The sequence below is a fragment of the Hyperoodon ampullatus genome, assembly GCF_949752795.1.
Source record: "Hyperoodon ampullatus genome assembly, chromosome: 2".
In the NCBI taxonomy this organism is placed as follows: domain Eukaryota; kingdom Metazoa; phylum Chordata; class Mammalia; order Artiodactyla; family Ziphiidae; genus Hyperoodon; species Hyperoodon ampullatus.
Window position 1 is genome coordinate 130779560 of NC_136915.1, and position 72089 is coordinate 130851648.

The window sequence follows — 72089 nt, forward strand, 5'->3', positions numbered from 1 at the left end:
GAATACTGCTTATTATTTCATAGCTTTTTCTTCAATATGAGGCACTGAATCAACTAGAATAATTCTTCTTGAGTGAACCTAATGAGACATTTTCCACAGTACCTTCAGCTGGGTCATTTATAGGGTGCACCCTAAAATGTGGCCGGATGCGGATCTTTTTCAGCCAGCCTGGGATTGATATTCCTGACCTCTGATGAGTGTTTCTTCTTCTCGCATTCGGGAAGCAGCATCCTGGGAAATGCAATACAATAGAGACAACTATTGACATCTTGCTGGCAGAAGACCATGGGGAAATTAGCAATAATTTATTCACAGTTCAATCCTTTGGTCCCTTTCCTCACCAGCGGCCCAGCAGAGCCTCCTGAATCAAAGTTGGACTTAGGAAGATCTTGCAGTTTGGTATGCAGTGAAAACACCCAACAGACAGGTTTTGTGGGCAAATATCTTTATTTAACTGAGAATGTCTAGAAACTCAGCAAACCATTGGGACCATGAGTAATGGACTGGATTCAAATCCCGTTTAGAAGAAGCATGTACTTGGGAAAGATATGTAGATCCCTCTTTGCCTCAGTTCCCTGTTCTGAGATGTAGGAATGTTAATATGGCCTACTTTTAGCATTATGTCATGTGGCCAAAAATGATTGAATGCAGGTAAAATGTTAGAAAAATAAAGGACTGGTGCTTCACAAATGCTCTATAAGTGTTCAATCCTGAATGATGGCAAGAAGAAGCTGGATATTTCGTAGCTGTTGAAAGGAGAGAAGGGATTTGACGGCTCCAAGTAAAGGGGGATTCAAGCTTACTCTTCAGCTTTTTCATGGGAACAAGGCTTTACAGCTCATGGAGAATATCCATTATCATGTCTGACACCCAGCCCTGTTGGGGGTGAAGGGGAGGGCAAAGTGGGGGCTGTAACCCATATGTTATGGTGGAGGGTGTGGAAATTTAGAGATAAGTGACTGTCCAAGAGTCACAACCATGATGAATGATGGATCACGGACAGGACAGACAGAGCCAGTGCCTACCCTGAGCTCAATCCCTGGGGTAGATCTCTTGGTTCTGTCTTCACTGTATGCAGTGTTTCTTGCACAGCACACAGAAACAGGGCCGGCACAAGTGATGGAAGACAGACTTTCCACAGGAGAAGGACATTTCGTTTCCTTAGCACAGAATCCGATAGTGAATATTAGCCTCAAAGGAGAAAGGTGGAGTGAATTTCCTCCATCTACTCCTGGAGGCTCCTTCTTTCTCGGAATCCTCCAGGACTGGGTGTGGCATGTGGGTACAAGCATGGGCTCCCTGCAAAAGGAAGGAGGCCTGCCTAGCACTAGGTGCTTCAGGTAAGGGGGGAGGACTCATCCCGAGGCTCTAATAGGAAACACTTAGAATGAGGGAAGTGGCAGAGAGATGTATCATAACCATTCAGAATGCTATGAGACCTACTAAGAGATGAGATTTCTTATTAAATGCAGTTGTAATTGACCCAGTAGTAGGGATTCTGAAACCCAGTTTTTTTCATTAAGAATCCAGCCATGGGACCCGGAGGAAGATGGCGGAAGAGTAAGACGCGGGGATCACCTTCCTCCCCACAGATACATCAGAAATTCATCTACACGTGGAACAACTCCTACAGAACACCTACTGAACGCTGACAGAACACCTCAGATCCCCCAAAAGGCGAGAAACTCCCCACATACCTGGGTAGGGCAAAAGAAAAAAGAATAAACAGAGACAAAAGGATAGGGACGGGACCTGCACCAGTGGGAGGGAGCCGTGAAGGAGGAAAGGTTTCCGAACACTACAAGCCCCTTCGCGGGCGGAGACTGCAGGTGGCGGAGGGGGAAAGCTTCGGAGTAGCAGAGGAGAGCACAGCAACAGGGGTGTGGAGGGCCAAGTGGAGAGATTCCGGGACATTGGATCGGTCCCCTCAGGCACACACCAGCCCAAGAGGCTTGTCTGCTCGGCCGCTGGGGCGGGCGGGGCTCGGAGATGAGGCTCGGGTATTGGCTTTCAGTCCCAGGGAGAGGACTGGGGCTGGCGGCAGGAAGAGAGCCTGAAGGGGTTAGTGCACCACTGCTAGCCCGGAGGGAGTCCGGGGAAAAAGTCTGGAGCTGCCGAAGAGGCAATAGACTTTTTCTTCCCTTTTGTTTCCTGGTGCGTGAGGAGAGGGCATTAAGAGGGCTGCTTGGGGAAGCGCCGGAGACGGGCGCGAGCCGCGGCTAAAGGCGCGGACCCCGGAGAAGGGCGTGGGACGCTGGGGCTGCTGCTGCCACCGCCGCGGGGCCTGTGTGCGAGCGCGGGTCACTGTCCGCCCCGCCTTCCGGGGTGCCTGTGCACCCCACCACTGCCGGGGTCCCGGGACCCGGGGACGGCTTTCCCGGGAAAGCGAATGGAGCGCCTCGGTCTGGTGCAACGTCACGGCGGCCTCTGCAGCCGCAGGCCCGCCCCACACTGCGCGCCCCTCCCTCCCCTCTGCCTGAGTGAGCCAGAGCCCCCGCATCAGCGGCTCCTTTAAACCCGTCCTGTCTGAGCGAAGAACGGACGCCCTCCGGTGACCTACGCGCAGAGGCGGGGCCAGGTCCAAGGCTGAGACCTGGGAGCTGTGAGAGCAGAGAAGAGACAGGGAAATCTCTCTGTGCAGCCTCGGAGGCAGCGGATTAAAGCTCCACGGTCCACTTGATGTGCCCTGCGTCTGTGGAGTGCATGAATGGACAGCGAATCATCCCAAATTGAGGAAGTGGACTTTGAGGACAAGATTTAAGACTTTCCCCCCTTTTCCTCTTTTTACAACGAATTATCCCAAATTAAGGAGGTGGACTTAGAGAGCAAGATTTCAGACTTCTCGCCCTTTTCCTCTTTTTACAACGAATTATCCCAAATTGAGGAGGTAGACTTGGAGAGCAAGATTTTTGATTTTTCCCCCTGCTCTCTTTTTGTGAATGTGTATGTGTATTCTTCTGTGTGAGATTCTCTCTGTATAGCTTTGCTTCCACCATATGTCAAGGGTTCTATCTGTCCGTTTTTTTTCAATAATTACTTTTTAATTTTAATAACGCTACTATATTTCATACTTTAAATAATTTTACTTTACCTGCTCTTTCTTTTTTTCCTACATTCCCTTCCTCCCTCCCTCCCTCCGCCCCTCCTTTCCTTCTTTCTCTCTTTCTTTCCTTCCTCCCTCCCTCCCTTCTTCCTTTCACTCTCTCTTTTTCTTTCCTTCCTCCCTCCCTCACTCCTGTCTTTCTTTCTTTCTTTCCTTCCTTCCTCCCGCCCTCCCTTCTTCCTTTCACTCTTTCTTTTTCTTTCCTTCCTCCCTCCCTCACTCCTGTCTTTCTTTCTTTCTTTCCTTCCTCCCTCCCTCCCTTCTTCCATTCACTCTTCCTTTTTCTTTCATTCCACCCTCCCTCCTTTCTTTCTTTCTTTCTTTCTTTCTTTCTTTCTTTCTTTCTTTCTTTCTTTCCATCCTTCCTCCCTCCCTCCTTTCTTCCTTCCTTCCTTCCTTCCTTTCTTTCCTTTCCTTCTCTCTCTCTTTCTTTCTTCTACTAATTATTTCTTTCTACTTTTTCTCCCTTTTATTCTGAGCCGGGTAGATGAAAGGCTCTTGGTGCTGCAGCCAGGAGTCAGTGCTGTGCCTCTGAAGTGGGAGAGCCAACTTCAGGACACGGATCCACAAGAGACCTCCCAGCTCCACATAATATCAAGCAGCGAAAATTTCCCAGAGATCTCCATCTCAACACCAGCACCCAGCTTCAGTCAACGACCAGCAAACTACAGTGCTGGTCAACCTATGCCAAGCAACTAGCAAAGCAGGAACACAACCCCACCCATTAACAGAGAGGCTGCCTAAAAACATAATAAGGCCACAGGCACCCCAAAACACACCACCAGACGTGGACCTGCACCAGAAAGACAAGATCGAGCCTCAACCACCAGAACACAGGCACTAGTCCCCCCCACCAGGAAGCCTACACAACCTACTGAAACAACCTTAGCCATTGGGGACAGACAGCAAAAACAAGGGGAACTACAAATCTGCAGCCTGCAAAAAGGAGACCACAAACACAGGAAGATAAGAAAAATGAGAAGACAGAAAAACATACAGCAGGTGAAGGAGCAAGATAAAAACCTACCAGACCTAAAAAATGAAGAGGAAATAGGCAGTCTACCTGAAAAAGAATTCAGAATAATGATAGTAAAGATGATCCAAGATTCTATTTCCAAGATCCAAAATCTTGGAACTAGAATAGACAAAATGCAAGAAACAGTTAACAAGGACCTAGAAGAACTAAAGATGAATTAAGCATCGGGTAAAACACAATAAATGAAATGAAAAATACTCTAGATGGGATCAATAGCAGAATAACTGAGGCAGAAGAACGGATAAGTGAGGTGGAAGATAAAATAGTGGAAATAACTGATGCAGAGCAAAATAAAGAAAACAGAATGAAAAGAACAGAGGACAGTCTCAGAGACCTCTGGGACAACATTAAACGCAACAACATTCGAATTATAGGGGTTCCAGAAGAAGAAGAGAAAAAGAAAGGGACTGAGAAAATATTTGAAGAGATTATAGTTGAAAACTTCCCTAATATGGGAAAGGAAATAGTTAATCAAGTCCAGGAGGCACAGAGAGTCCCATACAGAATAAATCCAAGGAGAAATACGCCAAGACACATATAAATCAAACTGTCAAAAATTAAACACAAAGAAATCCTATTAAAAGCAGCAAGGGAAAAACAACAAATAACACACAAGGGAATCCCCATCAGGTTAACAGCTGATCTCTCAGCAGAAACTCTACAAGCCAGATGGGAGTGGCAGGACATAATTAAAGTGATGAAGGAGAGAAACCTGCAAACAAGATTACTCTACCCAGCAAGGATCTCATTCAGATTTGATGGAGAAATTAAAACGTTTACAGACAAGCAAAAGCTGAGAGAGTTCAGCACCACCAAACCAGCTTTACAACAAATGCTAAAGGAACTTCTCTAGGCAAGAAACACAACAGAAGGAATATACCTACAATAACGAACCCAAAGCAATTAAGGAAATGGGAATAGGAACATACATATCAATAATTACCTTAAATGTAAATGGACTAAATGCTCCCACCAAAAGACACAGAGTGGCTGAATGGATACAAAAACAAGACCCATATATATGCTGTCTACAAGAGACCCACTTCAGACCTAGAGACACATACAGGTTGAAAGTAAGGGGATGGAAAAAGATATTCCATGCAAATGGAAATCAAAAGAAAGCTGGAGTAGCAATTCTTATATCAGACAAAATAGACTTTAAAATAAACACTATTAGAAGAGACAAAGACACTACATAATGATAAAGAGATCGATCCAAGAAGAAGATATAACAATTGTAAATATTTATGCACCCAACATAGGAGCACCTCAATACATAAGGCAAATACTAACAGCCATAAAAGGGGAAATCGACAGTAACACAATCATAGTAGGGGACTTTAACACCCCACTTTCACCAATGGACAGATCATCCAAAATGAAAATAAATAAGGAAACACAAGCTTTAAATGATACATTAAACAAGATGGACTTAGTTGATATTTATAGGACATTCCATCCAAAAACAACGGAATACACATTTTTCTCAAGTGCTCATGGAACATTCTCCAGGATAGATATCTTGGGTCACAAATAAAGCCTTGGTAAATTTAAGAAAATTGAAATTGTATCAAGTATCTTTTCCGACCACAATGCTATGAGACTAGACATCAATTACAGGAAAAGATCTGTAAAAAATACAAACACATGGAGGCTAAACAATACACTACTCAATAACGAAGGGATCACTGAAGAAATCAAAGAGGAAATTAAAAAATACCTAGAAACAAATGACAATGGAGACACGACGACCCAAAACCTATGGGACGCAGCAAAAGCAGTTCTAAGGGGGAAGTTTATAGCAATACAATCCCACCTTAAGAAACAGGAAACATTTCGAGTAAACAACCTGACCCTGCACCTAAAGCAATTAGAGAAAGAAGAACAAAAAACCCCCAAAGTTAGCAGAAGGAAAGAAATCATAAAGATCAGATCAGAAATAAATGAAAAAGAAATGAAGGAAACGATAGCAAAGATCAACCAAACTAAAAGCTGGTTCTTTGAGAAGATAAACAAAATTGACAAACCATTAGCCAGACTCATCAAGAAAAGAAGGGAGAAGACTCAAATCAGTAGAATTAGAAATGAAAAAGGAGAAGTAACAACTGACACTGCAGAAATACAAAAGATCATGAGAGATTACTACAAGCAACTCTATGCCAATAAAATGGACAACCTGGAAGAAATGGACAAATTCTTAGAAATGCACAACCTGCCAAGACTGAATCAGGAAGAAATAGAAAATATGAATAGACCAATCACAAGCACTGAAATTGAAACTGTGATTAAAAATCTTCCAACAAACAAAAGCCCAGGACCAGATGGCTTCACAGGCGAATTCTATCAAACATTTAGAGAAGAGCTAACACCCATCCTTCTCAAACTCTTCCAAACAATATCAGAGGAAGGAACACTCCCAAACTCATTCTACGAGGCCACCATCACCTTGATACCAAAACCAGGCAAGGATGTCACAAAGAAAGAAAACTAAAGGCCAATATCACTGATGAACATAGATGCAAAAATCCTCAACAAAATACTAGCAAACAGAATCCAACAGCACATTAAAAGGATCATACACCATGATCAAGTGGGGTTTATCCCAGGAATGCAAGGCTTCTTCAATATACGCAAATCAATCAATGTGATACACCATATTAACAAGTTGAAGGAGAATAACCATATGATCATCTCAATAGATGCAGAGAAAGATTTCAACAAAATTCAACACCCATTTATGATAAAAACCCTGCAGAAAGTAGGCATAGAGGGAACTTTCCTCAACATAATAAAGACCATATATGACAAACCCACAGCCAACATTGTCCTCAATGGTGAAAAACTGAAACCATTTCCACTAAGATCAGGAACAAGACAAGGCTGCCCACTCTCACCACTCTTATTCAACCTAGTTTTGGAAGTTCTAGCCACAGCAATCAGAGAAGAAAAGGAAATAAAAGGAATCCAAATTGGAAAAGAAGAAGTAAAGCTGTCACTGTTTGCAGATGACATGATACTCTACATAGAGAATCCTAAAGATGCTACCAGAAAACTACTAGAGCTAATCAATGAATTTGGAAAAGTAGAGGATACAAAATTAATGCACAGAAATCTCTGGCATTCCTGTACACTAATGATGAAAAATCTGAAAATGAAATCAAGGAAACACTCCCATTTACCATTGCAACAAAAAGAATAAAATATCTAGGAATAAACCTACCTAAGGAGACAAAAGACCTGTATGCAGAAAATTATAAGACACTGATGAAAGAAATTAAAGATGATACAAATAGATGGAGAGATATACCATGCTCCTGGATTGGAAGAATCAACATTGTGAAAATGACTCTACTACCCAAAGCAATCTACAGATTCAATGCAATCCCTATCAAACTACCACTGGCATTTTTCACAGAACTAGAACAAAAAATTGTAAAATTTGTTTGGAAAAACAAAAGACCCCGAATAGCCAAAGCAATCTTGAGAACGAAAAATGGAGCTGGAGGAATCAGGCTCCCTGACTTCAGACTATACTACAAAGCTACAGTAATCAAGACAGTGTGGTACTGGCAGAAACACAGAAATATAGATCAATGGAACAGGATAGAAAGCCCAGAGATACACCCACGCACATATGGTCAACTTATCTTTGATAAAGGAGGCAGGAATGTACAGAGGAGAAAGGACAGCCTCTTCAATACGTGGTGCTGGGAAAACTGGACAGGGACATGTAAAAGTATGAGATTATATCATTCCCTAACACCATACACAAAAATAAGCTCAAAATGGATTAAAGACCTAAATGTAAGGCCAGAAACTATCAAACTCTTAGAGGAAAACATAGGCAGGACACTCTATGACATAAATCACAGCAAGATCCTTTTGGACCCACCTCCTAGAGAAATGGAAATAAAAACAAAGATAAACAAATGGGACCTAATGAAACGTCAAAGCTTTTGCACAGCAAAGGAAACCATAAACAAGACCAAAAGACAACCCTCAGAATGGGAGAAAATATTTGCAAATGAAGCAACTGACAAAGGATTAATCTCAAAAATTTATAAGCAGGTCATGCAGCTCAATAGCAAAAAAACAAACAACCCAATCCAAAAATGGGCAGAAGACTTAAATAGGCATTTCTCCAAAGAAGATATGCAGACTGCCAACAAACACATGAAAGAATGCTCAACATCATTAATCATTAGAGAAATGCAAAGCAAAACTACAATGAGATATCATCTCACACCAGTCAGAATGGCCATCATCAAGAAATCTAGAAACAATAAATGCTGGAGAGGGTGTGCACTGCTGGTGGGAATGTGAATTGGTACAGCCACTATGGAGAACAGTATGGAGGTTCCTTAAAAAACTACAAATAGAACTACCATATGACTCAGCAATCCCACTACTAGGCATATACCCTGAGAAAACCATAATTCAAAAAGAGACATGTACCAAAATGTTCATTGCAGCTCTATTCACAATAGCCCGGAGCTGGAAACAACCTAAGTGTCCATCATCGGATGAATGGATAAAGAAGATGTGGCACATATATACAATGGAATATTACTCAGCCGTAAAAAGAAACGAAACTGAGCTATTTGTAATGAGGTGGATAGACCTAGAGTCTGTCATACAGAATGAAGTAAGTCAGAAAGAAAAAGACAAATACCGTATGCTAACACATATATATGGAATTAAAAAAAAAAAATGTCATGAAGAACCTAGGGGTAAAACGGGAATAAAGACACAGACCTACTTCAGAATGGACTTGAGGATATGGGGAGGAGGAAGGGTAAGCTGTGACAAAGCGAAAGAGAGGCATGGACATATATACACTACCAAACGTAAGGTAGATACATAGTGGGAACCAGCCGCAGAGCACAGGGACATCAGCTAGGTGCTTTGTGACCGCCTGGAGGGGAGGGATGGGGAGGGTGGGAGGGAGGGAGATGCATGAGGGAAGGGATGTGGGAACAGATGTAAATGTATAACTGATTAACTTTTTTATAAAGCAGGAACGAATAAAAAAATTATCTTTGAGCCAAAAAGGAAAAAAAAGAAGTAATCAATAAAAATTATTAATATACTCTCCCAAATAAAAAAAAACAAAAAAAGAATCCAGCCATGGAGCAACTGAACACGTGCACCACAACTACTAAGCCTGTGCTCTAGAGCCCACAAGTCACAACTACTGAGCCCACGTGCCACAACAATTGAAGCCCATGCACCTAGAGCCCGTGCTCTGGAACAACAGAAGCCACTGAAATGAGAAGCCCGTGCAGTGCAACGAAGACCAACACAGCCAAAAGAAAAAAAAAAAAAAAGAATCCAGTAAACATTTGACTGGGTGGTGATAGGATTTGTTTTCCAGGTTAAATGAGGCTCACTTGGTATAAAATCAATGCACACACTGAAACTGTACAGTTTATTTACTTTTATATCCATACCCATTCATGATGCAGTGGTGATGAGAATATATATATATATATATATATATTTTTTTTTGCTTTATCACAAATTTAATCAGTTATATGTATACATATGTTCCCATATCCCCTCCCTTTTGCGTCTCCCTCCCATCCTCCCTATCCCACCCCTCCAGGCGGTCACAAAGCACCGAGCTGATCTCCCTGTGCTATGCGGCTGCTTCCCACTAGCTATCTACCTTACGTTTGGTAGTGTATATATGTACATGCCTCTCTTTCACTTTGTCACAGCTTACCCTTCCCCCTCCCCATATCCTCAAGTCCATTCTCTAGTAGGTCTGTGTCTTTATTCCTGTCTTACCCCTATGTTCTTCATGACCTTTTTTTTCTTAAATTCCATATATATGTGTCAGCATACAGTATTTGTCTTTCTCTTTCTGACTTACTTCACTCTGTATGACAGACTCTAGGTCCATCCACCTCATTACAAATAGTTCAATTTCATTTCTTTTTATGGCTGAGTAATATTCCATTGTATGTATGTGCCACATCTTCTTTACCCATTCATCCGATGATGGACACTTAGGTTGTTTCCATCTCCGGGCTATTGTAAATAGGGCTGCTATGAACATTTTGGTACATGTCTCTTTTTGAATTATGGTTTTCTCAGGGTATATGCCCAGTAGTGGGATTGCAGGGTCATATGGTAGTTCTATTTGTAGTTTTTTAAGGAACCTCCAGACCGTTCTCCATAGTGGCTGTACCAATTCACATTCCCACCAGCAGTGCAAGAGTGTTCCCTTTTTTCCACACCCTCTCCAGCATTTATTGTTTCTAGATTTTTTGATGATGGCCATTCTGACTGGTGTGAGATGATATCTCATTGTAGTTTTGATTTGCATTTCTCTAATTAGTAAAGATGTTGAACATCCTTTCATGTGTTTGTTGGCAGTCTGTATATCTTCTGTGGAGAAATGTCTATTTAGGTCTTCTGCCCATTTTTGGATTGGGTTGTTTGTTTTTTTGTTATTGAGCTGCATGAGCTGCTTATAAATTTTGGAGATTAATCCTTTGTCAGTTGCTTCATTTGCAAATATTTTCTCCCATTCTGAGGGTTGTCTTTTGGTCTTGTTTATGGTTTCCTTTGCTGTGCAAAAGCTTTTAAGTTTCATTAGGTCCCATGTGTTTATTTTTGTCTTTATTTCCATTTCTCTAGGAGGTGGGTCAAAAAGGATCTTGCTGTGATTTATGTCATAGAGTGTTCTGCCTATGTTGTCCTCTAATAGTTTGATAGTGTCTGGCCTTACATTTAGGTCTTTAATCCATTTTGAGCTTATTTTTGTGTATGGTGTTAGGGAGTGATCGAATCTCATACTTTTACATGTCCCTGTCCAGTTTTCCCAACACCACTTATTGAAGAGACTGTCCTTTCTCCACTGTACATTCCTGCCTCCTTTATCAAAGATAAGGTGACCATATGTCCGTGGGTTTATCTCTGGGCTTTCTGTCCTGTTCCATTGATCTATCTTTCTGTTTTTGTGCCAGTACCATACTGTCTTGATTACTGCAGCTTTGTAGTATAGTCTGAAGTCAGGGAGCCTGATTCCTCCAGCTCCATTTTTCGTTCTCAAGATTGCTTTGGCTATTCGGGGTCTTTTGTGTTTCCATACAAATTGTGAAATTTTTTGTTCTAGTTCTGTGAAAAATGCCAGTGGTATTTTGATAGGGATTGCATTGAATCTGTAGATTGCTTTGGGTAGTAGAGTCATTTTCACAATGTTGATTCTTCCAATCCAAGAACATGGTACATCTCTCCATCTATTTGTATCATCTTTAATTTCTTTCATCAGTGTCTTATAATTTTCTGCATACAGGTCTTTTGTCTCCTTAGGTAGGTTTATTCCTAGATATTTTATTCTTTTTGTTGCAATGGTAAATGGGAGTGTTTCCTTGATTTCACTTTCAGATTTTTCATCATTAGTATATAGGAATGCCAGAGATTTCTGTGCATTAATTTTGTATCCTGCAACTTTACCAAATTCATTGATTAGCTCTAGTAGTTTTCTGGTAGCATCTTTAGGATTCTCTATGTAGAGTATCATGTCATCTGCAAACAGTGACAGCTTTACTTCTTCTTTTCCAATTTGGATTCCTTTTATTTCCTTTTCTTCTCTGATTGCTGTGGCTAAAACTTCCAAAACTATGTTGAATAAGAGTGGTGAGAGTGGGCAACCTTGTCTTGTTCCTGATCTTAGTGGAAATGGTTTCAGTTTTTCACCATTGAGGACGATGCTGGCTGTGGGTTTGTCATATATGGCCTTTATTATGTTGAGGAAAGTTCCCTCTATGCCTACTTTCTGCAGGGTTTTTATCATGAATGGGTGTTGAATTTTGTCGAAAGCTTTCTCTGCATCTATTGAGATGATCATATGGTTTTTCTCCTTCAATTTGTTAATATGGTGTATCACGTTGATTGATTTGCGTATATTGAAGAAGCCTTGCATTCCTGGGATAAACCCCACTTGATCATGGTGTATGATCCTTTTAATGTGCTGTTGGATTCTGTTTGCTAGTATTTTGTTGAGGATTTTTGCATCTATGTTCATCAGTGATATTGGCCTGTAGTTTTCTTTCTTTGTGACATCCTTGTCTGGTTTTGGTATCAAGGTGATGGTGGCCTCGTAGAATGAGTTTGGGAGTGTTCCTCCCTCTGCTATATTTTGGAAGAGTTTGAGAAGGATAGGCGTTAGCTCTTCTCTAAATGCTTGATAGAATTCGCCTGTGAAGCCATCTGGTCCTGGGCTTTTGTTTGTTGGAAGATTTTTTATCACAGTTTCAATTTCAGTGCTTGTGATTGGTCTGTTCATATGTTCTATTTCTTCCTGATTCAGTCTTGGCAGGTTGTGCATTTCTAAGAATTTGTCCATTTCTTCCAGGTTGTCCATTTTATTGGCATAGAGTTGCTTATAGTAATCTCTCACGATCTTTTGTATTTCTGCAGTGTCAGTTGTTACTTCTCCTTTTTCATTTCTAATTCTATTGATTTGAGTCTTCTCCCTTTTTTTCTTGATGAGTCTGGCTAATGGTTTATCAATTTTGTTTATCTTCTCAAAGAACCAGCTTTTAGTTTTATTGATCTTTGCTATTGTTTCCTTCATTTCTTTTTCATTTATTTCTGATCTGATTTTTATGATTTCTTTCCTTCTGCTAACTTTGGGATGTTTTTGTTCTTCTTTCTCTAATTGCTTTAGGTGCAAGGTTAGGTTGTTTATTCGAGTTATTTCCTGTTTCTTAAGGTGGGATTGTATTGCTATAAACTTTCCTCTTAGAACTGCTTTTGCTGCATCCCATAGGTTTTGGGTCGTCGTGTCTCCATTGTCATTTGTTTCTAGGTATTTTTTAATTTCCTCTTTGATTTCTTCAGTGATCACTTCGTTATTAAGTAATGTATTGTTTAGCCTCCATGTGTTTGTATTTTTTATAGCTCTTTTCCTGTAATTGATATCTAGTCTCATAGCATTGTGGTCGGAAAAGATACTTGATACAATTTCAATTTTCTTAAATTTACCAAGGCTTGATTTGTGACCCAAGATATGATCTATCCTGGAGAATGTTCCATGAGCACTTGAGAAAAATGTGTATTCTGTTGTTTTTGGATGGAATGTCCTATAAATATCAATTAAGTCCATCTTGTTTAATGTATCATTTAAAGCTTGTGTTTCCTTATTTATTTTCATTTTGGATGATCTGTCCATTGGTGAAAGTGGGGTGTTAAAGTCCCCTACTATGATTGTGTTACTGTCGATTTCTCCTTTTATGGCTGTTAGTGTTTGCCTTATGTATTGAGGTGCTGCTATGTTGGGTGCATAAATATTTACAATTGTTATATCTTCTTCTTGGATCGATCCCTTGATCATTATGTAGTGGCCTTCTTTGTCTCTTCTAGTAGTCTTTATTTTAAAGTCTATTTTGTCTGATATGAGAATTGCTACTCCAGCTTTCTTTTGGTTTCCATTTGCATGGAATATCTTTTTCCATCCCCTTACTTTCAGTCTGTATGTGTCTCTAGGTCTGAAGTGGGTCTCTTGTAGACAGCATATATATGGGTCTTGTTTTTGTATCCATTCAGCCAATCTGTGTCTTTTGGTGGGAGCGTTTAGTCCATTTACATTTAAGGTAATTATCGATATGTATGTTCCTATTCCCATTTTCTTAATTGTTTTGGGTTCGTTATTGTAGGTCTTTTCCTTCTGTTGTGTTTCTTGCCTAGAGAAGTTCCTTCTTTAGCATTTGTTGTAAAGCTGGTTTGGTGGTGCTGAACTCTCTCAGCTTTTGCTTGTCTGTAAACGTTTTAATTTCTCCATCAAATCTGAATGAGATCCTTGCTGGGTAGAGTAATCTTGGTTGCAGGTTTTTCTCCTTCATCACTTTAATTATGTCCTGCCACTCCCTTCTGGCTTGTAGAGTTTCTGCTGAGAGATCAGCTGTTATCCTGATGGGGATTCCCTTGTGTGTTATTTGTTGTTTTTGCCTTGCTGCTTTTAATATGATTTCTTTGTGTTTAATTTTTGACAGTTTGATTAATATGTGTCTTGGCGTATTTCTCCTTGGATTTATTCTGTATGGGACTCTCTGTGCTTCTTGGACTTGATTAACTATTTCCTTTCCCATATTAGGGAAGTTTTCAACTATAATCTCTTCAAATATTTTCTCAGTCCCTTTCTTTTTCTCTTCTTCTTCTGGAACCCCTATAATTCGAATGTTGGTGCGTTTAATGTTGTCCCAGAGGTCTCTGATATTGTCCTCTGTTCTTTTCATTCTTTTTTCTTTATTTTGCTCTGCATTAGTTATTTCCACTATTTTATCTTCCACCTCACTTATCCGTTCTTCTGCCTCAGTTATTCTGCTATTGATCCCATCTAGAGTATTTTTCATTTCATTTATTGTGTTTTTAATCGATGCTTGATTCATCTTTAGTTCTACTAGGTCCTTGTTAACTGTTTCTTGCATTTTGTCTATTCTATTTCCAAGATTTTGGATCATCTTTACTATCATTATTCTGAATTCTTTTTCAGATAGACTGCCTATTACCTCTTCATTTGTTAGGTCTGGTGGGTTTTTATCTTGCTCCTTCTCCTGCTGTGTGTTTTTCTGTCTTCTCATTTTGCTTATGTTACTGTGTTTGGGGTCTCCTTTTTGCAGGCTGCAGGTTCGTAGTTCCTGTTGTTTTTGGTGTCTGTCCCCAGTGGCTAAGGTTGGTTTAGTGGGTTGTGTAGGCTTCCTGGTCGAGGGGACTAGTGCCTGTGTTCTGGTGGATGAGGCTGGATCTTGTCTTTCTGGTGGGCAGGTCCACGTCTGGTGGTGTGTTTTGGGGTGTCTGCAGACTTTTTATGATTTTAGGCCACCTCTCTGCTAATGGGTGGCGTTGTGTTCCTGTCTTGCTAGTTGTTTGGCATAGGGTGTCCAGCACTGTAGCTTGCTGGTCGTTGAGTGAAGCTGGGTGCTGGTGTTGAGATGGAGATCTCTGGAAGATTTTCGCCGTTTGATATTATGTGGAGCTGGGAGGTCTCTTGTGGACCAGTGTCCTGAAGTTGGCTCTCCCACCTCAGAGGCACAGTACTGACTCCTGGCTCCTCAATTTGGGATGATTTGTTGTCTATTCATGTATTCCACAGATGCAGGGTACATCAAGTTGATTGTGGAGCTTTAATCCGCTGCTTCTGAGGCTGCTGGGAGAGGTTTCCCTTTCTCTTCTTTGTTCTCAGAGCTCCCGGGTCTCAGCTTTGGATTTGGCCCCGCCTCTGCGTGTAGGTCGCCGGAGGGCGTCTGTTCTTCGCTCAGACAGGAAAGGGTTAAAGGAGCAGCCTCTTCGGGAACTCTGGCTCACTCAGGCCGGGCGGGAGGGAGGGGCACGGAGTGCGGGGCGAGCCTGCAGCGGCAGAGGTCGGCGTGACGTTGCACCAGCCCGAGGCGCGCCGTGCGTTCTCCCAGGGAAGCCGCCCCTGGATCCCGGGACCCCGGCAGTGGCGGGCTGCTCAGGCTCCCGGAAGGGCGGTGTGGACAGTGACCTGCGCTCGCACACGGGCTTCTTGGCGGCGGCAGCAGCAGCCCCAGCGTCCCACGCCCGTCACTGGGCTCCGCGCCCTCAGTCGCGACTCGCGCCCGTCTGTGGAGCCCCTTTAAGCAGCGCTCTTAATCCCCTCTCCTCGCGCAGCAGGAAACCAAGAGGGAAGAACAAGTCTCTTGCCTCTTCGGCAGCTCCAGAGCTTTCCCGGACTCCCTCCCGGCTAGCTGTGGCACATTAGCCCCCTTCAGGCTGAGTTCTCGCCGCCAGCCCCAGTCCTCTCCCTGCGCTCTCGAGAATATATTTTAGAAAGTTGGCACCAGTAACAGTGTTGTTTATGGGAACATAAATCAAGGGAAACACAACACAAAAAGTTCACATACACACACAGAATCATCCCACTCATTTCACATACAGCCACACCCAGTCTCATGCACACAAACCTACACCACCTAACAGTAATACAGCTTCTTCTTGGGACTATTGTAATTGGTCACATTACTTGTCAATCTCTTTCTATCACCAGGACCCCTACTCTCATTCCCAGCACAAATTTGGAATCAGTTTGCCCTCTACACTAAAACCAGCAAGAATGTCCCACTTTCTCATCTTCAAAGGTCTTCCTCCCCAAGTGACTGATTCCAGAATACATACCGTTTTCACGTTCTGTGAAGGCCACCTGCAATTACAGAAGAGAAAACACTATGAGGATAAGATCACAGTGATGCTCAGGTCTTTTGTTCATTTGCTGACAGTAGAAAACCTGATAAGAAACAGTGGTCCAGGGAACACAGCCAGGGTTATCAGAGCAAACCTACTCAGGCTGAAAGGCAAAAACTTTGCTGGGAGAATGGAACTTCCAAGTCAATTTAGGTTGGAAATTACAGAATTCTTTTCCTAGAGGAAAAATCGCTGCAGGAGAGAGAGCTCCGTACTCTACAGGCTGTAATGGATGCTGTCAATTTTAATGTCCTGTGGAGTCAGGCACCATTAGTTGGTAATAGACTCTCACTCCACATTCTCCCGACCAAGGGAATTGTATGTATCTGGAAGGAATACCCTCAAATATTCATAACTTAATTATATTCAGCGAGAAATAAAGCAATATTTCTATCTCAGACCAGAAAAAATCCAGCTTACCTTGGGGACAAACGGAGGATTTTCTTCTGTCCTATCACGGTGCAGGTCATCCTCCACATCCTCAGGGAGAGCTGGAGGGACACAGAGTAACTGTCAGGACACTGGTGATGCTGCTCAGGAATTACTCAGGGGCTTTCTTCTCGATGAGGACGTGGGGTGGTGTGTATGGATGTGGGAGGTTAGTAAGTGTGGGCTGAGCTGGTGTTGGGCCATCCTCTTTGGGGGATGAAGGAAGGCAAAGGACAAGAGGAAGGAAATGAAAACAGAGCTTTGGCTTTCTAGCTAAGGGGAGCCTAATCAGAAGGGAAGGGTCGATCTAAAAAATGGTAAACACTAAAATGCATGCTCTGTTTCAATGACACAGACCCATGACCCATCCTGCCTCTTTTGAGCTTCTGCTAAATTGCCACTGTCTCTTGATTTTTCCCAGATCACTCTTTCCCCAGCATCCACAATTCCAGCTACTGCATTTGTCATGTGTTCTATTGTACAATATTTTGTACTTGATTAACAGCAACCTCTATTAAAGGACTGAATTCACTCTTAGACAAAATATGCTATATTTATTCAGTAATCACTTGTCTTAAAAAAATCAAATACACAAGATTTGACAAAACTGAAATCCTACCATTTAGATACAGCCACTATCAATCGTATCATATTTTACTCCCAGTCTTTGTTTACTATACAATGTACGTATGCCCACTGGGTCAGGGGCTGTCCATACTTTAGGGAGCTGTTCCATAAGTGGGACACTTCGTTATGAGGAGGGAGCCCAGACTGAGCAAAGCCTGTCTCTAACCCAGCTGTGCAGCAGAAGTGTACAGGCTAACAGTCAGGTTCCACTTTGAGTCCTTGGGTGTGGGCTACAGGAATTGACCAATGCTAAGGCTTATGGTAATGTTATCCAATACAATAAAATAGCTCCCTGATTCTTATCTGCTTTTGGCCTTGTTTAAGCAATGACACCAGCACTGACAGATATGACCTGTACTGTATACATGGTGTCTCACACCTCTCAGAATCTGTGAGCTGACCAGGAGAATGCAGGTCCTGAGGTGAATTTCACATTAATGACTGTGCCAAAGTCAACTGATAAGTCCACCCATAGCTGCCCTGGATTCTGTGACCACTAAGGCCACCTGATGGGCAAGGTCTGGACCTTTGGAGATGCTAGGACTTCCAGCCAAGGATTCGGATGCAGGGACTCCCTTGCTCCATGACTGAGGATCCCTTGGCTGAGTGGTAAGTGCAGGTCAGGGATCCAGAGCACCCACATTGGGACCCACCCCTGGGTTCTCAGTTTGGCTTTTCCACTTAGGAGTTCAAGAGCTTAGAACATTTATCTCTGCACCATCTCCTTCTGAGGAAAAGGAATATTAACCAAATCTGGGCAACAGCTGTGTTGAGGGAAGAACAAGGTAGTGTACAGACAGTGTGCAGTGGTGATGAGCTTTGTTGACAGGTGAACTGTGCTGTGTAAGAGGGAAATATCTCCTCAGGAAACACACACACGCTCACGCATGCAGGTTCACAATCACACCACATAGGCTCACACATGGACCCCACCCCAACCCTGATACACACAAACCCACATCATCTAAATGATGCAGTTACTTCCAGGACCATAGAACTTGGGCATGGCTCTTTACTGGGAAATCAGTCTCTAGCTCTACACCCCCAGCCCTCATCCCTGTAGGGACCCTGAATCAGGGTGTCTCTCCAAGCAAAGCCAGCAAGAGAGTCCCACCTTCTTCATCATCTAGATTGTTCCTCAGCACAGGGGTGAACTCTGAATACATACCGTTTTTGTTTGCTGTCCAATCCACCTGTGATTAGAGAAGAGAAAACAGTGTAAGGATCTCAGCATCCTGTGCTCTGTGGACACAGGTATTTCATCTCTTTTTTTGTCCTCAGAAAACCAAATGGGAAACTGTTGTTGAGTCAATGGCCCCAAAAGAAACCAGAGAAGACAGCTGTGGGAAAGGCTGGAGCTTTGCCTGGAAGATCTCTCAGGTCCACTTTGAGGGGCAAATACAAAAGTCTATTTCAAGGAGGGAAATTTTCTGCTGAGGAAAGTGTGTCTGACTATACAGTTTCTAACTGATGTTGCCATTTTTAAAATGGCCTTTTGAATGAGTTATCTGTTGGGAAAGACCTTCAATTAGCATTCATCCAACCAAGCAAAATTGTATACATCAGCTGTCTTGAACACTGTAGATCTTCAGATGTGAAATCAATTGGAAAAGAAAGAAATGAAGCAAACCTTTAATCTCGGATAAATAAGGGGAGCTTACCCTGGAGGTAGAAGGAGCCTCTTCAACTGCCCTCACATAGGGCAGTTCCTCCAACAGGTCCTCAGGGGGCTCTAGGAGGACACAGAGTAAGTGTCAGGACACTGGTGATGCTGCTCAGGAATTTCTCAGAGAGCCTCGTTAATGTGGACACAGGGTGGGAGTGTATGGATGCAGGTGGTTACTGAGTGTGGACTGAGGTGCTGTTGGACAAAGCTCCCTGGTGGGTGGAGGAAGGCAAAGGGGAGGAACATTTCAGAAATGAGGAAGAGAACCTTTAGCTTTCTAGCTGTAGGGAACCTAATCAGTTTGAAAGTGTCAGTCTGAAAAAGCTTAAACACTAACATTGCACTATGTTTCAGTATAGAGTCCCACGGCCCCTCTGCCCATTTGAAAGTCCCTCCAAATCCCCCTTCTTCTTGAAATGTTACAAGACTATTTCAGCTTCCTTCTAATCAAATATGTTGCTCCTTCATTCATCGTCCATTCTGTTGGATTTTTGACTTATTTTATTGTGATGAAATATACGTATTTATGCTTTTCATAATTTTTAAGTATACAGTTCATTAGCATTTCTTACTTTCACAATGTTGTGTACCCATCAACACAATCTACATCTTAATCTTTTTCATCATTTCAACGTAACCTCTGTATCCATTAAATCATAATGCACCTTACTCCTGCCTCGTGACCTTGGTAATTTCTACTTCCGGTGTCTGTGAGTTTGCCTACACTAGGTACCTCATACAAGTGGAATCATATAGTATTTGTCTTTCTGCGCCTGCCTTATTTCACTAACATTAATATATTTTTTATATTATTTGGATCATTCATTTTGTAGCATAAGTCAATCTTTAATTACTTTTTATGGTAGAAAATTATTCCATTCTGTGTATATATCACATTTTATTTCTCCATTCATCACCTCATGGACTTTGGATTGTTTCTATCTTTGGGCTACTAAGAATAATGCTACTATGAACATTAGTGTACACATTTTTGTATGGCACCATAATGGTGACAAATAATATTGTACATATTTCAAATATCATTGAATATAACAACACAAGGTGTGACTCTTAGGTGAACTATGGACTTTTCATTAGTAAAAATATACTTACATTGTTTCACTAATTGTAACAAATGTACTTCACCTATGCTATATATTATTAATAGCTGAAACTGGAGTGATAGGATACAGGAATTTTCTGTATTGCATATACAAAATTTATATCAATATAATCCTGTTCGAAATAATGTCTAATAATTTAAAGAAATCTCAAAACATGGTTTTTGGGAGGGATGTGTTGTTGCTAACGTTCAAAAATCAGCTAATGTCTAAACCATAACTAGAGACCATCTTCCCTCTTAAACATGAACCAAATGTTGAATTTTAAATGTATGTTTACTTTCATGGTTAAAACAGTACCAGCTGGCTTAGTAAGTTTCAATTTGAACACATGGAATAAAAGAAGAACACTGCTTAATATTTCATAGCTTTTTCTTAAATATGTGGCACTGAATAAACTAGAATAAATATTCTTGAGTGAACCTAATGAAAAATTTTCCACAGTACCTTCAGCTGGGTCATTTATAGGGTGCACCCTAAAATGTGGCCAGATGCGGATCTTTTTCAGCCAGCCTGGGATTGATATTCTTGACCTCTGATGAGTGTTTCTTCTTCTCGCATTCTGGGAGCAGCATCCTGGGAAATGCATTACAATAGAGACAACTATTGACATCTTGCTGGCGAAGACCATGGGGAAATTAGCATTAATTTATTCACATTTCAATCCTTTGGTCCCTTTCCTCACCAGCTGCCCAGCAGTGCCTCCTGAATCAAAGTTGGACTTAGGAAGATCTTGCAGTTTGGTATGCAGTGAAAACACCGAATGGACAGGTTTTGTGGGCAAATATCTTTATTTAATGAGAATGTCTAGAAACTCAGCAAACCATTGGGACCATGACTGATGGACTGGATTCAAATCCCGTTTAGAAGAAGCATGTACTTGGGAAAGATATGTAGATCCCTCTTTGCCTCAGTTCCCTGTTCTGAGATGTAGGAATGTTAATATGGCTTACTTTTAGCATTATGTCATGTGGCCATAAAATGATTGAATACAGGTAAAATGTTTGAAAAATAAAGGACCGGTGCTTCACAAAAGCTCTATAAGTGTTCAATCCTGAATGATTGCAAGAATAAGCTGGATATTTCATAGCTGTTGAAAGGAGAGGATGGATTTGATGGCTCCAAGTAAAGGGGGGATTCAAGTTTACTCTTCAGCTTTTTCATGGGAACAATGCTTTACAGCTCATGGAGAATATCCATTATCATGTCTGACACCCAGCCCTGTTGGGGGTGAAGGGGAGGGCAAAGTGGGGGCTGTAACCCATATGTTATGGTGGAGGGTGTGGAAATTTAGAGAGATAAGTGACTGTCCAAGAGTCACAACCACGATGAATGATGGATCACGGACAGGACAGACAGAGCCAGTGCCTACCCTGAGCTCAATCCCTGGGGTAGATCTCTTGGTTCTGTCTTCACTGTATGCAGTGTTTCTTGCCCAGCACACAGAAACAGAGCCGGCACAAGTGATGGAAGACAGACTTTCCACAGGAGAAGGACATTTCGTTTCCTTAGCACAGAATCCGAGAGTGAATATTAGCCTCAAAGGAGAAAGGTGGAGTGAATTTCCTCCATCTACTCCTGGAGGCTCTTTCTTTCTCGGACTCCTCCAGAACTGGGTGTGTCATGTGGGTACAAGCATGGGTTCCCTGCAAAACGAAGGAGGCCTGCCTGGCACTAGGTGCTTCAGGTAAGGGGGAAGGACTCATCCCGAGGCTCTAATAGGAAACAGTTAGAATGAGGGAAGTGGCAGAGAGATGTATCATAACCATTCAAAATGCTATGTGACCTACTAAGAGATGAGATTTCTTATTAAATGAAGTTGTAATTGACCCAGTAGTAGGAATTCTGAAACCCAGTTGTGTTCATTAAGAATCCAGCCATGGAGCAACTAAGTCCGGGCACCACAAGTACAAAGCCTGGGCTCTAGAGCCCGTAAATCACAACTACTGAGCCCACGTGCCACAAGTATTGAAGCCCATGCACCTAGAGCCCGTGCTGTGGAACAACAGACGCCAGCGAAATGAGAAGCCCGCGCACTGCAACGAAGACCCAACACAGCCAAAAGAAAAAAAAAAAAAAAAAAGAATCCATGAAACATTTGCCTGGGTGGTGATAGGATTTGTTTTCCACGTTAAATGAGGCTCACTTGGTATAAAATCAATGCACACACTGAAAGTGTACAGTTTATTTACTTTTATATCCTTACCTATTCATGATGCAGTGGTGATGGGAATATTTTTTAGAAAGTTGGCACCAGTAACAGTGATGTTTAGGGAAACATAAATCAAGGGAAACACAACACAAAAAGTTCACATACACACACAGAATCATACCACTCATTTCACATACAGACACACCCAGTCTCATGCACACAAACCTACACCACCTAACCGTAATACAGCTTCTTCCTGGGACTATAGTAATTGGTCACATTACTTGTAAATCACTTTCTATCACCAGGACCCCTACTCTCATTCCCAGCACAAATTTGAAATCAGTTTGCCCTCTACACTAAAACCAGCAAGAATGTCCCACTTTCTGATCTTCAAAGGTCTTCCTCTCAAAGTGACTGATTCCAGAATACATACCGTTTTCACGTCCTGGGAAGGCCACCTGCAATTACAGAAGAGAAAACACTATGAGGATAAGATCACAGTGATGCTCAGGTCTTTTGTTCATTTGCTGACAGTAGAAAACCTCATAAGAAACAGTGGTCCAGGGAACACAGCAAGGGTTATCAGAGCAAACCTACTCAGGCTGAAAGGCAAGAACTTTGCTGGGAGGATGGAACTTCCAAGTGCATTTAGGTTGGAAATTACAGAATTCTTTTCCTAGAAGAAAAATCGCTGCAGGAGAGAGAGCTCCATACTCTACAGGCTGCAATGGATGGTGTCAATTTTAATGTCCTGTGGAATCAGACACCATGAGTTGGTAATAGACTCTCACTCCACATTCTCCCAACCAAGGGAAGTGTATGTATCTGGAAGGAATACCCTCACATATACATAATTTAATTCTATTGAAAGAGAAATGAAGCAATATTTCTATCTCAGACCAGAAAAAATCCAGCTTACCTTGGGGATCCATGGAGGCTTTTCTTCTGTCCTATCACGGTGCAGGTCATCCGCCACATCCTCAGGGAGAGCTGGAGGGACACAGAGTAACTGTCAGGACACTGGTGCTGCGGCTCAGTAATTACTCAGGGGCTTTCTTCTCGATGAGGACATGGGGTGGTGTGTATGGATGTGGGAGGTTAGTAAGTGTGGGCTGAGCTGGTGTTGGGCCATCCTCTTTGGGGGATGAAGGAAGGCAAAGGACAAGAGGAAGGAAATGAAAACAGAGCTTTGGCTTTCTAGCTAAGGGGAGCCTAATCAGAAGGGAAGGGTCGATCTAAAAAATGGTAAACACTAAAATGCATGCTCTGTTTCAATGACAGCGACACATGACCCATCCTGCCTCTTTTGTGCTTCTGCTAAATTGCTACTGTCTCTTGATTTTTCCCAGATCACTCTTTCCCCAGCATCCACAATGCCAGCTACTGCATTTATCATGTCTTCTGTTGTATAATATTTTATACTTGATTAACAGCAACCTTTATTAAAGGACTGAATTCAATCCTAGACAAAATATGCTGTATTTATTCACTAATCACTTGTCTTAAAGAAAATCAAATACACAAGATTTGACAAAATTGAACTCCTACCATTTAGATACAACCACTATCAATCGTATCATATTTTTCTCCCAGGCTTTGTTTTCAATACAATGTACGTATGCCCACTGAGTCAGGGGCTGTCCATACTCTAGGGAGCTGTTCCATAAGTGGGACACTTCGTTATGAAGAAGGAGCCCAGACTGAGCACAGCCTGTCTCTAACCCAGCTGTGCAGCAGAAGTGTACAGGCTAACAGTCAGGTTCCACTTTGAGTCCTTGGGTGTGGGCTACAGGAATTGACCAATGCTAAGGCTTATGGTAATGTTATCCAATACAATAAAATAGCTCCCTGATTCTTATCTGCTTTTGGCCTTGTTTAAGCAATGACACCAGCACTGACAGATATGACCTGTACTGTATACATGGTGTCTCACACCTCTCAGAATCTGTGAGCTGACCAGGAGAATGCAGGTCCTGAGGTGAATTTCACATTAATGACTGTGCCAAAGTCAACTGATAAGTCCACCCATAGCTGCCCTGGATTCTGTGACCACTAAGGCCACCTGATGGGCAAGGTCTGGACCTTTGGAGATGCTAGGACTTCCAGCCAAGGATTCGGATGCAGGGACTCCCTTGCTCCATGACTGAGGATCCCTTGGCTGAGTGGTAAGTGCAGGTCAGGGATCCAGAGCACCCACATTGGGACCCACCCCTGGGTTCTCAGTTTGGATTTTCCACTTAGGAGATCAAGAGCTTAGAACATTTATCTCTGCACCATCTCCTTCTGAGGAAAAGAAATATTAACCAAATCTGGGCAACAGCTGTGTTGACGGAAGAACATGCAACCAACTTCAGAAAACAAGTAAGGGTCCTGTGCCTGAGCTAACCTTAGGTACTTTAAAACAACTCTGTAAGTCTCTTTACCCCTTAGAGGGGATGAAAGCAATATTTGAGTTAAAAGTAACTTGTCGCAATACCCTTATTCTGGAATACTGAAAGAAAAGTTCTACATCAGAGGAAGCCTCATAAACACACAGCACCTGCCAGGGTTTACCCCAGTCTTGGAAGAATTGGGAAGGATAAGACCAAGGCAGGCCTGAGGAAAGGTCAGAGGGTAGGCAGGACTGGGGTGTGGGGAGCAGGGCCAGGGCTGTCTGGACGGAGAAGTGGGTTGTAAGAAGAGCAGTGACCCTGGGTCCTGCTGCCCTGAGTCTCTGTCCTGGGCCTGGTCAACCCCAGGAGACCAGGTCAGCAGGGCTGTGAAAGCAAGTGTGTCAAGAAGCCCAGCAGCCCCTTCACACAGCCCTCTAGAATTTCTGCCACCCATGGAGGGTCTCTATGGGCAGCTGGACGTGGACCCCTCTCAAATGGAAGCATGTCAGCACATCAGCCTTGGGGAAGTGCAGAGGCTGAGATGAGCTCAAGGAGACTGAGCACATGCAGTGATCCCAGAGCAAGTGTTCTGTGACTCATCCATCTCTGGGACTGTCCTTTACAAGAGGAACAAACAGTGAGGACAGCACATGAGGTGAAGCCACAAGTTCTGAAAGTGCAGAGGGAGACAGTTCACTTCTCATCCACCACCTCACCCTTTCTAGAAGAACTCTGTCTCGTTTCAAGGGCCCTTGAGAGTTTTGACCCACAGGTTCTGTCCATCATAGGTCAATATGCAAAGGAAAACAAACTCTCCTGTGCAAAATACCCTAGATGTGCTAACCAGAAAACAAACTTCCGTATTAGTGAGTGACAAGCACAAGAAAGAGCAGCTCATGTGCAAAAGATCATTTTTGATGAGCAAATCAAGAAAAGGTGATTATAGAGCACAGTCACGTCTAAGGACACAATTGCTCTCTATTGTATCATTAAAATATGAAAAAAACAAGTCAGAACTCTACACATATTTCATTCTTCTTTCTGATTTCATATCCACTTTCCTCAGTCTCCAAAGCAGGAGATATAACCCTAAAGTACCAGGAACCCTCTGCCATTAGATCCTACCTAAGTGTTGTTCCTACCTGTATCCTTTTCCTTATCACGGCCACAAATGCTATCCAAAGTTGATTCTGTAGAAACACGAATATGAATTTACAAGCCTTATGGATACATTTAAAATGTGATTAATGTGACTGAGTAATTGGATATTTTATTTTGTTTTATTTTAATACACTAAGATAATAATTGATTGAATCAAATAAATTATAACAGGCACATCTAGCTAGTGGCTACCACATTGTAATACACATCCCTCTCTCTCTCTCTCTCCATATATATTTATATATATATATATATAAAATATATGGAGGATGTTACCACCACTCCCCTGTTTATTCACCTCTGTATGGTGTATCAATTAAAGATGACTGTTTGCGGATTGTTTACCAAAGGAAAAACCTCTCCCCCGTGAAGGTACTTAGGCCAAGGGGTAAGAAGGATGTGTCCCTTGGCTGGATTCCCTGTTAACCTATGAGCCCATCTGCTGTCAATTCCCCGTTTAACTGGTAGCCTGCCTATTCCGCCCAGAGAGAAGAATGCTGCTACTGCTGCTGCTGTGTTCTGCCTGCCATCGTGTATCTACAGTGGGATCTCTCCAGGACCACTTTGCTTCAGACGTGAAAGATCTACCATTTATTAAACCATGAATGTCTCTGTCCCTGACTCCGGGCTCTTTCCTTAGCCTTGAGGCTGAGCAAGTACAGGGCTTGCAGGGGTGAGAGGTGCAGCCCAACAACTTCTGCAGGGCAGTTTGCTGGCCAGATTTGATGATTAATTTGTAGGTGTTTCCTAGGCTCATGCACACTTGCCAGGCACTCATGAGACTTTGGGGACACTGAAACAGTAATGTCAACACCCAGATCATAGAGGAATTCCCGACAGGTGTTCCACTTGAGGGGAGAGGTAATGAGCATGGCCCAGTGCACCTGTGCTAGACATAATCAGCGAGCAGGTGCAGAAGGGAGGGAGGGACATTCACTCACTTCATGAGGCCATCCTTCTCACCACTGCCTCTGAAAAATCCAGGGAAGGAAGGGACAAAATGCCCTTAGAAGGTAAATGGCCTGTACACTGAAAACTACAAACCACTGCTGAAAGAATTAAACAAGGAACAAATAATTGAAATGACATATAATATTCATAGACTGGAGACTTATTATTGTTGATATTTCTACAGTACCCAAAGGTAAGTAGTAATTCATTGTAATACATATCAAAATCCCAATGTCATTTTCAAAGTAAAAGAAAAAAAAAACCTAAAATACATATGGAACCACTAGGACTCCAAACAGACAAAAGAATCCTGAGAACAAAGAACATAGATGGAGGCTTCTCACTTCCTGTCTTCAAAACACATTACAAAGCCACAGGAATCAAAACTGTATGGTACTGACATAGAAACAGATACATAGGCCTAAAGACCAGAATAAATAACCCCAAAGAAAACTCATAGATACATGGCCAAATGAAATTCACCAAGCTTCTAAGACAACAAATAGGGAAAGTAGTTTTTTCAACAGCCAATAGGATGAAAATATAACTTACAGAAAGATTACAACATATATCAGAAAAGGAGCAAATGTCCAAAACATATAAGAAAAACACTACAACTCAAATGCAAACGAAGTTACAAAATTAAAAAGGGTAAATAAATGGGTTAAGAAATGTGCAAAGACTTAAATAAGACATTTCCTGAAAAAGACATACAAATGGCTAACAAATATAGGAAAAGGTTCTCAACCTCACTAATCATCAGGGCAATGCAAATCAACACCTCATACCTGTTAGGCTGTGTATTATAAAGAAAAAAAATTAACAGCTTAAGGCAAAGATGTAGGGAATTGGAAACTTTGTACACTGCTGGTGGGAATGTAAAATGGTGCCACTATTATGAAAAAGAGTATGGGGGTTCCTTATAAAATTATAAACATAAATATCATATGATTCAGCAATCACAGTTCTGGGTATATATCCAAAGGAAACTAAATCAGTATCACAATGAGATTAAGTTAGGTTCATTGCAGCATTCTCACCAATTGCCTAGATATGCAACCAACTTCACAAAAGAAGTAAGTGTCCTGTGCCTGAGCTAACCTTAGGTACTTCAAAACAACTCTGTAAGTCTCTTAGCCCCTTAGAGAGGATGAAAGCAATATTAGAGTTAAAAGTAACTTGTCCCAATTCCCTTAGCCTGGAATACTGAAACAAAAGTTCTACAGCAGGGGAAGCCTCATAAACTCACAGCACCTGCCAGGGTTTACCCCAGCCTTGGAAGAACTGGGAAGGATAAGACCAAGGCAGGCCTGAGGAAAGGTCAGAGGGTAGGCAGGACTGGAGTGTGGGGAGCAGGGGCAGGGCTGTCCGGATAGAGCAGTGGGTTGTAATAAGTGCAGTGACCCTGGGTCGTGCTGCCCTGAGCCTTTGTCCTAGGCCTGGTGAATTCCAGGAGACCAGGTTAGCAGGGCTGTGAGAGCCAGTGTGTGAAGCGAGCCCAGCAGCCCCTTCACACAGTCCTCTAGAATTACTGCCGGCCATGAAGGGTCTTTAGGGGCAGCTGGACGAGGACCCCTCTCAAATGGAAGCACCTTCAGCACATCAGCCTTGGGAGGTGCTGAGGCTGAAATGAGGAGACTGAGCACACGCACTGATCCCAACGCATGTGTTCTGTGACTCCTCCACCTCTGGGAGTGCGCTTTCCATGAGGAATAAACAGTGAGGACAAAAGTAACGTGTAGTTACAAGTCCTGAAAGTGTAGAGGGAGAGAGTTCAAGTCTCATCCACCACCTGACACTCACAATAAGAACTTCTTCTCCAGTGTCAAGTGACTATGACAGTTTTGTTCCCACTAGGATATGGCCATCATACGTGAATGTAAAAAGGAAACCAAAATCCCTGGTGCAAAATACCCTCCAGGTACCAAACAGAAACGAACTTTTCATCTTTGGCAGTGAAAAAGCAATGAAAGAGTAGTCTTGTGAGAAAGAAAATTTCTGAATGGCAAAGCAAGAAAAGATGACTATAAGCACAGTACAGTTAAAGGACATGGATACAATAACTCTATTATATCATTAAAATTTGGAAAGAACAAATCAGAATTCTACACATATTTCCTTCTTCTTCCTGATTTCATATTCACCTGCCTTAGTTTCTAAAGAACCGGGTGGAACCCAAGTGTTCTAGGGATTGTCTCGCTTTAGATCCTACCTGAGAGTTGTTCGCTATGTGAAACGTCATCAGCATCACGGCTATGTATGCTCTCCACGATCCATTCTGTACAAACACAACCATGAGCGTAAAGTTATTATACAAGTTGACCCACCCATTTCTACTACTCGACTTGCTGGCAAACACAGCATCACCGTGGTCTTCCCTCCAGGTTCTCAGACCTCCCCTGTGCTCTGTGCAGACAGAGTCCTTCAATAAGATATTGATCACAGTTGAAAATTTCAAATTAGGGAGAGGTGCTGAGAAAATCACCTTTCGAGCCCTCACTTCTATTGACCCATTTAAAGCTTTCACCATCAACCTTACCAACCTGAAATTACAGATGTTACAGACACATTTGAAACATGGCTAGTGTGACCAAGCAATTGTGTGTTTTTTGCATTTTTTAATAGAATGAGTTAATTATTGTTTGAACTAAATTAATTATAAATAGACACATTTGGTTAGTGGCTACCACACTGGAAAGCTCAGCTCTAAGAAATCCAAAGATGAGAAAGAGGCAACCAGCCACCCCTCTCCTGGTTGTTCTTTACTGCAGAAAATTTGATGGCCTGATCTGATCATTTGTATGTAGGTATATCTTGGGATCTTGGACGCATGCCAGGCATTGGGAGAGTCCTTGTGGACACTGAAATAGTACAGTCAACACTCAGATCCAAGAGGAATTCCCAGAAAGGTGCCCACTTGTAGACAGAGGTGAAGGACATGGCCCAGTACACCTGTTATTAGACATAATCAGAGAATAGGTGCAGAGGGGAGGGAGGGATTTCAATCTCTCCATGAGTCCATCCTTCTCAATCCTGACTCTAGAAGACCGGAGGAAGGCAGTGGAAAAGGCCCCGTAGGAGGTGAAAAATTTGTATACTGAAAACTACAGGACATGGCTGAAAAAAACTAAACAAGAGATAAGTAATTGGAATTACATACCATGTTCATAGACTGGATTATTAAATACTGTTGGCATTTCTATACTACATCAAGGGATGTACCCATATATCGCAACAACACAGAAAATTCCATTTCATTATTGTAGAAGTGGACAGAATCCTAAAATACATATGGAACCCCCACAAGTAGATAAAAGAATCTTGAGAGCAAAGAGCAATGATGGATATTAACACTTCCTGAACTCAAAACACATAACAATGCCACAGTAGTCAAAACAGTCTCCTACTGGCATCAAGACAGTGAGATAGACCAATGAAATATAATAGAGAGACCCCAAATAAACGCACATATATATGGCCAACTGATCTTTGCCAAGGTTCTAAGATTACCAAGTGAAGAAAGGATAGTCTCTTCAACAATCATCAGAATGAAAAGGCAACCTATAGGATGGGAGGAAATATGTGTAAACCTTGTACCTGAATAAGGGAGCAATATCCAGAATGTATAAGAAACTACTACAAGTCAATTTCAGATAAACAGCGGGCAAATAACTGAGTTTAAAAATTGGTAAAAAGCTTCACTAGACATTTCTCCATAAAGACATACAAGTGGTCAATCTACATATGAAAATTTGCTCAATATCGCTAAGCATCAGGGAAATGGAAATCAAGCTACAAGGAGATATCACTCACACCTGTTAGGATGTGTATTATAAAAAGACAATTAGGGCTTCCCTGGTGGCACAGTGTTTGAGAGTCCGCCTGCCGATGCAGGGGACACGTGTTCCTGCTCCGGTTTGGGAGGATCCCACATGCCGCTGAGCGGCTGGGCCCATGAGTCATGGCCACTGAGCCTGTGCGTTTGGAGCCTGTGCTCCGCAAGTAGAGAGCCCACAACAATGAGACGCCAATGTAGTGGGAAAAAAAAAAGAAAAAAAGAAAATTAATGGATGCTGGCAAAGATGTGAAGAAGTGGAACATCTGTACCCTGTTTTGTACCCTGTAGTAATGTAAAATGTTGTAGCCATTATGGAAAACAGAATGGAGGTACCCCAAAAATTATTAAGAGTACTTTCATAATATCCAGCAATCACTCATTTAGGTTTATATACCAAGGAGATAAAACAAGAATGTCCAAGAAATATCTACAATCTCATGTCCATTGCAGCATTATACACAATACACAACATACGGAAATGCCTAGTGTCCATGGGAAGGTAAAATAATAAAGAAAATGAGGTGTATACATACAGCAGAATGTCATTCAGTCTTTGAAAAAGAAGGAAATCCTGCCATTTGCAGCAACACGAAAGAACTTGGAGGACATTTGTAAGAGTGAAATAAGCCAGTCACAGAAGGTCAAAAACTGAAAGAAAACTCCGAGAAGCAGAGAGTAGAAGGGTGGTTCCAAGAGCTGGCAGGAGGTTGACATGGGAAGTCTCTGTTCAATGGTTAGAATGTGTTATTTCAAAATGGAAAAGTTCTAGACACATGCTGTACAACAAGGTGCATGTAGTCCACAGGACTGACTGGACATTTCAAAACTTGTTAAGACGTTGGATTTCATCGTATGTGTACTTTTACAACAATAAAATACACATATGTAAAATAAATACAAAGTGGAAAAAGGGGAAAAAAGAAGAAAAATAAGGAAAGGGAGTCAACAGAGGGAAAGAAGAAAGCAGGAAGGGTCTCGAATGTACACAGGTATCAGGAGATAATGGGAGAGAAGCTCCTCTCCCCAGGCTTTAAAGAAGACATCTCTCCAGAGTTCACTCCAGCAAGAGGGGGATGTCCTTTCTCTTCCCCATTCAAACAGAAGTGCCAATAGCATCCTAAGTGTGGCCCAGGCTGTGCTCAGGTGGACACTTTTCCTTGATCTCTAAACGAACCACACCTGAATCCCCATGGCTCAGGTGTCCTTAATGTATCTCCTTCCACTTCTCTACAGCATTTCTCTCTTCAAGTCCAGCCCGAGGCGCCAATCGTGCCCTCAAACGTGGCGTCCACTGGGCGGGTCTCTGAGTTCTTAAGAGCCTCCCTGTGAGTAGCAGGCACTGAATCGCACACCAGGGTTCCCCTCAGCACCATCAGCAAACTACGACCTAGGGATTGAGGATTTCTAGAACAACTTTACTCATAGACAGTCTCTTGGGTAAACAAGTGACATTTTACAATCAAGCATTTTCAGTTTTTTCTTTGGTGGGGAAAATATTGACACATATAAGGCAATCATATTCTATTAAAGTATGTATTTCTCAAAGGACTCAGTATCGAAAAAAAATTATTAAGTATAACTTTCCATGTTTTAATTGACTTTACTCCCAGACTTGTTTGCTTGCAAAAGCCTTCAGAAAATACCAAGAAACTATATCATATAGCAGTTTGCACAGCAACGTGAGTAGAGATGGTCTTGTCAAACTGCTTGGTTTCTCTGTTCCACCTTGCAAAGCACAACCTCCTCTCCGCCCTATTGGGAAGGGAGCCAGTGCCCACCCTGAGCTCAATCCCTGGGGTAGATCTCTTGGTTCTGTCTTCACTGTATGCAGTGTTCCTTGCCCAGCACACAGAAACAGGGCCGGCACAAGTGATGGAAGACACACTTTCTACAGCAGAAGGACATTTCATTTCCTTAGCACAGAATCCGATAGTGAATATTAGCCTCAAAGGAGAAAGGTGGAGTGAATTTCCTCCATCTACTCCTGGAGGCTCCTTCTTTCTCGGACTCCTCCAGAACTCGGTGTGGCATGTGGGTACAAGCATGGGCTCCCTGCAAAAAGAAGGAGGCCTGCCTAGCACTAGGTGCTTCAGGTAAGGGGGGAGGACTCATCCCGAGGCTCTAATAGGAAACAGTTAGAATGAGGGATATGGCAGAGAGATGTATCATAACCATTCAGAATGCTATAAGGCCTACTAAGAGATGAGATTTCTTATTAAATGAAGTTGTAATTGACCCAGTAGTAGGGATGCTGAAACCCAGTTTTGTTCACTAAGAATCCAGCCATGGAGCAACTGAACACGTGCACCACAACTACTAAGCCTGTGCTCTAGACCCCGAAAGTCACAACTACTGAGCCCACATGCCACAACTTTTGAAGCCCATGCACCTAGAGCCCGTGGTCTGGAACAACAGTAGCCACCGAAATGAGAAGCCTGCGCAGTGCAACGAAGACCCAACACAGCCAAAAGAAAAAAAAAAAAAAAAAAGAATCCATGAAACATTTGCCTGGGTGGTGATAGGATGTGTTTTCCACGTTAAATGAGGCTCAACTGGTATAAAATCAATGCACACACTGAAAGTGTACAGTTTATTTACTTTTATATCCATACCGATTCATGATGCAGTGGTGATGGGAATATATTTTAGAAAGTTGGCACCAGTAACAGTGGTGTTTATGGGAACATAAATCAAGGGAAACACAACACAAAATGTTCACATACACACACAGAATCATACCACTCATTTCACATACAGCCACACCCAGTCTCATGCACACAAACCTACACCACCTAACCGTAATACAGCTTCTTCCTGGGACTATAGTAATTGGTCACATTGCTTGTAAATCACTTTCTATCACCAGGGCCCCTACTCTCATTCCAAGCACAAATTTGGAATCAGTTTGCCCTCTACACTAAAACCAGCAAGAATGTCCCACTTTCTCATCTTCAAAGTTCTTCCTCCCCAAGTGACAGATTCCAGAATACATACTGTTTTCACGTTCTGTGAAGGCCACCTGCAATTACAGAAGAGAAAACACTATGAGGATAAGATCACAGTGATGCTCAGGTCTTTTGTTCATTTGCTGACAGTAGAAAACCTCATAAGAAACAGTGGTCCAGGGAACCCAGCAAGGGTTATCAGAGCAAACCTACTCAGGCTGAAAGGCAAGAACTTTGCTGGGAGGATGGAACTACCAAGTCCATTTAGGTTGGAAATTACAGAATTCTTTGCCTAGAGGAAAAATCGCTGCAGGAGAGAGAGCTCCATACTCTACAGGCTGTAATGGATGCTGTCAATTGTAATGTCCTGTGGAATCAGACACGATGAGTTGGTAATAGACTCTCACTCCACATTCTCCCAACCAAGGGAAGTGTATGTATCTGGAAGGAACACCCTCACATATACATAATTTAATTCTATTGAAAGAGAAATAAAGCAATATTTCTATCTCAGACCAGAAAAAATCCAGCTTACCTTGGGGATCCATGGAGGCTTTTCTTCTGTCCTATCACGGTGCAGGTCATCCGCCACATCCTCAGGGAGAGCTGCAGGGACACAGAGTAACTGTCAGGACACTGGTGCTGCGGCTCAGTAATTACTCAGGGGCTTTCTTCTCGATGAGGACATGGGGTGGTGTGTATGGATGTGGGAGGTTAGTAAGTGTGGGCTGAGCTGGTGTTGGGCCATCCTCTTTGGGGGATGAAGGAAGGCAAAGGACAAGAGGAAGGAAATGAAAACAGAACTTTGGCTTTCTAGCTAAGGGGAGCCTAATCAGAAGGGAAGGGTCGATCTAAAAAATGGTAAACACTAAAATGCATGCTCTGTTTCAATGACAGCGACACATGACCCATCCTGCCTCTTTTGTGCTTCTGCTAAATTGCTACTGTCTCTTGATTTTTCCCAGATCACTCTTTCCCCAGCATCCACAATGCCAGCTACTGCATTTATCATGTCTTCTGTTGTATAATATTTTATACTTGATTAACAGCAACCTTTATTAAAGGACTGAATTCAATCCTAGACAAAATATGCTGTATTTATTCACTAATCACTTGTCTTAAAGAAAATCAAATACACAAGATTTGACAAAATTGAACTCCTACCATTTAGATACAACCACTATCAATCGTATCATATTTTTCTCCCAGGCTTTGTTTTCAATACAATGTACGTATGCCCACTGAGTCAGGGGCTGTCCATACTCTAGGGAGCTGTTCCATAAGTGGGACACTTCGTTATGAAGAAGGAGCCCAGACTGAGCACAGCCTGTCTCTAACCCAGCTGTGCAGGAGAAGTGTACAGGCTAACAGTCAGGTTCCACTTTGAGTCCTTGGGTGTGGGCTACAGGAATTGACCAATGCTAAGGCTTATGGTAATGTTATCCAATACAATAAAATAGCTCCCTGATTCTTATCTGCTTTTGGCCTTGTTTAAGCAATGACACCAGCACTGACAGATATGACCTGTACTGTATACATGGTGTCTCACACCTCTCAGAATCTGTGAGCTGACCAGGAGAATGCAGGTCCTGAGGTGAATTTCACATTAATGACTGTGCCAAAGTCAACTGATAAGTCCACCCATAGCTGCCCTGGATTCTGTGACCACTAAGGCCACCTGATGGGCAAGGTCTGGACCTTTGGAGATGCTAGGACTTCCAGCCAAGGATTCGGATGCAGGGACTCCCTTGCTCCATGACTGAGGATCCCTTGGCTGAGTGGTAAGTGCAGGACAGGGATCCAGAGCACCCACATTGGGACCCACCCCTGGGTTCTCAGTTTGGATTTTCCACTTAGGAGATCAAGAGCTTAGAACATTTATCTCTGCACCATCTCCTTCTGAGGAAAAGAAATATTAACCAAATCTGGGCAACAGCTGTGTTGACGGAAGAACATGCAACCAACTTCAGAAAACAAGTAAGGGTCCTGTGCCTGAGCTAACCTTAGGTACTTCAAAACAACTCTGTAAGTCTCTTTACCCCTTAGAGGGGATGAAAGCAATATTTGAGTTAAAAGTAACTTGTCGCAATACCCTTATTCTGGAATACTGAAAGAAAAGTTCTACATCAGAGGAAGCCTCATAAACACACAGCACCTGCCAGGGTTTACCCCAGTCTTGGAAGAATTGGGAAGGATAAGACCAAGGCAGGCCTGAGGAAAGGTCAGAGGGTAGGCAGGACTGGGGTGTGGGGAGCAGGGCCAGGGCTGTCTGGACGGAGAAGTGGGTTGTAAGAAGAGCAGTGACCCTGGGTCCTGCTGCCCTGAGTCTCTGTCCTGGGCCTGGTCAACCCCAGGAGACCAGGTCAGCAGGGCTGTGAAAGCAAGTGTGTCAAGAAGCCCAGCAGCCCCTTCACACAGCCCTCTAGAATTTCTGCCACCCATGGAGGGTCTCTATGGGCAGCTGGACGTGGACCCCTCTCAAATGGAAGCATGTCAGCACATCAGCCTTGGGGAAGTGCAGAGGCTGAGATGAGCTCAAGGAGACTGAGCACATGCAGTGATCCCAGAGCAAGTGTTCTGTGACTCATCCATCTCTGGGACTGTCCTTTACAAGAGGAACAAACAGTGAGGACAGCACATGAGGTGAAGCCACAAGTTCTGAAAGTGCAGAGGGAGACAGTTCACTTCTCATCCACCACCTCACCCTTTCTAGAAGAACTCTGTCTCGTTTCAAGGGCCCTTGAGAGTTTTGACCCACAGGTTCTGTCCATCATAGGTCAATATGCAAAGGAAAACAAACTCTCCTGTGCAAAATACCCTAGATGTGCTAACCAGAAAACAAACTTCCGTATTAGTGAGTGACAAGCACAAGAAAGAGCAGCTCATGTGCAAAAGATCATTTTTGATGAGCAAATCAAGAAAAGGTGATTATAGAGCACAGTCACGTCTAAGGACACAATTGCTCTCTATTGTATCATTAAAATATGAAAAAAACAAGTCAGAACTCTACACATATTTCATTCTTCTTTCTGATTTCATATCCACTTTCCTCAGTCTCCAAAGCAGGAGATATAACCCTAAAGTACCAGGAACCCTCTGCCATTAGATCCTACCTAAGTGTTGTTCCTACCTGTATCCTTTTCCTTATCACGGCCACAAATGCTATCCAAAGTTGATTCTGTAGAAACACGAATATGAATTTACAAGCCTTATGGATACATTTAAAATGTGATTAATGTGACTGAGTAATTGGATATTTTATTTTGTTTTATTTTAATACACTAAGATAATAATTGATTGAATCAAATAAATTATAACAGGCACATCTAGCTAGTGGCTACCACATTGTAATACACGTCCCTCTCTCTCTCTCTCTCCATATATATTTATATATATATATATATATAAAATATATGGAGGATGTTACCACCACTCCCCTGTTTATTCACCTCTGTATGGTGTATCAATTAAAGATGACTGTTTGCGGATTGTTTACCAAAGGAAAAACCTCTCCCCCGTGAAGGTACTTAGGCCAAGGGGTAAGAAGGATGTGTCCCTTGGCTGGATTCCCTGTTAACCTATGAACCCATCTGCTGTCAATTCCCCGTTTAACTGGTAGCCTGCCTATTCCACCCAGAGAGAAGAATGCTGCTACTGCTGCTGCTGTGTTCTGCCTGCCATCGTGTATCTACAGTGGGATCTCTCCAGGACCACTTTGCTTCAGACGTGAAAGATCTACCATTTATTAAACCATGAATGTCTCTGTCCCTGACTCCGGGCTCTTTCCTTAGCCTTGAGGCTGAGCAAGTACAGGGCTTGCAGGGGTGAGAGGTGCAGCCCAACAACTTCTGCAGGGCAGTTTGCTGGCCAGATTTGATGATTAATTTGTAGGTGTTTCCTAGGCTCATGCACACTTGCCAGGCACTCATGAGACTTTGGGGACACTGAAACAGTAATGTCAACACCCAGATCATAGAGAAATTCCCGACAGGTGTTCCACTTGAGGGGAGAGGTAATGAGCATGGCCCAGTGCACCTGTGCTAGACATAATCAGCGAGCAGGTGCAGAAGGGAGGGAGGGACATTCACTCACTTCATGAGGCCATCCTTCTCACCACTGCCTCTGAAAAATCCAGGGAAGGAAGGGACAAAATGCCCTTAGAAGGTAAATGGCCTGTACACTGAAAACTACAAACCACTGCTGAAAGAATTAAACAAGGAACAAATAATTGAAATGACATATAATATTCATAGACTGGAGACTTATTATTGTTGATATTTCTACAGTACCCAAAGGTAAGTAGTAATTCATTGTAATACATATCAAAATCCCAATGTCATTTTCAAAGTAAAAGAAAAAAAAAACCTAAAATACATATGGAACCACTAGGACTCCAAACAGACAAAAGAATCCTGAGAACAAAGAACATAGATGGAGGCTTCTCACTTCCTGTCTTCAAAACACATTACAAAGCCACAGGAATCAAAACTGTATGGTACTGACATAGAAACAGATACATAGGCCTAAAGACCAGAATAAATAACCCCAAAGAAAACTCATAGATACATGGCCAAATGAAATTCACCAAGCTTCTAAGACAACAAATAGGGAAAGTAGTTTTTTCAACAGCCAATAGGATGAAAATATAACTTACAGAAAGATTACAACATATATCAGAAAAGGAGCAAATGTCCAAAACATATAAGAAAAACACTACAACTCAAATGCAAACGAAGTTACAAAATTAAAAAGGGTAAATAAATGGGTTAAGAAATGTGCAAAGACTTAAATAAGACATTTCCTGAAAAAGACATACAAATGGCTAACAAATATAGGAAAAGGTTCTCAACCTCACTAATCATCAGGGCAATGCAAATCAACACCTCATACCTGTTAGGCTGTGTATTATAAAGAAAAAAAATTAACAGCTTAAGGCAAAGATGTAGGGAATTGGAAACTTTGTACACTGCTGGTGGGAATGTAAAATGGTGCCACTATTATGAAAAAGAGTATGGGGGTTCCTTATAAAATTATAAACATAAATATCATATGATTCAGCAATCACAGTTCTGGGTATATATCCAAAGGAAACTAAATCAGTATCACAATGAGATTAAGTTAGGTTCATTGCAGCATTCTCACCAATTGCCTAGATATGCAACCAACTTCACAAAAGAAGTAAGTGTCCTGTGCCTGAGCTAACCTTAGGTACTTCAAAACAACTCTGTAAGTCTCTTAGCCCCTTAGAGAGGATGAAAGCAATATTAGAGTTAAAAGTAACTTGTCCCAATTCCCTTAGCCTGGAATACTGAAACAAAAGTTCTACAGCAGGGGAAGCCTCATAAACTCACAGCACCTGCCAGGGTTTACCCCAGCCTTGGAAGAACTGGGAAGGATAAGACCAAGGCAGGCCTGAGGAAAGGTCAGAGGGTAGGCAGGACTGGAGTGTGGGGAGCAGGGGCAGGGCTGTCCGGATAGAGCAGTGGGTTGTAATAAGTGCAGTGACCCTGGGTCGTGCTGCCCTGAGCCTTTGTCCTAGGCCTGGTGAATTCCAGGAGACCAGGTTAGCAGGGCTGTGAGAGCCAGTGTGTGAAGCGAGCCCAGCAGCCCCTTCACACAGTCCTCTAGAATTACTGCCGGCCATGAAGGGTCTTTAGGGGCAGCTGGACGAGGACCCCTCTCAAATGGAAGCACCTTCAGCACATCAGCCTTGGGAGGTGCTGAGGCTGAAATGAGGAGACTGAGCACACGCACTGATCCCAACGCATGTGTTCTGTGACTCCTCCACCTCTGGGAGTGCGCTTTCCATGAGGAATAAACAGTGAGGACAAAAGTAACGTGTAGTTACAAGTCCTGAAAGTGTAGAGGGAGAGAGTTCAAGTCTCATCCACCACCTGACACTCACAATAAGAACTTCTTCTCCAGTGTCAAGTGACTATGACAGTTTTGTTCCCACTAGGATATGGCCATCATACGTGAATGTAAAAAGGAAACCAAAATCCCTGGTGCAAAATACCCTCCAGGTACCAAACAGAAACGAACTTTTCATCTTTGGCAGTGAAAAAGCAATGAAAGAGTAGTCTTGTGAGAAAGAAAATTTCTGAATGGCAAAGCAAGAAAAGATGACTATAAGCACAGTACAGTTAAAGGACATGGATACAATAACTCTATTATATCATTAAAATTTGGAAAGAACAAATCAGAATTCTACACATATTTCCTTCTTCTTCCTGATTTCATATTCACCTGCCTTAGTTTCTAAAGAACCGGGTGGAACCCAAGTGTTCTAGGGATTGTCTCGCTTTAGATCCTACCTGAGAGTTGTTCGCTATGTGAAACGTCATCAGCATCACGGCTATGTATGCTCTCCACGATCCATTCTGTACAAACACAACCATGAGCGTAAAGTTATTATACAAGTTGACCCACCCATTTCTACTACTCGACTTGCTGGCAAACACAGCATCACCGTGGTCTTCCCTCCAGGTTCTCAGACCTCCCCTGTGCTCTGTGCAGACAGAGTCCTTCAATAAGATATTGATCACAGTTGAAAATTTCAAATTAGGGAGAGGTGCTGAGAAAATCACCTTTCGAGCCCTCACTTCTATTGACCCATTTAAAGCTTTCACCATCAACCTTACCAACCTGAAATTACAGATGTTACAGACACATTTGAAACATGGCTAGTGTGACCAAGCAATTGTGTGTTTTTTGCATTTTTTAATAGAATGAGTTAATTATTGTTTGAACTAAATTAATTATAAATAGACACATTTGGTTAGTGGCTACCACACTGGAAAGCTCAGCTCTAAGAAATCCAAAGATGAGAAAGAGGCAACCAGCCACCCCTCTCCTGGTTGTTCTTTACTGCAGAAAATTTGATGGCCTGATCTGATCATTTGTATGTAGGTATATCTTGGGATCTTGGACGCATGCCAGGCATTGGGAGAGTCCTTGTGGACACTGAAATAGTACAGTCAACACTCAGATCCAAGAGGAATTCCCAGAAAGGTGCCCACTTGTAGACAGAGGTGAAGGACATGGCCCAGTACACCTGTTATTAGACATAATCAGAGAATAGGTGCAGAGGGGAGGGAGGGATTTCAATCTCTCCATGAGTCCATCCTTCTCAATCCTGACTCTAGAAGACCGGAGGAAGGCAGTGGAAAAGGCCCCGTAGGAGGTGAAAAATTTGTATACTGAAAACTACAGGACATGGCTGAAAAAAACTAAACAAGAGATAAGTAATTGGAATTACATACCATGTTCATAGACTGGATTATTAAATACTGTTGGCATTTCTATACTACATCAAGGGATGTACCCATATATCGCAACAACACAGAAAATTCCATTTCATTATTGTAGAAGTGGACAGAATCCTAAAATACATATGGAACCCCCACAAGTAGATAAAAGAATCTTGAGAGCAAAGAGCAATGATGGATATTAACACTTCCTGAACTCAAAACACATAACAATGCCACAGTAGTCAAAACAGTCTCCTACTGGCATCAAGACAGTGAGATAGACCAATGAAATATAATAGAGAGACCCCAAATAAACGCACATATATATGGCCAACTGATCTTTGCCAAGGTTCTAAGATTACCAAGTGAAGAAAGGATAGTCTCTTCAACAATCATCAGAATGAAAAGGCAACCTATAGGATGGGAGGAAATATGTGTAAACCTTGTACCTGAATAAGGGAGCAATATCCAGAATGTATAAGAAACTACTACAAGTCAATTTCAGATAAACAGCGGGCAAATAACTGAGTTTAAAAATTGGTAAAAAGCTTCACTAGACATTTCTCCATAAAGACATACAAGTGGTCAATCTACATATGAAAATTTGCTCAATATCGCTAAGCATCAGGGAAATGGAAATCAAGCTACAAGGAGATATCACTCACACCTGTTAGGATGTGTATTATAAAAAGACAATTAGGGCTTCCCTGGTGGCACAGTGTTTGAGAGTCCGCCTGCCGATGCAGGGGACACGTGTTCCTGCTCCGGTTTGGGAGGATCCCACATGCCGCTGAGCGGCTGGGCCCATGAGTCATGGCCACTGAGCCTGTGCGTTTGGAGCCTGTGCTCCGCAAGTAGAGAGCCCACAACAATGAGACGCCAATGTAGTGGGAAAAAAAAAAGAAAAAAAGAAAATTAATGGATGCTGGCAAAGATGTGAAGAAGTGGAACATCTGTACCCTGTTTTGTACCCTGTAGTAATGTAAAATGTTGTAGCCATTATGGAAAACAGAATGGAGGTACCCCAAAAATTATTAAGAGTACTTTCATAATATCCAGCAATCACTCATTTAGGTTTATATACCAAGGAGATAAAACAAGAATGTCCAAGAAATATCTACAATCTCATGTCCATTGCAGCATTATACACAATACACAACATACGGAAATGCCTAGTGTCCATGGGAAGGTAAAATAATAAAGAAAATGAGGTGTATACATACAGCAGAATGTCATTCAGTCTTTGAAAAAGAAGGAAATCCTGCCATTTGCAGCAACACGAAAGAACTTGGAGGACATTTGTAAGAGTGAAATAAGCCAGTCACAGAAGGTCAAAAACTGAAAGAAAACTCCGAGAAGCAGAGAGTAGAAGGGTGGTTCCAAGAGCTGGCAGGAGGTTGACATGGGAAGTCTCTGTTCAATGGTTAGAATGTGTTATTTCAAAATGGAAAAGTTCTAGACACATGCTGTACAACAAGGTGCATGTAGTCCACAGGACTGACTGGACATTTCAAAACTTGTTAAGACGTTGGATTTCATCGTATGTGTACTTTTACAACAATAAAATACACATATGTAAAATAAATACAAAGTGGAAAAAGGGGAAAAAAGAAGAAAAATAAGGAAAGGGAGTCAACAGAGGGAAAGAAGAAAGCAGGAAGGGTCTCGAATGTACACAGGTATCAGGAGATAATGGGAGAGAAGCTCCTCTCCCCAGGCTTTAAAGAAGACATCTCTCCAGAGTTCACTCCAGCAAGAGGGGGATGTCCTTTCTCTTCCCCATTCAAACAGAAGTGCCAATAGCATCCTAAGTGTGGCCCAGGCTGTGCTCAGGTGGACACTTTTCCTTGATCTCTAAACGAACCACACCTGAATCCCCATGGCTCAGGTGTCCTTAATGTATCTCCTTCCACTTCTCTACAGCATTTCTCTCTTCAAGTCCAGCCCGAGGCGCCAATCGTGCCCTCAAACGTGGCGTCCACTGGGCGGGTCTCTGAGTTCTTAAGAGCCTCCCTGTGAGTAGCAGGCACTGAATCGCACACCAGGGTTCCCCTCAGCACCATCAGCAAACTACGACCTAGGGATTGAGGATTTCTAGAACAACTTTACTCATAGACAGTCTCTTGGGTAAACAAGTGACATTTTACAATCAAGCATTTTCAGTTTTTTCTTTGGTGGGGAAAATATTGACACATATAAGGCAATCATATTCTATTAAAGTATGTATTTCTCAAAGGACTCAGTATCGAAAAAAAATTATTAAGTATAACTTTCCATGTTTTAATTGACTTTACTCCCAGACTTGTTTGCTTGCAAAAGCCTTCAGAAAATACCAAGAAACTATATCATATAGCAGTTTGCACAGCAACGTGAGTAGAGATGGTCTTGTCAAACTGCTTGGTTTCTCTGTTCCACCTTGCAAAGCACAACCTCCTCTCCGCCCTATTGGGAAGGGAGCCAGTGCCCACCCTGAGCTCAATCCCTGGGGTAGATCTCTTGGTTCTGTCTTCACTGTATGCAGTGTTCCTTGCCCAGCACACAGAAACAGGGCCGGCACAAGTGATGGAAGACACACTTTCTACAGCAGAAGGACATTTCATTTCCTTAGCACAGAATCCGATAGTGAATATTAGCCTCAAAGGAGAAAGGTGGAGTGAATTTCCTCCATCTACTCCTGGAGGCTCCTTCTTTCTCGGACTCCTCCAGAACTCGGTGTGGCATGTGGGTACAAGCATGGGCTCCCTGCAAAAAGAAGGAGGCCTGCCTAGCACTAGGTGCTTCAGGTAAGGGGGGAGGACTCATCCCGAGGCTCTAATAGGAAACAGTTAGAATGAGGGATATGGCAGAGAGATGTATCATAACCATTCAGAATGCTATAAGACCTACTAAGAGATGAGATTTCTTATTAAATGAAGTTGTAATTGACCCAGTAGTAGGGATGCTGAAACCCAGTTTTGTTCACTAAGAATCCAGCCATGGAGCAACTGAACACGTGCACCACAACTACTAAGCCTGTGCTCTAGACCCCGAAAGTCACAACTACTGAGCCCACATGCCACAACTTTTGAAGCCCATGCACCTAGAGCCCGTGGTCTGGAACAACAGTAGCCACCGAAATGAGAAGCCTGCGCAGTGCAACGAAGACCCAACACAGCCAAAAGAAAAAAAAAAAAAAAAAAGAATCCATGAAACATTTGCCTGGGTGGTGATAGGATGTGTTTTCCACGTTAAATGAGGCTCAACTGGTATAAAATCAATGCACACACTGAAAGTGTACAGTTTATTTACTTTTATATCCATACCGATTCATGATGCAGTGGTGATGGGAATATATTTTAGAAAGTTGGCACCAGTAACAGTGGTGTTTATGGGAACATAAATCAAGGGAAACACAACACAAAATGTTCACATACACACACAGAATCATACCACTCATTTCACATACAGCCACACCCAGTCTCATGCACACAAACCTACACCACCTAACCGTAATACAGCTTCTTCCTGGGACTATAGTAATTGGTCACATTGCTTGTAAATCACTTTCTATCACCAGGGCCCCTACTCTCATTCCAAGCACAAATTTGGAATCAGTTTGCCCTCTACACTAAAACCAGCAAGAATGTCCCACTTTCTCATCTTCAAAGTTCTTCCTCCCCAAGTGACAGATTCCAGAATACATACTGTTTTCACGTTCTGTGAAGGCCACCTGCAATTACAGAAGAGAAAACACTATGAGGATAAGATCACAGTGATGCTCAGGTCTTTTGTTCATTTGCTGACAGTAGAAAACCTCATAAGAAACAGTGGTCCAGGGAACCCAGCAAGGGTTATCAGAGCAAACCTACTCAGGCTGAAAGGCAAGAACTTTGCTGGGAGGATGGAACTACCAAGTCCATTTAGGTTGGAAATTACAGAATTCTTTGCCTAGAGGAAAAATCGCTGCAGGAGAGAGAGCTCCATACTCTACAGGCTGTAATGGATGCTGTCAATTGTAATGTCCTGTGGAATCAGACACGATGAGTTGGTAATAGACTCTCACTCCACATTCTCCCAACCAAGGGAAGTGTATGTATCTGGAAGGAACACCCTCACATATACATAATTTAATTCTATTGAAAGAGAAATAAAGCAATATTTCTATCTCAGACCAGAAAAAATCCAGCTTACCTTGGGGATCCATGGAGGCTTTTCTTCTGTCCTATCACGGTGCAGGTCATCCGCCACATCCTCAGGGAGAGCTGCAGGGACACAGAGTAACTGTCAGGACACTGGTGCTGCGGCTCAGTAATTACTCAGGGGCTTTCTTCTCGATGAGGACATGGGGTGGTGTGTATGGATGTGGGAGGTTAGTAAGTGTGGGCTGAGCTGGTGTTGGGCCATCCTCTTTGGGGGATGAAGGAAGGCAAAGGACAAGAGGAAGGAAATGAAAACAGAACTTTGGCTTTCTAGCTAAGGGGAGCCTAATCAGAAGGGAAGGGTCGATCTAAAAAATGGTAAACACTAAAATGCATGCTCTGTTTCAATGACAGCGACACATGACCCATCCTGCCTCTTTTGTGCTTCTGCTAAATTGCTACTGTCTCTTGATTTTTCCCAGATCACTCTTTCCCCAGCATCCACAATGCCAGCTACTGCATTTATCATGTCTTCTGTTGTATAATATTTTATACTTGATTAACAGCAACCTTTATTAAAGGACTGAATTCAATCCTAGACAAAATATGCTGTATTTATTCACTAATCACTTGTCTTAAAGAAAATCAAATACACAAGATTTGACAAAATTGAACTCCTACCATTTAGATACAACCACTATCAATCGTATCATATTTTTCTCCCAGGCTTTGTTTTCAATACAATGTACGTATGCCCACTGAGTCAGGGGCTGTCCATACTCTAGGGAGCTGTTCCATAAGTGGGACACTTCGTTATGAAGAAGGAGCCCAGACTGAGCACAGCCTGTCTCTAACCCAGCTGTGCAGGAGAAGTGTACAGGCTAACAGTCAGGTTCCACTTTGAGTCCTTGGGTGTGGGCTACAGGAATTGACCAATGCTAAGGCTTATGGTAATGTTATCCAATACAATAAAATAGCTCCCTGATTCTTATCTGCTTTTGGCCTTGTTTAAGCAATGACACCAGCACTGACAGATATGACCTGTACTGTATACATGGTGTCTCACACCTCTCAGAATCTGTGAGCTGACCAGGAGAATGCAGGTCCTGAGGTGAATTTCACATTAATGACTGTGCCAAAGTCAACTGATAAGTCCACCCATAGCTGCCCTGGATTCTGTGACCACTAAGGCCACCTGATGGGCAAGGTCTGGACCTTTGGAGATGCTAGGACTTCCAGCCAAGGATTCGGATGCAGGGACTCCCTTGCTCCATGACTGAGGATCCCTTGGCTGAGTGGTAAGTGCAGGACAGGGATCCAGAGCACCCACATTGGGACCCACCCCTGGGTTCTCAGTTTGGATTTTCCACTTAGGAGATCAAGAGCTTAGAACATTTATCTCTGCACCATCTCCTTCTGAGGAAAAGAAATATTAACCAAATCTGGGCAACAGCTGTGTTGACGGAAGAACATGCAACCAACTTCAGAAAACAAGTAAGGGTCCTGTGCCTGAGCTAACCTTAGGTACTTCAAAACAACTCTGTAAGTCTCTTTACCCCTTAGAGGGGATGAAAGCAATATTTGAGTTAAAAGTAACTTGTCGCAATACCCTTATTCTGGAATACTGAAAGAAAAGTTCTACATCAGAGGAAGCCTCATAAACACACAGCACCTGCCAGGGTTTACCCCAGTCTTGGAAGAATTGGGAAGGATAAGACCAAGGCAGGCCTGAGGAAAGGTCAGAGGGTAGGCAGGACTGGGGTGTGGGGAGCAGGGCCAGGGCTATCTGGACGGAGAAGTGGGTTGTAAGAAGAGCAGTGACCCTGGGTCCTGCTGCCCTGAGTCTCTGTCCTGGGCCTGGTCAACCCCAGGAGACCAGGTCAGCAGGGCTGTGAAAGCAAGTGTGTCAAGAAGCCCAGCAGCCCCTTCACACAGCCCTCTAGAATTTCTGCCACCCATGGAGGGTCTCTATGGGCAGCTGGACGTGGACCCCTCTCAAATGGAAGCATGTCAGCACATCAGCCTTGGGGAAGTGCAGAGGCTGAGATGAGCTCAAGGAGACTGAGCACATGCAGTGATCCCAGAGCAAGTGTTCTGTGACTCATCCATCTCTGGGACTGTCCTTTACAAGAGGAACAAACAGTGAGGACAGCACATGAGGTGAAGCCACAAGTTCTGAAAGTGCAGAGGGAGACAGTTCACTTCTCATCCACCACCTCACCCTTTCTAGAAGAACTCTGTCTCGTTTCAAGGGCCCTTGAGAGTTTTGACCCACAGGTTCTGTCCATCATAGGTCAATATGCAAAGGAAAACAAACTCTCCTGTGCAAAATACCCTAGATGTGCTAACCAGAAAACAAACTTCCGTATTAGTGAGTGACAAGCACAAGAAAGAGCAGCTCATGTGCAAAAGATCATTTTTGATGAGCAAATCAAGAAAAGGTGATTATAGAGCACAGTCACGTCTAAGGACACAATTGCTCTCTATTGTATCATTAAAATATGAAAAAAACAAGTCAGAACTCTACACATATTTCATTCTTCTTTCTGATTTCATATCCACTTTCCTCAGTCTCCAAAGCAGGAGATATAACCCTAAAGTACCAGGAACCCTCTGCCATTAGATCCTACCTAAGTGTTGTTCCTACCTGTATCCTTTTCCTTATCACGGCCACAAATGCTATCCAAAGTTGATTCTGTAGAAACACGAATATGAATTTACAAGCCTTATGGATACATTTAAAATGTGATTAATGTGACTGAGTAATTGGATATTTTATTTTGTTTTATTTTAATACACTAAGATAATAATTGATTGAATCAAATAAATTATAACAGGCACATCTAGCTAGTGGCTACCACATTGTAATACACATCCCTCTCTCTCTCTCTCTCCATATATATTTATATATATATATATATAAAATATATGGAGGATGTTACCACCACTCCCCTGTTTATTCACCTCTGTATGGTGTATCAATTAAAGATGACTGTTTGCGGATTGTTTACCAAAGGAAAAACCTCTCCCCCGTGAAGGTACTTAGGCCAAGGGGTAAGAAGGATGTGTCCCTTGGCTGGATTCCCTGTTAACCTATGAGCCCATCTGCTGTCAATTCCCCGTTTAACTGGTAGCCTGCCTATTCCGCCCAGAGAGAAGAATGCTGCTACTGCTGCTGCTGTGTTCTGCCTGCCATCGTGTATCTACAGTGGGATCTCTCCAGGACCACTTTGCTTCAGACGTGAAAGATCTACCATTTATTAAACCATGAATGTCTCTGTCCCTGACTCCGGGCTCTTTCCTTAGCCTTGAGGCTGAGCAAGTACAGGGCTTGCAGGGGTGAGAGGTGCAGCCCAACAACTTCTGCAGGGCAGTTTGCTGGCCAGATTTGATGATTAATTTGTAGGTGTTTCCTAGGCTCATGCACACTTGCCAGGCACTCATGAGACTTTGGGGACACTGAAACAGTAATGTCAACACCCAGATCATAGAGGAATTCCCGACAGGTGTTCCACTTGAGGGGAGAGGTAATGAGCATGGCCCAGTGCACCTGTGCTAGACATAATCAGCGAGCAGGTGCAGAAGGGAGGGAGGGACATTCACTCACTTCATGAGGCCATCCTTCTCACCACTGCCTCTGAAAAATCCAGGGAAGGAAGGGACAAAATGCCCTTAGAAGGTAAATGGCCTGTACACTGAAAACTACAAACCACTGCTGAAAGAATTAAACAAGGAACAAATAATTGAAATGACATATAATATTCATAGACTGGAGACTTATTATTGTTGATATTTCTACAGTACCCAAAGGTAAGTAGTAATTCATTGTAATACATATCAAAATCCCAATGTCATTTTCAAAGTAAAAGAAAAAAAAAACCTAAAATACATATGGAACCACTAGGACTCCAAACAGACAAAAGAATCCTGAGAACAAAGAACATAGATGGAGGCTTCTCACTTCCTGTCTTCAAAACACATTACAAAGCCACAGGAATCAAAACTGTATGGTACTGACATAGAAACAGATACATAGGCCTAAAGACCAGAATAAATAACCCCAAAGAAAACTCATAGATACATGGCCAAATGAAATTCACCAAGCTTCTAAGACAACAAATAGGGAAAGTAGTTTTTTCAACAGTCAATAGGATGAAAATATAACTTACAGAAAGATTACAACATATATCAGAAAAGGAGCAAATGTCCAAAACATATAAGAAAAACACTACAACTCAAATGCAAACGAAGTTACAAAATTAAAAAGGGTAAATAAATGGGTTAAGAAATGTGCAAAGACTTAAATAAGACATTTCCTGAAAAAGACATACAAATGGCTAACAAATATAGGAAAAGGTTCTCAACCTCACTAATCATCAGGGCAATGCAAATCAACACCTCATACCTGTTAGGCTGTGTATTATAAAGAAAAAAAATTAACAGCTTAAGGCAAAGATGTAGGGAATTGGAAACTTTGTACACTGCTGGTGGGAATGTAAAATGGTGCCACTATTATGAAAAAGAGTATGGGGGTTCCTTATAAAATTATAAACATAAATATCATATGATTCAGCAATCACAGTTCTGGGTATATATCCAAAGGAAACTAAATCAGTATCACAATGAGATTAAGTTAGGTTCATTGCAGCATTCTCACCAATTGCCTAGATATGCAACCAACTTCACAAAAGAAGTAAGTGTCCTGTGCCTGAGCTAACCTTAGGTACTTCAAAACAACTCTGTAAGTCTCTTAGCCCCTTAGAGAGGATGAAAGCAATATTAGAGTTAAAAGTAACTTGTCCCAATTCCCTTAGCCTGGAATACTGAAACAAAAGTTCTACAGCAGGGGAAGCCTCATAAACTCACAGCACCTGCCAGGGTTTACCCCAGCCTTGGAAGAACTGGGAAGGATAAGACCAAGGCAGGCCTGAGGAAAGGTCAGAGGGTAGGCAGGACTGGAGTGTGGGGAGCAGGGGCAGGGCTGTCCGGATAGAGCAGTGGGTTGTAATAAGTGCAGTGACCCTGGGTCGTGCTGCCCTGAGCCTTTGTCCTAGGCCTGGTGAATTCCAGGAGACCAGGTTAGCAGGGCTGTGAGAGCCAGTGTGTGAAGCGAGCCCAGCAGCCCCTTCACACAGTCCTCTAGAATTACTGCCGGCCATGAAGGGTCTTTAGGGGCAGCTGGACGAGGACCCCTCTCAAATGGAAGCACCTTCAGCACATCAGCCTTGGGAGGTGCTGAGGCTGAAATGAGGAGACTGAGCACACGCACTGATCCCAACGCATGTGTTCTGTGACTCCTCCACCTCTGGGAGTGCGCTTTCCATGAGGAATAAACAGTGAGGACAAAAGTAACGTGTAGTTACAAGTCCTGAAAGTGTAGAGGGAGAGAGTTCAAGTCTCATCCACCACCTGACACTCACAATAAGAACTTCTTCTCCAGTGTCAAGTGACTATGACAGTTTTGTTCCCACTAGGATATGGCCATCATACGTGAATGTAAAAAGGAAACCAAAATCCCTGGTGCAAAATACCCTCCAGGTACCAAACAGAAACGAACTTTTTATCTTTGGCAGTGAAAAAGCAATGAAAGAGTAGTCTTGTGAGAAAGAAAATTTCTGAATGGCAAAGCAAGAAAAGATGACTATAAGCACAGTACAGTTAAAGGACATGGATACAATAACTCTATTATATCATTAAAATTTGGAAAGAACAAATCAGAATTCTACACATATTTCCTTCTTCTTCCTGATTTCATATTCACCTGCCTTAGTTTCTAAAGAACCGGGTGGAACCCAAGTGTTCTAGGGATTGTCTCGCTTTAGATCCTACCTGAGAGTTGTTCGCTATGTGAAACGTCATCAGCATCACGGCTATGTATGCTCTCCACGATCCATTCTGTACAAACACAACCATGAGCGTAAAGTTATTATACAAGTTGACCCACCCATTTCTACTACTCGACTTGCTGGCAAACACAGCATCACCGTGGTCTTCCCTCCAGGTTCTCAGACCTCCCCTGTGCTCTGTGCAGACAGAGTCCTTCAATAAGATATTGATCACAGTTGAAAATTTCAAATTAGGGAGAGGTGCTGAGAAAATCACCTTTCGAGCCCTCACTTCTATTGACCCATTTAAAGCTTTCACCATCAACCTTACCAACCTGAAATTACAGATGTTACAGACACATTTGAAACATGGCTAGTGTGACCAAGCAATTGTGTGTTTTTTGCATTTTTTAATAGAATGAGTTAATTATTGTTTGAACTAAATTAATTATAAATAGACACATTTGGTTAGTGGCTACCACACTGGAAAGCTCAGCTCTAAGAAATCCAAAGATGAGAAAGAGGCAACCAGCCACCCCTCTCCTGGTTGTTCTTTACTGCAGAAAATTTGATGGCCTGATCTGATCATTTGTATGTAGGTATATCTTGGGATCTTGGACGCATGCCAGGCATTGGGAGAGTCCTTGTGGACACTGAAATAGTACAGTCAACACTCAGATCCAAGAGGAATTCCCAGAAAGGTGCCCACTTGTAGACAGAGGTGAAGGACATGGCCCAGTACACCTGTTATTAGACATAATCAGAGAATAGGTGCAGAGGGGAGGGAGGGATTTCAATCTCTCCATGAGTCCATCCTTCTCAATCCTGACTCTAGAAGACCGGAGGAAGGCAGTGGAAAAGGCCCCGTAGGAGGTGAAAAATTTGTATACTGAAAACTACAGGACATGGCTGAAAAAAACTAAACAAGAGATAAGTAATTGGAATTACATACCATGTTCATAGACTGGATTATTAAATACTGTTGGCATTTCTATACTACATCAAGGGATGTACCCATATATCGCAACAACACAGAAAATTCCATTTCATTATTGTAGAAGTGGACAGAATCCTAAAATACATATGGAACCCCCACAAGTAGATAAAAGAATCTTGAGAGCAAAGAGCAATGATGGATATTAACACTTCCTGAACTCAAAACACATAACAATGCCACAGTAGTCAAAACAGTCTCCTACTGGCATCAAGACAGTGAGATAGACCAATGAAATATAATAGAGAGACCCCAAATAAACGCACATATATATGGCCAACTGATCTTTGCCAAGGTTCTAAGATTACCAAGTGAAGAAAGGATAGTCTCTTCAACAATCATCAGAATGAAAAGGCAACCTATAGGATGGGAGGAAATATGTGTAAACCTTGTACCTGAATAAGGGAGCAATATCCAGAATGTATAAGAAACTACTACAAGTCAATTTCAGATAAACAGCGGGCAAATAACTGAGTTTAAAAATTGGTAAAAAGCTTCACTAGACATTTCTCCATAAAGACATACAAGTGGTCAATCTACATATGAAAATTTGCTCAATATCGCTAAGCATCAGGGAAATGGAAATCAAGCTACAAGGAGATATCACTCACACCTGTTAGGATGTGTATTATAAAAAGACAATTAGGGCTTCCCTGGTGGCACAGTGTTTGAGAGTCCGCCTGCCGATGCAGGGGACACGTGTTCCTGCTCCGGTTTGGGAGGATCCCACATGCCGCTGAGCGGCTGGGCCCATGAGTCATGGCCACTGAGCCTGTGCGTTTGGAGCCTGTGCTCCGCAAGTAGAGAGCCCACAACAATGAGACGCCAATGTAGTGGGAAAAAAAAAAGAAAAAAAGAAAATTAATGGATGCTGGCAAAGATGTGAAGAAGTGGAACATCTGTACCCTGTTTTGTACCCTGTAGTAATGTAAAATGTTGTAGCCATTATGGAAAACAGAATGGAGGTACCCCAAAAATTATTAAGAGTACTTTCATAATATCCAGCAATCACTCATTTAGGTTTATATACCAAGGAGATAAAACAAGAATGTCCAAGAAATATCTACAATCTCATGTCCATTGCAGCATTATACACAATACACAACATACGGAAATGCCTAGTGTCCATGGGAAGGTAAAATAATAAAGAAAATGAGGTGTATACATACAGCAGAATGTCATTCAGTCTTTGAAAAAGAAGGAAATCCTGCCATTTGCAGCAACACGAAAGAACTTGGAGGACATTTGTAAGAGTGAAATAAGCCAGTCACAGAAGGTCAAAAACTGAAAGAAAACTCCGAGAAGCAGAGAGTAGAAGGGTGGTTCCAAGAGCTGGCAGGAGGTTGACATGGGAAGTCTCTGTTCAATGGTTAGAATGTGTTATTTCAAAATGGAAAAGTTCTAGACACATGCTGTACAACAAGGTGCATGTAGTCCACAGGACTGACTGGACATTTCAAAACTTGTTAAGACGTTGGATTTCATCGTATGTGTACTTTTACAACAATAAAATACACATATGTAAAATAAATACAAAGTGGAAAAAGGGGAAAAAAGAAGAAAAATAAGGAAAGGGAGTCAACAGAGGGAAAGAAGAAAGCAGGAAGGGTCTCGAATGTACACAGGTATCAGGAGATAATGGGAGAGAAGCTCCTCTCCCCAGGCTTTAAAGAAGACATCTCTCCAGAGTTCACTCCAGCAAGAGGGGGATGTCCTTTCTCTTCCCCATTCAAACAGAAGTGCCAATAGCATCCTAAGTGTGGCCCAGGCTGTGCTCAGGTGGACACTTTTCCTTGATCTCTAAACGAACCACACCTGAATCCCCATGGCTCAGGTGTCCTTAATGTATCTCCTTCCACTTCTCTACAGCATTTCTCTCTTCAAGTCCAGCCCGAGGCGCCAATCGTGCCCTCAAACGTGGCGTCCACTGGGCGGGTCTCTGAGTTCTTAAGAGCCTCCCTGTGAGTAGCAGGCACTGAATCGCACACCAGGGTTCCCCTCAGCACCATCAGCAAACTACGACCTAGGGATTGAGGATTTCTAGAACAACTTTACTCATAGACAGTCTCTTGGGTAAACAAGTGACATTTTACAATCAAGCATTTTCAGTTTTTTCTTTGGTGGGGAAAATATTGACACATATAAGGCAATCATATTCTATTAAAGTATGTATTTCTCAAAGGACTCAGTATCGAAAAAAAATTATTAAGTATAACTTTCCATGTTTTAATTGACTTTACTCCCAGACTTGTTTGCTTGCAAAAGCCTTCAGAAAATACCAAGAAACTATATCATATAGCAGTTTGCACAGCAACGTGAGTAGAGATGGTCTTGTCAAACTGCTTGGTTTCTCTGTTCCACCTTGCAAAGCACAACCTCCTCTCCGCCCTATTGGGAAGGGAGCCAGTGCCCACCCTGAGCTCAATCCCTGGGGTAGATCTCTTGGTTCTGTCTTCACTGTATGCAGTGTTCCTTGCCCAGCACACAGAAACAGGGCCGGCACAAGTGATGGAAGACACACTTTCTACAGCAGAAGGACATTTCATTTCCTTAGCACAGAATCCGATAGTGAATATTAGCCTCAAAGGAGAAAGGTGGAGTGAATTTCCTCCATCTACTCCTGGAGGCTCCTTCTTTCTCGGACTCCTCCAGAACTCGGTGTGGCATGTGGGTACAAGCATGGGCTCCCTGCAAAAAGAAGGAGGCCTGCCTAGCACTAGGTGCTTCAGGTAAGGGGGGAGGACTCATCCCGAGGCTCTAATAGGAAACAGTTAGAATGAGGGATATGGCAGAGAGATGTATCATAACCATTCAGAATGCTATAAGACCTACTAAGAGATGAGATTTCTTATTAAATGAAGTTGTAATTGACCCAGTAGTAGGGATGCTGAAACCCAGTTTTGTTCACTAAGAATCCAGCCATGGAGCAACTGAACACGTGCACCACAACTACTAAGCCTGTGCTCTAGACCCCGAAAGTCACAACTACTGAGCCCACATGCCACAACTTTTGAAGCCCATGCACCTAGAGCCCGTGGTCTGGAACAACAGTAGCCACCGAAATGAGAAGCCTGCGCAGTGCAACGAAGACCCAACACAGCCAAAAGAAAAAAAAAAAAAAAAAAGAATCCATGAAACATTTGCCTGGGTGGTGATAGGATGTGTTTTCCACGTTAAATGAGGCTCAACTGGTATAAAATCAATGCACACACTGAAAGTGTACAGTTTATTTACTTTTATATCCATACCGATTCATGATGCAGTGGTGATGGGAATATATTTTAGAAAGTTGGCACCAGTAACAGTGGTGTTTATGGGAACATAAATCAAGGGAAACACAACACAAAATGTTCACATACACACACAGAATCATACCACTCATTTCACATACAGCCACACCCAGTCTCATGCACACAAACCTACACCACCTAACCGTAATACAGCTTCTTCCTGGGACTATAGTAATTGGTCACATTGCTTGTAAATCACTTTCTATCACCAGGGCCCCTACTCTCATTCCAAGCACAAATTTGGAATCAGTTTGCCCTCTACACTAAAACCAGCAAGAATGTCCCACTTTCTCATCTTCAAAGTTCTTCCTCCCCAAGTGACAGATTCCAGAATACATACTGTTTTCACGTTCTGTGAAGGCCACCTGCAATTACAGAAGAGAAAACACTATGAGGATAAGATCACAGTGATGCTCAGGTCTTTTGTTCATTTGCTGACAGTAGAAAACCTCATAAGAAACAGTGGTCCAGGGAACCCAGCAAGGGTTATCAGAGCAAACCTACTCAGGCTGAAAGGCAAGAACTTTGCTGGGAGGATGGAACTACCAAGTCCATTTAGGTTGGAAATTACAGAATTCTTTGCCTAGAGGAAAAATCGCTGCAGGAGAGAGAGCTCCATACTCTACAGGCTGTAATGGATGCTGTCAATTGTAATGTCCTGTGGAATCAGACACGATGAGTTGGTAATAGACTCTCACTCCACATTCTCCCAACCAAGGGAAGTGTATGTATCTGGAAGGAACACCCTCACATATACATAATTTAATTCTATTGAAAGAGAAATAAAGCAATATTTCTATCTCAGACCAGAAAAAATCCAGCTTACCTTGGGGATCCATGGAGGCTTTTCTTCTGTCCTATCACGGTGCAGGTCATCCGCCACATCCTCAGGGAGAGCTGCAGGGACACAGAGTAACTGTCAGGACACTGGTGCTGCGGCTCAGTAATTACTCAGGGGCTTTCTTCTCGATGAGGACATGGGGTGGTGTGTATGGATGTGGGAGGTTAGTAAGTGTGGGCTGAGCTGGTGTTGGGCCATCCTCTTTGGGGGATGAAGGAAGGCAAAGGACAAGAGGAAGGAAATGAAAACAGAACTTTGGCTTTCTAGCTAAGGGGAGCCTAATCAGAAGGGAAGGGTCGATCTAAAAAATGGTAAACACTAAAATGCATGCTCTGTTTCAATGACAGCGACACATGACCCATCCTGCCTCTTTTGTGCTTCTGCTAAATTGCTACTGTCTCTTGATTTTTCCCAGATCACTCTTTCCCCAGCATCCACAATGCCAGCTACTGCATTTATCATGTCTTCTGTTGTATAATATTTTATACTTGATTAACAGCAACCTTTATTAAAGGACTGAATTCAATCCTAGACAAAATATGCTGTATTTATTCACTAATCACTTGTCTTAAAGAAAATCAAATACACAAGATTTGACAAAATTGAACTCCTACCATTTAGATACAACCACTATCAATCGTATCATATTTTTCTCCCAGGCTTTGTTTTCAATACAATGTACGTATGCCCACTGAGTCAGGGGCTGTCCATACTCTAGGGAGCTGTTCCATAAGTGGGACACTTCGTTATGAAGAAGGAGCCCAGACTGAGCACAGCCTGTCTCTAACCCAGCTGTGCAGGAGAAGTGTACAGGCTAACAGTCAGGTTCCACTTTGAGTCCTTGGGTGTGGGCTACAGGAATTGACCAATGCTAAGGCTTATGGTAATGTTATCCAATACAATAAAATAGCTCCCTGATTCTTATCTGCTTTTGGCCTTGTTTAAGCAATGACACCAGCACTGACAGATATGACCTGTACTGTATACATGGTGTCTCACACCTCTCAGAATCTGTGAGCTGACCAGGAGAATGCAGGTCCTGAGGTGAATTTCACATTAATGACTGTGCCAAAGTCAACTGATAAGTCCACCCATAGCTGCCCTGGATTCTGTGACCACTAAGGCCACCTGATGGGCAAGGTCTGGACCTTTGGAGATGCTAGGACTTCCAGCCAAGGATTCGGATGCAGGGACTCCCTTGCTCCATGACTGAGGATCCCTTGGCTGAGTGGTAAGTGCAGGACAGGGATCCAGAGCACCCACATTGGGACCCACCCCTGGGTTCTCAGTTTGGATTTTCCACTTAGGAGATCAAGAGCTTAGAACATTTATCTCTGCACCATCTCCTTCTGAGGAAAAGAAATATTAACCAAATCTGGGCAACAGCTGTGTTGACGGAAGAACATGCAACCAACTTCAGAAAACAAGTAAGGGTCCTGTGCCTGAGCTAACCTTAGGTACTTCAAAACAACTCTGTAAGTCTCTTTACCCCTTAGAGGGGATGAAAGCAATATTTGAGTTAAAAGTAACTTGTCGCAATACCCTTATTCTGGAATACTGAAAGAAAAGTTCTACATCAGAGGAAGCCTCATAAACACACAGCACCTGCCAGGGTTTACCCCAGTCTTGGAAGAATTGGGAAGGATAAGACCAAGGCAGGCCTGAGGAAAGGTCAGAGGGTAGGCAGGACTGGGGTGTGGGGAGCAGGGCCAGGGCTATCTGGACGGAGAAGTGGGTTGTAAGAAGAGCAGTGACCCTGGGTCCTGCTGCCCTGAGTCTCTGTCCTGGGCCTGGTCAACCCCAGGAGACCAGGTCAGCAGGGCTGTGAAAGCAAGTGTGTCAAGAAGCCCAGCAGCCCCTTCACACAGCCCTCTAGAATTTCTGCCACCCATGGAGGGTCTCTATGGGCAGCTGGACGTGGACCCCTCTCAAATGGAAGCATGTCAGCACATCAGCCTTGGGGAAGTGCAGAGGCTGAGATGAGCTCAAGGAGACTGAGCACATGCAGTGATCCCAGAGCAAGTGTTCTGTGACTCATCCATCTCTGGGACTGTCCTTTACAAGAGGAACAAACAGTGAGGACAGCACATGAGGTGAAGTCACAAGTTCTGAAAGTGCAGAGGGAGACAGTTCACTTCTCATCCACCACCTCACCCTTTCTAGAAGAACTCTGTCTCGTTTCAAGGGCCCTTGAGAGTTTTGACCCACAGGTTCTGTCCATCATAGGTCAATATGCAAAGGAAAACAAACTCTCCTGTGCAAAATACCCTAGATGTGCTAACCAGAAAACAAACTTCCGTATTAGTGAGTGACAAGCACAAGAAAGAGCAGCTCATGTGCAAAAGATCATTTTTGATGAGCAAATCAAGAAAAGGTGATTATAGAGCACAGTCACGTCTAAGGACACAATTGCTCTCTATTGTATCATTAAAATATGAAAAAAACAAGTCAGAACTCTACACATATTTCATTCTTCTTTCTGATTTCATATCCACTTTCCTCAGTCTCCAAAGCAGGAGATATAACCCTAAAGTACCAGGAACCCTCTGCCATTAGATCCTACCTAAGTGTTGTTCCTACCTGTATCCTTTTCCTTATCACGGCCACAAATGCTATCCAAAGTTGATTCTGTAGAAACACGAATATGAATTTACAAGCCTTATGGATACATTTAAAATGTGATTAATGTGACTGAGTAATTGGATATTTTATTTTGTTTTATTTTAATACACTAAGATAATAATTGATTGAATCAAATAAATTATAACAGGCACATCTAGCTAGTGGCTACCACATTGTAATACACGTCCCTCTCTCTCTCTCTCTCCATATATATTTATATATATATATATATATAAAATATATGGAGGATGTTACCACCACTCCCCTGTTTATTCACCTCTGTATGGTGTATCAATTAAAGATGACTGTTTGCGGATTGTTTACCAAAGGAAAAACCTCTCCCCCGTGAAGGTACTTAGGCCAAGGGGTAAGAAGGATGTGTCCCTTGGCTGGATTCCCTGTTAACCTATGAACCCATCTGCTGTCAATTCCCCGTTTAACTGGTAGCCTGCCTATTCCGCCCAGAGAGAAGAATGCTGCTACTGCTGCTGCTGTGTTCTGCCTGCCATCGTGTATCTACAGTGGGATCTCTCCAGGACCACTTTGCTTCAGACGTGAAAGATCTACCATTTATTAAACCATGAATGTCTCTGTCCCTGACTCCGGGCTCTTTCCTTAGCCTTGAGGCTGAGCAAGTACAGGGCTTGCAGGGGTGAGAGGTGCAGCCCAACAACTTCTGCAGGGCAGTTTGCTGGCCAGATTTGATGATTAATTTGTAGGTGTTTCCTAGGCTCATGCACACTTGCCAGGCACTCATGAGACTTTGGGGACACTGAAACAGTAATGTCAACACCCAGATCATAGAGAAATTCCCGACAGGTGTTCCACTTGAGGGGAGAGGTAATGAGCATGGCCCAGTGCACCTGTGCTAGACATAATCAGCGAGCAGGTGCAGAAGGGAGGGAGGGACATTCACTCACTTCATGAGGCCATCCTTCTCACCACTGCCTCTGAAAAATCCAGGGAAGGAAGGGACAAAATGCCCTTAGAAGGTAAATGGCCTGTACACTGAAAACTACAAACCACTGCTGAAAGAATTAAACAAGGAACAAATAATTGAAATGACATATAATATTCATAGACTGGAGACTTATTATTGTTGATATTTCTACAGTACCCAAAGGTAAGTAGTAATTCATTGTAATACATATCAAAATCCCAATGTCATTTTCAAAGTAAAAGAAAAAAAAAACCTAAAATACATATGGAACCACTAGGACTCCAAACAGACAAAAGAATCCTGAGAACAAAGAACATAGATGGAGGCTTCTCACTTCCTGTCTTCAAAACACATTACAAAGCCACAGGAATCAAAACTGTATGGTACTGACATAGAAACAGATACATAGGCCTAAAGACCAGAATAAATAACCCCAAAGAAAACTCATAGATACATGGCCAAATGAAATTCACCAAGCTTCTAAGACAACAAATAGGGAAAGTAGTTTTTTCAACAGTCAATAGGATGAAAATATAACTTACAGAAAGATTACAACATATATCAGAAAAGGAGCAAATGTCCAAAACATATAAGAAAAACACTACAACTCAAATGCAAACGAAGTTACAAAATTAAAAAGGGTAAATAAATGGGTTAAGAAATGTGCAAAGACTTAAATAAGACATTTCCTGAAAAAGACATACAAATGGCTAACAAATATAGGAAAAGGTTCTCAACCTCACTAATCATCAGGGCAATGCAAATCAACACCTCATACCTGTTAGGCTGTGTATTATAAAGAAAAAAAATTAACAGCTTAAGGCAAAGATGTAGGGAATTGGAAACTTTGTACACTGCTGGTGGGAATGTAAAATGGTGCCACTATTATGAAAAAGAGTATGGGGGTTCCTTATAAAATTATAAACATAAATATCATATGATTCAGCAATCACAGTTCTGGGTATATATCCAAAGGAAACTAAATCAGTATCACAATGAGATTAAGTTAGGTTCATTGCAGCATTCTCACCAATTGCCTAGATATGCAACCAACTTCACAAAAGAAGTAAGTGTCCTGTGCCTGAGCTAACCTTAGGTACTTCAAAACAACTCTGTAAGTCTCTTAGCCCCTTAGAGAGGATGAAAGCAATATTAGAGTTAAAAGTAACTTGTCCCAATTCCCTTAGCCTGGAATACTGAAACAAAAGTTCTACAGCAGGGGAAGCCTCATAAACTCACAGCACCTGCCAGGGTTTACCCCAGCCTTGGAAGAACTGGGAAGGATAAGACCAAGGCAGGCCTGAGGAAAGGTCAGAGGGTAGGCAGGACTGGAGTGTGGGGAGCAGGGGCAGGGCTGTCCGGATAGAGCAGTGGGTTGTAATAAGTGCAGTGACCCTGGGTCGTGCTGCCCTGAGCCTTTGTCCTAGGCCTGGTGAATTCCAGGAGACCAGGTTAGCAGGGCTGTGAGAGCCAGTGTGTGAAGCGAGCCCAGCAGCCCCTTCACACAGTCCTCTAGAATTACTGCCGGCCATGAAGGGTCTTTAGGGGCAGCTGGACGAGGACCCCTCTCAAATGGAAGCACCTTCAGCACATCAGCCTTGGGAGGTGCTGAGGCTGAAATGAGGAGACTGAGCACACGCACTGATCCCAACGCATGTGTTCTGTGACTCCTCCACCTCTGGGAGTGCGCTTTCCATGAGGAATAAACAGTGAGGACAAAAGTAACGTGTAGTTACAAGTCCTGAAAGTGTAGAGGGAGAGAGTTCAAGTCTCATCCACCACCTGACACTCACAATAAGAACTTCTTCTCCAGTGTCAAGTGACTATGACAGTTTTGTTCCCACTAGGATATGGCCATCATACGTGAATGTAAAAAGGAAACCAAAATCCCTGGTGCAAAATACCCTCCAGGTACCAAACAGAAACGAACTTTTCATCTTTGGCAGTGAAAAAGCAATGAAAGAGTAGTCTTGTGAGAAAGAAAATTTCTGAATGGCAAAGCAAGAAAAGATGACTATAAGCACAGTACAGTTAAAGGACATGGATACAATAACTCTATTATATCATTAAAATTTGGAAAGAACAAATCAGAATTCTACACATATTTCCTTCTTCTTCCTGATTTCATATTCACCTGCCTTAGTTTCTAAAGAACCGGGTGGAACCCAAGTGTTCTAGGGATTGTCTCGCTTTAGATCCTACCTGAGAGTTGTTCGCTATGTGAAACGTCATCAGCATCACGGCTATGTATGCTCTCCACAATCCATTCTGTACAAACACAACCATGAGCGTAAAGTTATTATACAAGTTGACCCACCCATTTCTACTACTCGACTTGCTGGCAAACACAGCATCACCGTGGTCTTCCCTCCAGGTTCTCAGACCTCCCCTGTGCTCTGTGCAGACAGAGTCCTTCAATAAGATATTGATCACAGTTGAAAATTTCAAATTAGGGAGAGGTGCTGAGAAAATCACCTTTCGAGCCCTCACTTCTATTGACCCATTTAAAGCTTTCACCATCAACCTTACCAACCTGAAATTACAGATGTTACAGACACATTTGAAACATGGCTAGTGTGACCAAGCAATTGTGTGTTTTTTGCATTTTTTAATAGAATGAGTTAATTATTGTTTGAACTAAATTAATTATAAATAGACACATTTGGTTAGTGGCTACCACACTGGAAAGCTCAGCTCTAAGAAATCCAAAGATGAGAAAGAGGCAACCAGCCACCCCTCTCCTGGTTGTTCTTTACTGCAGAAAATTTGATGGCCTGATCTGATCATTTGTATGTAGGTATATCTTGGGATCTTGGACGCACGCCAGGCATTGGGAGAGTCCTTGTGGACACTGAAATAGTACAGTCAACACTCAGATCCAAGAGGAATTCCCAGAAAGGTGCCCACTTGTAGACAGAGGTGAAGGACATGGCCCAGTACACCTGTTATTAGACATAATCAGAGAATAGGTGCAGAGGGGAGGGAGGGATTTCAATCTCTCCATGAGTCCATCCTTCTCAATCCTGACTCTAGAAGACCGGAGGAAGGCAGTGGAAAAGGCCCCGTAGGAGGTGAAAAATTTGTATACTGAAAACTACAGGACATGGCTGAAAAAAACTAAACAAGAGATAAGTAATTGGAATTACATACCATGTTCATAGACTGGATTATTAAATACTGTTGGCATTTCTATACTACATAAAGGGATGTACCCATATATCGCAACAACACAGAAAATTCCATTTCATTATTGTAGAAGTGGACAGAATCCTAAAATACATATGGAACCCCCACAAGTAGATAAAAGAATCTTGAGAGCAAAGAGCAATGATGGATATTAACACTTCCTGAACTCAAAACACATAACAATGCCACAGTAGTCAAAACAGTCTCCTACTGGCATCAAGACAGTGAGATAGACCAATGAAATATAATAGAGAGACCCCAAATAAACGCACATATATATGGCCAACTGATCTTTGCCAAGGTTCTAAGATTACCAAGTGAAGAAAGGATAGTCTCTTCAACAATCATCAGAATGAAAAGGCAACCTATAGGATGGGAGGAAATATGTGTAAACCTTGTACCTGAATAAGGGAGCAATATCCAGAATGTATAAGAAACTACTACAAGTCAATTTCAGATAAACAGCGGGCAAATAACTGAGTTTAAAAATTGGTAAAAAGCTTCACTAGACATTTCTCCATAAAGACATACAAGTGGTCAATCTACATATGAAAATTTGCTCAATATCGCTAAGCATCAGGGAAATGGAAATCAAGCTACAAGGAGATATCACTCACACCTGTTAGGATGTGTATTATAAAAAGACAATTAGGGCTTCCCTGGTGGCACAGTGTTTGAGAGTCCGCCTGCCGATGCAGGGGACACGTGTTCCTGCTCCGGTTTGGGAGGATCCCACATGCCGCTGAGCGGCTGGGCCCATGAGTCATGGCCACTGAGCCTGTGCGTTTGGAGCCTGTGCTCCGCAAGTAGAGAGCCCACAACAATGAGACGCCAATGTAGTGGGAAAAAAAAAAGAAAAAAAGAAAATTAATGGATGCTGGCAAAGATGTGAAGAAGTGGAACATCTGTACCCTGTTTTGTACCCTGTAGTAATGTAAAATGTTGTAGCCATTATGGAAAACAGAATGGAGGTACCCCAAAAATTATTAAGAGTACTTTCATAATATCCAGCAATCACTCATTTAGGTTTATATACCAAGGAGATAAAACAAGAATGTCCAAGAAATATCTACAATCTCATGTCCATTGCAGCATTATACACAATACACAACATACGGAAATGCCTAGTGTCCATGGGAAGGTAAAATAATAAAGAAAATGAGGTGTATACATACAGCAGAATGTCATTCAGTCTTTGAAAAAGAAGGAAATCCTGCCATTTGCAGCAACACGAAAGAACTTGGAGGACATTTGTAAGAGTGAAATAAGCCAGTCACAGAAGGTCAAAAACTGAAAGAAAACTCCGAGAAGCAGAGAGTAGAAGGGTGGTTCCAAGAGCTGGCAGGAGGTTGACATGGGAAGTCTCTGTTCAATGGTTAGAATGTGTTATTTCAAAATGGAAAAGTTCTAGACACATGCTGTACAACAAGGTGCATGTAGTCCACAGGACTGACTGGACATTTCAAAACTTGTTAAGACGTTGGATTTCATCGTATGTGTACTTTTACAACAATAAAATACACATATGTAAAATAAATACAAAGTGGAAAAAGGGGAAAAAAGAAGAAAAATAAGGAAAGGGAGTCAACAGAGGGAAAGAAGAAAGCAGGAAGGGTCTCGAATGTACACAGGTATCAGGAGATAATGGGAGAGAAGCTCCTCTCCCCAGGCTTTAAAGAAGACATCTCTCCAGAGTTCACTCCAGCAAGAGGGGGATGTCCTTTCTCTTCCCCATTCAAACAGAAGTGCCAATAGCATCCTAAGTGTGGCCCAGGCTGTGCTCAGGTGGACACTTTTCCTTGATCTCTAAACGAACCACACCTGAATCCCCATGGCTCAGGTGTCCTTAATGTATCTCCTTCCACTTCTCTACAGCATTTCTCTCTTCAAGTCCAGCCCGAGGCGCCAATCGTGCCCTCAAACGTGGCGTCCACTGGGCGGGTCTCTGAGTTCTTAAGAGCCTCCCTGTGAGTAGCAGGCACTGAATCGCACACCAGGGTTCCCCTCAGCACCATCAGCAAACTACGACCTAGGGATTGAGGATTTCTAGAACAACTTTACTCATAGACAGTCTCTTGGGTAAACAAGTGACATTTTACAATCAAGCATTTTCAGTTTTTTCTTTGGTGGGGAAAATATTGACACATATAAGGCAATCATATTCTATTAAAGTATGTATTTCTCAAAGGACTCAGTATCGAAAAAAAATTATTAAGTATAACTTTCCATGTTTTAATTGACTTTACTCCCAGACTTGTTTGCTTGCAAAAGCCTTCAGAAAATACCAAGAAACTATATCATATAGCAGTTTGCACAGCAACGTGAGTAGAGATGGTCTTGTCAAACTGCTTGGTTTCTCTGTTCCACCTTGCAAAGCACAACCTCCTCTCCACCCTATTGGGAAGGGAGCCAGTGCCCACCCTGAGCTCAATCCCTGGGGTAGATCTCTTGGTTCTGTCTTCACTGTATGCAGTGTTCCTTGCCCAGCACACAGAAACAGGGCCGGCACAAGTGATGGAAGACACACTTTCTACAGCAGAAGGACATTTCATTTCCTTAGCACAGAATCCGATAGTGAATATTAGCCTCAAAGGAGAAAGGTGGAGTGAATTTCCTCCATCTACTCCTGGAGGCTCCTTCTTTCTCGGACTCCTCCAGAACTCGGTGTGGCATGTGGGTACAAGCATGGGCTCCCTGCAAAAAGAAGGAGGCCTGCCTAGCACTAGGTGCTTCAGGTAAGGGGGGAGGACTCATCCCGAGGCTCTAATAGGAAACAGTTAGAATGAGGGATATGGCAGAGAGATGTATCATAACCATTCAGAATGCTATAAGACCTACTAAGAGATGAGATTTCTTATTAAATGAAGTTGTAATTGACCCAGTAGTAGGGATGCTGAAACCCAGTTTTGTTCACTAAGAATCCAGCCATGGAGCAACTGAACACGTGCACCACAACTACTAAGCCTGTGCTCTAGACCCCGAAAGTCACAACTACTGAGCCCACGTGCCACAACTTTTGAAGCCCATGCACCTAGAGCCCGTGGTCTGGAACAACAGTAGCCACTGAAATGAGAAGCCTGCGCAGTGCAACGAAGACCCAACACAGCCAAAAGAAAAAAAAAAAAAAAAAAGAATCCATGAAACATTTGCCTGGGTGGTGATAGGATGTGTTTTCCACGTTAAATGAGGCTCAACTGGTATAAAATCAATGCACACACTGAAAGTGTACAGTTTATTTACTTTTATATCCATACCTATTCATGATGCAGTGGTGATGGGAATATATTTTAGAAAGTTGGCACCAGTAACAGTGATGTTTATGGGAACATAAATCAAGGGAAACACAACACAAAATGTTCACATACACACACAGAATCATACCACTCATTTCACATACAGCCACACCCAGTCTCATGCACACAAACCTACACCACCTAACCGTAATACAGCTTCTTCCTGGGACTATAGTAATTGGTCACATTGCTTGTAAATCACTTTCTATCACCAGGGCCCCTACTCTCATTCCAAGCACAAATTTGGAATCAGTTTGCCCTCTACACTAAAACCAGCAAGAATGTCCCACTTTCTCATCTTCAAAGTTCTTCCTCCCCAAGTGACAGATTCCAGAATACATACTGTTTTCACGTTCTGTGAAGGCCACCTGCAATTACAGAAGAGAAAACACTATGAGGATAAGATCACAGTGATGCTCAGGTCTTTTGTTCATTTGCTGACAGTAGAAAACCTCATAAGAAACAGTGGTCCAGGGAACCCAGCAAGGGTTATCAGAGCAAACCTACTCAGGCTGAAAGGCAAGAACTTTGCTGGGAGGATGGAACTACCAAGTCCATTTAGGTTGGAAATTACAGAATTCTTTGCCTAGAGGAAAAATCGCTGCAGGAGAGAGAGCTCCATACTCTACAGGCTGTAATGGATGCTGTCAATTGTAATGTCCTGTGGAATCAGACACGATGAGTTGGTAATAGACTCTCACTCCACATTCTCCCAACCAAGGGAAGTGTATGTATCTGGAAGGAACACCCTCACATATACATAATTTAATTCTATTGAAAGAGAAATAAAGCAATATTTCTATCTCAGACCAGAAAAAATCCAGCTTACCTTGGGGATCCATGGAGGCTTTTCTTCTGTCCTATCACGGTGCAGGTCATCCGCCACATCCTCAGGGAGAGCTGCAGGGACACAGAGTAACTGTCAGGACACTGGTGCTGCGGCTCAGTAATTACTCAGGGGCTTTCTTCTCGATGAGGACATGGGGTGGTGTGTATGGATGTGGGAGGTTAGTAAGTGTGGGCTGAGCTGGTGTTGGGCCATCCTCTTTGGGGGATGAAGGAAGGCAAAGGACAAGAGGAAGGAAATGAAAACAGAACTTTGGCTTTCTAGCTAAGGGGAGCCTAATCAGAAGGGAAGGGTCGATCTAAAAAATGGTAAACACTAAAATGCATGCTCTGTTTCAATGACAGCGACACATGACCCATCCTGCCTCTTTTGTGCTTCTGCTAAATTGCTACTGTCTCTTGATTTTTCCCAGATCACTCTTTCCCCAGCATCCACAATGCCAGCTACTGCATTTATCATGTCTTCTGTTGTATAATATTTTATACTTGATTAACAGCAACCTTTATTAAAGGACTGAATTCAATCCTAGACAAAATATGCTGTATTTATTCACTAATCACTTGTCTTAAAGAAAATCAAATACACAAGATTTGACAAAATTGAACTCCTACCATTTAGATACAACCACTATCAATCGTATCATATTTTTCTCCCAGGCTTTGTTTTCAATACAATGTACGTATGCCCACTGAGTCAGGGGCTGTCCATACTCTAGGGAGCTGTTCCATAAGTGGGACACTTCGTTATGAAGAAGGAGCCCAGACTGAGCACAGCCTGTCTCTAACCCAGCTGTGCAGGAGAAGTGTACAGGCTAACAGTCAGGTTCCACTTTGAGTCCTTGGGTGTGGGCTACAGGAATTGACCAATGCTAAGGCTTATGGTAATGTTATCCAATACAATAAAATAGCTCCCTGATTCTTATCTGCTTTTGGCCTTGTTTAAGCAATGACACCAGCACTGACAGATATGACCTGTATTGTATACATGGTGTCTCACACCTCTCAGAATCTGTGAGCTGACCAGGAGAATGCAGGTCCTGAGGTGAATTTCACATTAATGACTGTGCCAAAGTCAACTGATAAGTCCACCCATAGCTGCCCTGGATTCTGTGACCACTAAGGCCACCTGATGGGCAAGGTCTGGACCTTTGGAGATGCTAGGACTTCCAGCCAAGGATTCGGATGCAGGGACTCCCTTGCTCCATGACTGAGGATCCCTTGGCTGAGTGGTAAGTGCAGGACAGGGATCCAGAGCACCCACATTGGGACCCACCCCTGGGTTCTCAGTTTGGATTTTCCACTTAGGAGATCAAGAGCTTAGAACATTTATCTCTGCACCATCTCCTTCTGAGGAAAAGAAATATTAACCAAATCTGGGCAACAGCTGTGTTGACGGAAGAACATGCAACCAACTTCAGAAAACAAGTAAGGGTCCTGTGCCTGAGCTAACCTTAGGTACTTCAAAACAACTCTGTAAGTCTCTTTACCCCTTAGAGGGGATGAAAGCAATATTTGAGTTAAAAGTAACTTGTCGCAATACCCTTATTCTGGAATACTGAAAGAAAAGTTCTACATCAGAGGAAGCCTCATAAACACACAGCACCTGCCAGGGTTTACCCCAGTCTTGGAAGAATTGGGAAGGATAAGACCAAGGCAGGCCTGAGGAAAGGTCAGAGGGTAGGCAGGACTGGGGTGTGGGGAGCAGGGCCAGGGCTGTCTGGACGGAGAAGTGGGTTGTAAGAAGAGCAGTGACCCTGGGTCCTGCTGCCCTGAGTCTCTGTCCTGGGCCTGGTCAACCCCAGGAGACCAGGTCAGCAGGGCTGTGAAAGCAAGTGTGTCAAGAAGCCCAGCAGCCCCTTCACACAGCCCTCTAGAATTTCTGCCACCCATGGAGGGTCTCTATGGGCAGCTGGACGTGGACCCCTCTCAAATGGAAGCATGTCAGCACATCAGCCTTGGGGAAGTGCAGAGGCTGAGATGAGCTCAAGGAGACTGAGCACATGCAGTGATCCCAGAGCAAGTGTTCTGTGACTCATCCATCTCTGGGACTGTCCTTTACAAGAGGAACAAACAGTGAGGACAGCACATGAGGTGAAGCCACAAGTTCTGAAAGTGCAGAGGGAGACAGTTCACTTCTCATCCACCACCTCACCCTTTCTAGAAGAACTCTGTCTCGTTTCAAGGGCCCTTGAGAGTTTTGACCCACAGGTTCTGTCCATCATAGGTCAATATGCAAAGGAAAACAAACTCTCCTGTGCAAAATACCCTAGATGTGCTAACCAGAAAACAAACTTCCGTATTAGTGAGTGACAAGCACAAGAAAGAGCAGCTCATGTGCAAAAGATCATTTTTGATGAGCAAATCAAGAAAAGGTGATTATAGAGCACAGTCACGTCTAAGGACACAATTGCTCTCTATTGTATCATTAAAATATGAAAAAAACAAGTCAGAACTCTACACATATTTCATTCTTCTTTCTGATTTCATATCCACTTTCCTCAGTCTCCAAAGCAGGAGATATAACCCTAAAGTACCAGGAACCCTCTGCCATTAGATCCTACCTAAGTGTTGTTCCTACCTGTATCCTTTTCCTTATCACGGCCACAAATGCTATCCAAAGTTGATTCTGTAGAAACACGAATATGAATTTACAAGCCTTATGGATATATTTAAAATGTGATTAATGTGACTGAGTAATTGGATATTTTATTTTGTTTTATTTTAATACACTAAGATAATAATTGATTGAATCAAATAAATTATAACAGGCACATCTAGCTAGTGGCTACCACATTGTAATACACGTCCCTCTCTCTCTCTCTCTCCATATATATTTATATATATATATATATATATAATATATGGAGGATGTTACCACCACTCCCCTGTTTATTCACCTCTGTATGGTGTATCAATTAAAGATGACTGTTTGCGGATTGTTTACCAAAGGAAAAACCTCTCCCCCGTGAAGGTACTTAGGCCAAGGGGTAAGAAGGATGTGTCCCTTGGCTGGATTCCCTGTTAACCTATGAGCCCATCTGCTGTCAATTCCCCGTTTAACTGGTAGCCTGCCTATTCCGCCCAGAGAGAAGAATGCTGCTACTGCTGCTGCTGTGTTCTGCCTGCCATTGTGTATCTACAGTGGGATCTCTCCAGGACCACTTTGCTTCAGACGTGAAAGATCTACCATTTATTAAACCATGAATGTCTCTGTCCCTGACTCCGGGCTCTTTCCTTAGCCTTGAGGCTGAGCAAGTACAGGGCTTGCAGGGGTGAGAGGTGCAGCCCAACAACTTCTGCAGGGCAGTTTGCTGGCCAGATTTGATGATTAATTTGTAGGTGTTTCCTAGGCTCATGCACACTTGCCAGGCACTCATGAGACTTTGGGGACACTGAAACAGTAATGTCAACACCCAGATCATAGAGAAATTCCCGACAGGTGTTCCACTTGAGGGGAGAGGTAATGAGCATGGCCCAGTGCACCTGTGCTAGACATAATCAGCGAGCAGGTGCAGAAGGGAGGGAGGGACATTCACTCACTTCATGAGGCCATCCTTCTCACCACTGCCTCTGAAAAATCCAGGGAAGGAAGGGACAAAATGCCCTTAGAAGGTAAATGGCCTGTACACTGAAAACTACAAACCACTGCTGAAAGAATTAAACAAGGAACAAATAATTGAAATGACATATAATATTCATAGACTGGAGACTTATTATTGTTGATATTTTTACAGTACCCAAAGGTAAGTAGTAATTCATTGTAATACATATCAAAATCCCAATGTCATTTTCAAAGTAAAAGAAAAAAAAAACCTAAAATACATATGGAACCACTAGGACTCCAAACAGACAAAAGAATCCTGAGAACAAAGAACATAGATGGAGGCTTCTCACTTCCTGTCTTCAAAACACATTACAAAGCCACAGGAATCAAAACTGTATGGTACTGACATAGAAACAGATACATAGGCCTAAAGACCAGAATAAATAACCCCAAAGAAAACTCATAGATACATGGCCAAATGAAATTCACCAAGCTTCTAAGACAACAAATAGGGAAAGTAGTTTTTTCAACAGCCAATAGGATGAAAATATAACTTACAGAAAGATTACAACATATATCAGAAAAGGAGCAAATGTCCAAAACATATAAGAAAAACACTACAACTCAAATGCAAACGAAGTTACAAAATTAAAAAGGGTAAATAAATGGGTTAAGAAATGTGCAAAGACTTAAATAAGACATTTCCTGAAAAAGACATACAAATGGCTAACAAATATAGGAAAAGGTTCTCAACCTCACTAATCATCAGGGCAATGCAAATCAACACCTCATACCTGTTAGGCTGTGTATTATAAAGAAAAAAAATTAACAGCTTAAGGCAAAGATGTAGGGAATTGGAAACTTTGTACACTGCTGGTGGCAATGTAAAATGGTGCCACTATTATGAAAAAGAGTATGGGGGTTCCTTATAAAATTATAAACATAAATATCATATGATTCAGCAATCACAGTTCTGGGTATATATCCAAAGGAAACTAAATCAGTATCACAATGAGATTAAGTTAGGTTCATTGCAGCATTCTCACCAATTGCCTAGATATGCAACCAACTTCACAAAAGAAGTAAGTGTCCTGTGCCTGAGCTAACCTTAGGTACTTCAAAACAACTCTGTAAGTCTCTTAGCCCCTTAGAGAGGATGAAAGCAATATTAGAGTTAAAAGTAACTTGTCCCAATTCCCTTAGCCTGGAATACTGAAACAAAAGTTCTACAGCAGGGGAAGCCTCATAAACTCACAGCACCTGCCAGGGTTTACCCCAGCCTTGGAAGAACTGGGAAGGATAAGACCAAGGCAGGCCTGAGGAAAGGTCAGAGGGTAGGCAGGACTGGAGTGTGGGGAGCAGGGGCAGGGCTGTCCGGATAGAGCAGTGGGTTGTAATAAGTGCAGTGACCCTGGGTCGTGCTGCCCTGAGCCTTTGTCCTAGGCCTGGTGAATTCCAGGAGACCAGGTTAGCAGGGCTGTGAGAGCCAGTGTGTGAAGCGAGCCCAGCAGCCCCTTCACACAGTCCTCTAGAATTACTGCCGGCCATGAAGGGTCTTTAGGGGCAGCTGGACGAGGACCCCTCTCAAATGGAAGCACCTTCAGCACATCAGCCTTGGGAGGTGCTGAGGCTGAAATGAGGAGACTGAGCACACGCACTGATCCCAACGCATGTGTTCTGTGACTCCTCCACCTCTGGGAGTGCGCTTTCCATGAGGAATAAA